The sequence below is a fragment of the Pelodiscus sinensis genome, chromosome 3, assembly GCF_052426305.1.
Source record: "Pelodiscus sinensis isolate ZL-2025 chromosome 3, ASM5242630v1, whole genome shotgun sequence".
Taxonomy (NCBI): Eukaryota; Metazoa; Chordata; order Testudines; family Trionychidae; genus Pelodiscus; species Pelodiscus sinensis.
The window spans coordinates 7,530,646-7,600,562 of record NC_143054.1 but is presented as its reverse complement, the minus strand read 5'-3'; the positions used below and the strand labels follow the sequence as shown (position 1 = coordinate 7,600,562).

Here is a 69,917-nt window from a genome sequence, read left to right as displayed (position 1 = left end):
CCAGCAGCCTGGCTCAGTCCTGGCTTGCACCAGGTCGAGAACCTACCCTTGCGGAGGCTCTGCATTTAAAGTGTACTAGGAGCCAGGTGGACTGGCTCAGGTCCGTCTTGCACCGGGTCTGGGAGTTCAGATCCCCCCTTGGACAGGGGCTGCTGCTACTCCTGTATCAGAGGCAGCCATGTGGGGTGACAGGCAGCTGGTCTGTGAGAGAAGATGGTGTTTTAATTGGCTCTCCCCACGGACCAGCTCCCACCTGGCATCCCACGCGGCTGCTTCTGATACAGAGGCAGCAGCGCAGAGGGGCAGGTGCTCCTTGGGAGCGTGGCCGGAGTGCGCTGGCTGCCAGCCCCACCGCCGGGGACTATAGAATAGTCGAGTAACTGATAAGTATTCATGAGGTTCCGATATTTAACATCCCTCATGTGAAGTGGAGGGAAATTGTGCCTACAGTGTGTGTGGGGGGAGGGGAGGAAGAAGCTCTTGTGCCTCAGGAAGACAATGTTGTGGGGGTGGGGAGAAGGGGACCAAGCCCTGTGGTGGACTTTCTATGCTCCTTGGAGGGTCATGTGTGTTGAGGGGCCATGCTCTGCAGAGTCAGGGGTCCCATGTCCCTCTGAGGAGTGCTGTGCAGTGGAGGGATTCTTGCCCTGCAATGAGGTATCCATGTCCGTTAGGATGGTGATATGGGGGAAGGGACCCACACCCTGCAGTGTTGGGGGGCCCATTCCCCTCCAGGGGTGCTGACGTGAGGAGTGAGGCGCACATTCTGCAATTGTCAGGGTCCAAGCACCTAGGGATGATGTGGGGGGAGAGACTCACACTCTCCATTCTCCTCCAGGGGTGCTTCTGTAAGGGAAAGGCCCACACCCTACTGTGTCGGGGGGGGGGGGAATGACCCTCGAAGGGTGATACAGGGGAAGGGGCCATTTGCTGCAGTATCAGGGGGCCATGCGGTCAGGGAATGCTGTGGTGGGAGTTGGGGGGGCAAGGAAAGGGGTGTTGCTGTGGGCGAGGGGCCCACAACCTGCAGCATCGGGGGGGGGCATGTCTGGGGGTTGTAGCTCTGGGAGGTCATGCCTGGAGGGTGCTGCTGAAGGCAGAGGGGTCCATGCCCTGCAGCATTGGGGGGCCATGTCTGGGGGTGTACCGATCTGGGGTGTCATGCCTCGGAGAGGGGGCTGTTGCGGGGGGCTGGGGGGGGGCTCACGCCCTGTAGCATTGGGGGAGGCGCCATGCGGGGGGCTGTTGTGGGGGGCAGGGCTCACACCCTGTAGTGTTCGGGGAGGCGCTGTGCGGGGGGGGGCTGTTGCGGGGGGCTCACACCCTGTAGCATTGGGGGAGGCGCTGTGCGGGGGGGGGGCTGTTGCGGGGGGAGGGGCTCACGCCCTGTAGCGTTCGGGGAGGGGCTGTGCGGGGGGGGCTGTTACGGGGGGGGGCTCACACCCTGTAGCGTTGGGGGAGGCGCTGTGAGGGGGGGCTGTTACGGGGGGGCTCACACCCTGTAGCGTTGGGAGAGGCGCTGTACGGGGGGGGGCTGTTGCGGGGGGAGGGGCTCACGCCCTAGCGTAGCGTTCGGGGAGGCGCGGGGGGGGGCGTTGCGGGGGGGGGGCTGTTACGCGGGGGCTCACACCCTGTAGCGTTGGGGGAGGCGCTGTGCGGGGGGGGGGGCTGTTGCGGGGGGAGGGGCTGTGTGGGGGGGGGCAGGGGCTCACCCTGTAGCGTTGGGGGAGGCGCTGTGCGGGGGGGGCTGTTGCGGGGGGAGGGGCTCACGCCCTGTAGCGTTCGGGGAGGCGCTGTGCGGGGGGGGGGGGTTGTTGCGGGGGGAGGGGCTCACGCCCTGTAGCGTTGGGGAGGCGCTGTGCGGGGGGGGGGGGGTTGGGGGGGGGGGGTTGTTGCGGGGGGCAGGGGCTCATGCCCTGTAGCGTTCGGGGGGGGGGGGGGTCGGGGGGGGGGGGGGCGGGGCGGGGGGGGGGCGCACTGCGGGGGGGGGGGGGCTCACGCCCTGTAGCTGTTGCGGGGGGAGGGGCGCCCTGTGCGGGGGGGCGCGGGGGGGGGGGGGGGCTGTTGCGGGGGGAGGGGCTCACGCCCTGTAGCGTTGGGGGAGGCGCTGTGCGGGGGGGGGGGCTGTTGCGGGGGGGAGGGGCTCACGCCCTGTAGCGTTGGGGGAGGCGCGTGTGGGGGGGGGGGGGGGGTGTGGGGGGAGGGGCTCACACCCTGTGCGGAGGGGGCGGGGGGGGGGGGGGCTGCTATTGTGGGGGAAGGGACATGCTGGGGGTATTGTTGGGGGAGGGGCTATGCCTGGGGGCTGTCGTGGGGGGAGGGGCCCACGCCCTGTAGCGTTGGGGGAGGCGCTGTGCGGCGGGGGGGGGGGGTTGCGGGGGGAGGGGCTCACGCCCTGTAGCGTTGGGGGAGGCGCTGTGCGGGGGGGGGGGGGGGGGTTGTTGCGGGGGGAGGGGCTCACGCCCTATAGCGTTGGGGGAGGCGCTGTGCGGGGGGGGGGTTGTTGCGGGGGGAGGGGCTCACGCCCTGTAGCGTTGGGGGAGGCGCTGTGCGGGGGGGGGGGTGTTGCGGGGGAGGGGCTCACGCCCTATAGCGTTGGGGGAGGCGCTGTGCGGGGGGGGGGGCTGTTGCGGGGGGAGGGGCTCACGCCCTGTAGCGTTGGGGGAGGCGCTGTGCGGGGGGGGGGGTTGTTGCGGGGGGGGGGGCTCACACCCTGTAGCGGAGGGGGCGCGGGGGGAGGGGCTCACGCCCTACAGCGGAGGGGACGGGGGAGAAGGGGTGCGCTATTGTTGGGGGAGGGGCTATGCCTGGGGGCTGTCGTGGGGGGAGGGGCCCACGCCCTACAGCGTGGGGGGCGGGGCCATGCCGGAGGGGGAAGGGGAGGGCAATAAACGGCCGCACCGCGCGCAGCTGGCAGAGAGGCCCCGCCCCCGGGCGCGGATCTGACGTAGGCTGCGCTGCGCTGCGATGCGCTGCGATGCGATGGGGGAGGGCCGCCGCCAGCGCCTCGGAAGCCGGCGAAATGGGGCACTGGGCGGGGCCGCAAGCGCTCGGGGGGTGGCGGCTTTGATTGGCTGTGTGCGGCTGTCCCGCCTGCTTGATCCCGGGCTCTGATTGGCTGCTTCCGCTCCCCTTTCCCTCAGTTCTCCGCTCCTGGCGCTGATTGGCCACTCGCTCCCTCGTGCTGACCCTTCTTCCCCCCCCCCCTTTTTTTTTTACCCGGCGCGAACGTGCGGCCGGGCTGTTTTGGGGCCTGGGGGAGGGTGCGCGCGCTGCTTCCGCGTGGGGATCTGCACGTAGTCAGCCCGGGGGGGGAGGGGCCTTTCGGGGAGCAGCCCCAGCTGGCGGGAGGCGGGCGCGGGGGCCTCCTTCCCCATAGACCGGGGGGAGGGGCCTGAAGTCACCTTCCCCCATAGACCGGGGGGGCTGGACGCTACTTCCCCATAGAGCGGGGGTGGATCCTACTTCCCCATAGGAACCGTGGGGGGGGGGGGACTTGGGCTCTCCCCGATTCTGGGGGGTGGATCCTACTTTGCCATAGGAACTGGGGGGGACTTGAGCTCTCCCCCCCCGGTTCTGGGGGGGGGTGTGGATCCTATTTCCCCATAGGAACTGTGTGGGGGGGATTTGGGCTCTCCCCCCCGGTTCTGGGGGGGTGTGTGGATCCTATTTCCCCATAGGAACTGTGTGGGGGGGATTTGGGCTCTCCCCCCCGGTTCTGGGGGGGTGTGTGGATCCTATTTCCCCATAGGAACTGTGTGGGGGGGATTTGGGCTCTCCCCCCCGGTTCTGGGGGGGTGTGTGGATCCTATTTCCCCATAGGAACTGTGTGGGGGGGATTTGGGCTCTCCCCCCCGGTTCTGGGGGGGTGTGTGGATCCTATTTCCCCATAGGAACTGTGTGGGGGGGATTTGGGCTCTCCCCCCCGGTTCTGGGGGGGTGTGGATCCTATTTCCCCATAGGAACTGTGTGGGGGGGATTTGGGCTCTCCCCCCCGGTTCTGGGGGGGTGTGGATCCTATTTCCCCATAGGAACTGTGTGGGGGGGATTTGGGCTCTCCCCCCTGGTTCTGGGGGGTGTGTGGATCCTATTTCCCCATAGGAACTGTGTGGGGGGGATTTGGGCTCTCCCCCCTGGTTCTGGGGGGTGTGTGGATCCTACTTCCCCATAGGAACCATGGGGGGGGGGACTTGGGCTCTCCCCCCAGTTCTGGGGGGGGGTGGATCCTACTTCCACATAGGGACTGGAGACACCCTCATGGAAGTGGGGGTTGGAGCTGTCTTCCCCATAGGAGGTATGGGGGGAGGGACTGGTGCCCCCTTCCCCATAAGACCTAGGGTGGAGGAGAGCCTGGAGCTGCCTTAGCACAGGAATTGGGCCCTGTGTATGGGAGCTGCACATGCTGCCATATGGCCCTGAACTTCACTGCGCCTAGGTGCTAAACTGCCCTGGAGCACACAAGAATGAGTGTCTCCTTGACATGCATACACTGGGGAGAAACCCCGTCTTTGACAGAGGGAGAGATGTTAAATAGAAATAGTGGGCGCCCTTCCTCACTTGCCCACCATAGTCTCATTTTCAGAAGTGACTTAGATGCTTAAGAGCCTATTTCATGGAAAGTCAATGGGACTTTAGCTCTTAAGAGCCTGTCGCTTTTGAAAAGGGGACCTGGGTGCCTAACTCGTGTAGGAAAATCCAACCTCCCTTGATGACACTGGAGTTTAAAAATGTGTTAGTTAAAAAAGGCCTGGAGCATTACCCTGATTGCAGTGGGACTACTAATGGTACAAGGTACTATTACATGTGAAGGAAGGTATCACATTAGTCTCTAGCTGTATGTCCTTTAGGGCAGGGACATTCTGTTCATTATGTGTGTTTGCCCAGTGTCTAGTACAGGGGTGGGGAACTTCCAGCCTGGGGGCTGAATATGGCCCCCAGCTTGCCTAGCTTTGGCCCCCGAGGCTCAGGGCTCCTCCCCCAGCATCAGGAAGTTGGTGCTGATTCTCCAGCTCTATGGCCCCTCTGCAGGGCTGGAAAGCCAGCACCCTATCTCCCCTCCAGCCCCATCCTGCACCCTGCCATGTTCCCAGGCTACCACCCTCCAATACACTCCTGCACCCTCCCTCCCACCCAGACCCCACAATGCAAGCTTATTTCCTGGCAGCCCCCACCCACTGAACCCCTCATTTTTGCCCTAACCCCAGAGCCTAGAGGGGCCCACAAAATCTACTAGCCCGGATCCTCCCTACGCTCTGGTGAGGGGAACATCTTTCTGCTTCTCAGTTGGGGGGGCTGCCATGTCAGGGAGGTGTTTTTATTTTTGCTTCTCATTTTTGTGCAGCCTCTGATTTTTCTGTGGGTCAGTGGCCCCTGACCCAAACAAGATTCCCCACTTCTGGTCTAGCATGATGGGGCCCTGATCCTGATTGGAGCTTCTAGAGGCGGTTGTAATAAAAATAATCATAAGAAGGATAAATTACTCTGAATGAGAAGTTCCTCCCTTCAGATGTGTGAGGCTTTGTGTTCTGATGTTAGGATATCATTAGATGTCACATCACAGTAATAAAAATAGTCTCGGAATAGGAACCATGCACGTGACCTGTCCTTGTTCAGACAACATATGCCTGTGGGTGATTTATTATTTATTTTTTTGTTATTAACGGGAACAAGGATCTTAGCTTATTCTCAGAGAAACTCACCTACTTTTTTCTGCATCCAGATTGCTTCAGTCCCACTTTATCTCTAGTATTGAATAATCTCATGGACACACTGGGTCAATTTAATCCCAGGAGTATTTATTATTTACTGTATTGCAGTAGTGTCTTGGGGCTCCAACTAAGACTAGCACTTCATGGTGCTAGATGCTGAACATAGTAAAACACGCTCTGCCATGAACAGTTTACAATATAAAGAGTCTAGACCAGGGCTACTCATTTTTGCTGAAACAGACTCACACATTTATTTGGGCATAAGCTATTGTGGGTTGGAGAAAAGCGTAAATATGTGTTAGTCTTTAAGGCTCCATAGGACTCCTCACTGTGTAGACCAGTGAGTGGGCCACAGGATTGTTGCAACTAAGAGACTATGTCTACACTGGCGTGATCTTCTGCCAGAGCTATGCAAATGAGGCTAAGCGTGGAATATCGCTGAGCCTCATTTCCATATCTAATGAGTCGCCATTTTTGCAGGAGAGGCTCTTGCGCAAGAAGGAGCTGTCTACACTGCCCCTTTCGGCGCAAGAAAAACCATCTTGTGCAATGCCATTATTCCTGAAAATAATCAGCGTAACGGCATTGCACAAGAGGGTTTCTCTTGCGCAAGAAGGGGCAGTGTAGACAGCTCCTTCTTGTGCAAGAGCCTCTTCTGCAAAAATGGTGGCTCATTAAATATGCAAATGAGGCTCAGGGATATTCAATGCTTAGCCTCATTTGCATAGCTCTGGTGCAAGATAGCACCCGTGTAGACATAGCCAGACAGTCTCCTAGAATAGGTTAGTCTAGTGGTCCCCAACCTTTCGGGGCTGCCTGGCGCCTGTGGGCGGGACTGCTCATGCGCCGGGTGTCCAGGGGCGAGGCTGCTCATGTGCTGCGCATCCGGGGCCGGCACCGCACATGTGCCGCGCGCCCGCGGTAGGGGCCGCCCATGCGCCACGCGCCCGGCACCTCACATATGTCGCACACCCGGGGCAGGGGCTGCCCATGCGCCATGCGCCCGGCACCATACATGTGCCACGGGCCTGGGGGCGGGGCCGCCCATGTGCCACGTGACCGGGGCCAGCACGGTGCATGTGCTGCGTGCCGGGGGCAGAGCAGGGCCAGCCCAGATCATTCAGCAGGCGTACATAAATGCCCCATGGGCACCACGTCGGGGACCACTGTCTTTCTAACTGCATTTCGGTACCTAGAATTGGCACAGGGTGTGCCAGTTGAATCACAGCAGTGCTTTGATTGGATGCAGAGACTCACAATCAATGTAGTGTGCAATCAGTCAGCATACAGCTCACTTCATGTGCCCTTGCTGTATGTGTGTCACTTTAGTAATATGGGTAGGAAAGAAACTAGTGGAATCTGGCAACCTGGTGTGTGGGTAATGGTAAACAAAATGTCTTGCAGGTCACACAGCACTGCGATGGGCCGTAGGTTCCCCATCATAGGACTAGACAAAGGGTAAAAAAAGTAGGTGTTCTTCCCATTGGACAAATGCAAACTAAGGCAGAGATTAAGGCTTTGTATTGGTGTGACTAACTTGATTATAAATTGAACTAATTAAACGGGTACAAACCACTAACTCAGAAGCACTTAAACTGGTTTTTCATTGATTCCAAGGCTAAGAAGGTATTGCTGTCATCAAGTCTGATCTGCATAACAAGGCTAAAGAACCATAGAAAAGCATCAGTCTTGATATAAAAACTGCCAGGATGGAGAATCTGCCACAACCCTTGGTGTAAAGTTGTTTGAATTGTTAATTACCCTGACTGTTAAAAGTCATAAACTTGTTTTTTAAGTTTATCCTGTACAGACTAACTTGGCTACCCCCTGAATCAGTATTTTTTACATTCTGAATTTATCTAACTTCGGCTTCCTACCCCTTTCTCTATGAGATTGAAGAGCTTATCAAATATTTGTGTAGGTACTTATAAACTGTGATTAAATCAGCCCTTAACCTTTCTTTGTTAAACTAAATAGATTGTACTCCTTGGCTACGTCTACATTGGCCTGTCTACACTGGCTGCGAGTTCTTGCGCAAGAACACAGACGTTCTAATGTAAGAAATCAGTGCTTCTTGCACAAGAACTCTGACACTCCCGCTCAGGGATAAGCCCTCTTGAGCAACTGTTCTTGCGCAAGAGACCAGTGTAGACAGACAACGTTAATTTCTTGCGCAACAAAGCCCGATGGCTAAAATGGCCATTGGAGCTTTCTTGCACAAGACAACGTCTACACTGGCACGGATGCTTTTGCGCAAAAGCACATCTCTTGTGCAAAGGCACATGCCAGTGTAGACGCTCTCTTGTGCAAATATTTTAACGCAAAAACTCTTGCGTTAAAAGTATTTGTGCAAAATCTTGCCAATATAGGCGTAGCCCTTTAGTCTCAGAGGTGTTAGTGGTGTGTTTTCAAATCCTTTAATTATTCTTATGGCTCTTCTCTGAACCCTATCCAGTTTTTCAACATCCTTGAATTGTGAACATCAGAACTGAACACAATATTCCAGTAAGAGTTGCACCAGGCCAAAGACAGGTAAAATAACCTCTCTACTCCAACCTAAGAATCCCTTGATTATGCATCTCAGGATCAAATTAGCCCTTTTGGCCACAGCATTGCACTGAGAGCCCTTGTTCAGCTCATTTTCCACCACAACCCACAAATCTTTTTCCGAGTTACTGCTTCCCAAGATAGGGTCCTCTATTGTGTAAGTATGACTTATATTCTTTGTTCCTAGATGTATTTATTTACATTTAGCCATATTAAAACATATTGGTTGTTTGCACCCAGTTTACACAAATAATCCAGACCACACTGTATCAGTGACTTGTCCTCTCACTATTTACTTTGCCAATTTTTTGTGTCCTGTGCAAAATTTATCAGTGATGATTTTGGTTTTTTTCCATTGATAAAAATGTTAACTAGTGTAAGGCCAAGAATTGACCTCACTGGAAACACTCTGGCTGAGTGATGATTGAGTTATATTTCGAGACTGGTCAGTTAACTGAATTTTAATCCCTTTTTAATGTGCGCCATTTTAATTTTATGTCGTTTTAGTTTTTTAATCCAAATGCTGTACAGTACTAAGTCAAATGCATTACCAAAGTTTAAGCATATGTCTAAACCATCTAAGTTTAACCTTTGCTTAATTCTACCAAAACAAGCTAAATGTATTTAATCAGACTAATACAACTTTCTGATATAGGCAAGATCTGTACAATTTGCAAAAGGTCACATTGCAATTCTGACAATTGAACAATCTCTTCTGAGCCCCAGTCCAGTGCCTTCACCAAAAAGCCATCTTTGCTCTCTGATTTATATGAAGGGAATTATTTATTGGATGAGTTTGTCCAGTTAAATTCAAATTGCATTAAAGATGTAAGAAAACAGCATCTAGCGTCCCAGATAATGGGACAGGAAAAGATCTAAATTACAAATTGAAACTCTCCTCAATTGATTTAAGAAGGGACAGAAATGGGGGGGACGACACAAAATGGGGGGGGACAAAGCCCTGGCCGGGTTGATTTAGTTGGAATTGGTCCTGCCTAGAGCAGGGGGCTGGACTTGATGACCTTTTGAGGTCTCTTCCAGTTCTATGATTCTATGAAAAAAATCCTATAACAGAAGGAAGTTAAATTACAGAGTGGCCACAGAGATCTTAAATGTTTCCTATGTCTTCTTTCTCATTAACGCAGCTGGGCAACCTGTGGCAGACAACAATCCCAGGCTTGCCCTGTATATTGATTTGGAGTAGCACAGGGCCAAGTGGATGTGGGTTTCAGCATTCCAGACCCCATCTGGATCCAAGTGGTGTGGAGCCAGTAGAAAGTCTGAGTCCTGCAATATAATGTTTGTGTTCTATCTTGGTCCAAGGCAGAGCATGGCAAGCTCGGATCTGTGATATTTGTTGGTGAGCTGCCCAAGTATTAAAGACAAGAGTTATTGCAGCAAGTACTCTCAGTTTATGTTAATTAGGTGCTGTCTTCAGCATCTGGCAGGATGCCAACCTGTCCCCCTTGGTTAAGCACATTCTGGACACTTTCCCTTAAAAAAGAGAGACATTCCAGCCAGTACAGCATAGGAAGCAACAAAATGTATCAAGTGGCTTGCCAAATGCCACGCCTTCCCTGTCTCCCCCCACCCTCGGAGCCAGAAGCGTTTGGGTAAACAGTGATATTCCTGCACGTTTCAGAGCCACATGGTGCTTTGCAGCATGCGCAAGACGTGTGTGCAGGAGAGCCAGAGAGGGGTCTTTCGGGGAGCTAACAAGGCTGGCTTAGGCGCTGCAAGCCGACAGAGCCATTGGGGTGGAAACTGGACTCTCCCAGCTCAGCTCCCCAGGGAGTGTGTGGAGAAATGTAGCCGAGACGTTCCGCCCCCTCTAGTCCTGTCCCCGGATTCCAGGGGGGAAGAAATTGGACAGTGAAGCGTTCCCGGGCTTCCTGCCAGATCCCACTGGACTAGCAGGGAAAACCACGGAGGCGGGGGTGGAGGGGTGGCCGCCCCCTTGACTCTCCCTGCTGGGAGCAGAGTGGGTGGGGTAAATCGGGCTCCGAGCGGCTCGCCTCTGCCCTGCTCTGCGAGCGGCTGGCTGGCTGACTTCAGGCTGTCGCTGGATGTAGGACGGGAGGGGGGAGGATCGCTGGGGGACCCCCCCGGCTGCCGGGCGCGCACCCCCAAAAGCAGAGGCTGCCACGGCTCGTGTGTAGGGCCCCTGCCCGAAGGGGGCCGCAGCACGGGAAAGCCCCAGCCCCGCGCTGTTTATTTTTTGCTGGCTGCGGCGGGGGGGGGCGTGTATTTAAAGGCAGCCGGGCAGCCAATGCGCGGGAAGGGGCTGAGCATGTGGGCAGCTTGTTTACACCAGATCTTCCCGAGGAGCTTTAACCCGGCCGGCAGCGGGCGAGCGGCAAAGCGCGGCGCCGGGACCACGTGCGGGTGTCTCCTGGACGGCCGGCCCGAGGGATGGGCGCCGGAGCGCGGGGCCGTTCCTAGAGGGCGCGCAGCGAGGTAAAGAACGGGGCGCAGGGAGCTATGGAAGAAGAGGGGAAGGCATCTCCCAGCCGGGAGGGGAAGATGCCCACGTATCCCAGCTTAGCCTTGCCCCGAATGGCCTTAAGCCTAGAACTACCCCTGCTCTGGTGGAGGCTGCTGGTCCCACTGGGCAGCTACAGGCCACCAATAAGCCCCCCACCCGTGGTCTCAGTGGGGCAGCTTTTCTGTTGAAAAAGGGAGGGCCAGGAGGTGTAGCTTGGTCTGTGTAATTTTGTGTTGGGGGGAGGAGCTGACCTTTGGCCAGTCCTGGCCTGGGTCAGGACATAGACATCTTGGAAGGGAGCAATGCTGGTACCCTAAGCAGCCCATCCTCTAGACCTCGGAGAGGGGTGGGTGCAGGAGGACTGCAAGACAGGGAGGCATAGCTGCAGCCTCAGGACGCGGCAGCCAGGCCTCTGGCCAGAGAGAAGCAGCCCTTTCCTAAAGAAGGGGACAGCACCTCTTTTCTCTGGCTGGTGGCACAGTTGCCACTGCTCCTTCTGAGTCCTCTGGTCTGCAGCCTCATGCCACACACCACTGCCTGGTGAGTGATGGCTGGGCACAGCTTGCAGGGTGGGCAGGCTGGGTCTAGGTGGTGGCAGCAGAAGCTGGTACTGACCCACCGGCCAGCCAAGGGATTTTGGGGTGCCCCAAATGTTGTGGTGCCCTATAGAGTTGTGTGGTGTGCATGTCCATAGGGACAGCCGAGGAAGACAGGAGGGTGAATTGTCTTGGTTTCCCTCCCCTGTAGAGGCAAGTCACAGGTGGCTTGTTTGCCCTTCAGGGTATTTGAGAGTAATCATTACGGGAAATACACAAGGGTGCTGGAACAATTTTTATAGAAGGGGTACTGAGAATCAGTGAACCAAATGGTAAAACTTGTATGTGATGGAAACCACATCAAGGTGGGAGGAAAGGGGGTGCAGCAACATAACCTGCACCCCTAATTTCACCACTTGTGGGAATAAGGACGCAGCATCAACTCTGTTTTTCTAAGGAAAACTGTTGGGCTTTGACTGCTCCTGAGTGCAAGGGACATTGCTTGTCCTTCTGCGCATCTATGTTAGTACTCTGGCTAAGGACTGTCTATACTTGTATGGCTTGCCCTGCCAATCAAACATTAAGATTGGTTTGCATTGTGGAGCTACACGTCTGTGTGGCAAATTACGTTTGCAAGCTCACAGACGAGACTGCATATACCTGTGATGGGTACAGCCATGTATCTGCACGCTTAAGTATGCAGCCCCTGCTGTACTGGGCCATGCATGTGATCTGATCTGCATGCTCAGAGGTGCTGAGCACCTGTCATTCCAAACCAATCTAATGCAAACTAAAACTACTCAGCTCCTCTGAAGATCCGGCCGCGTGTGTCTACATAGCTGGACGCCTCTGTCTTCCCTGACAAGGCTTGTGGGTCTGTGCTTGCCTACAGCTGAGCTCCCCCTGCTAGGAGCCGCGTGTGCCCATTGCTGTAGGTAGACGTGTGCGTGTTTCTGGCCCCGCGGTTGCAGCTGATCTCGCCTGTGGCTGGCTCGGAGCGGATGGCCGTACTGTTGTATCTGTCTGTGTGTGTGGGGCGTGTGTGTAGCTGTGCTGGGTTGCAAGTCAAGTCCCTTCCCAGCCGGGACTCCAGGCCAGGGGCTCCCGGCAGCCGCGTACGTGAGGCAGCCTGTGCCGGGGACAGGGGAGGGGAGGGGGGAAGGGGAAGGTTAATTTCAAAACAAGCTGAGCTCGGGAGGGAGCGAGCGAGCGAGCGGAGCGGGAGGTAAGCGCCGCGCGGCCGGGCTGGGGGGCCGGGGAGCTGCCCTCGGGGCGCCGGGGCGAGCAGAAGGGAGCGAGGCGCAGATTCGGCGGCAGCGCGGGCTGCAGGGCACGGACCCGGGCGGCCGGAGGGGGTGTGTGCGCACGGGGGCTGCTGCCGCGTGCGGCCGGTCCCCCCCGCCCCGGGCAGCCGCCTGGTGCACCCCGCGTTGCAGCCGCCTGGTGCACCCCCTCTGTTTCCACCGCCCCGTCCTGCGCGGCCGCCCCTTGCGCCCCCATGTTTCCCCCCCCCGCCGCACGCAACCGCCCCGTGTGCCTCGATGGCCCTCGCCGCGTGCAGCAGTGCCACGCGCCCCTTATGCCCCCCGCCGTGCACCCCCTTTTCTCCCGCCCTCTGCCGCTACCCGGTGCGCCTCGAACTCTGCGCCCCACGCAGCTGTGCCATGCACCCTGTCCCCCCCGTGCACCCCTTTATCCCCGCCGCACGCAGCACCCCCGTGCACCCCTTTATCCCCGCCGCACGCAGCACCCCCGTGCACCCCTTTATCCCCGCCGCACGCAGCACCCCCGTGCACCCCTTTATTGCAGCACCCCCGTGCACCCCTTTATCCCCGCCACATGCAGCACCCCCGTGCACCCCTTTATCCCCGCCGCATGCAGCACCCCCGTGCACCCCTTTATCCCCGCCGTAGACAGCACCCCCGTGCACCCCTTTATCCCCGCCGTAGACAGCACCCCGTGCACCCCTTTATCCCCGCCGTAGACAGCACCCCGTGCACCCCTTTATCCCCGCCGCACGCAGCACCCCCGTGCACCCCTTTATCCCTGCCGCATGCAGCACCCCCGTGCACCCCTTTATCCCCGCCGTAGACAGCACCCCCGTGCACCCCTTTATCCCCGCCGTAGACAGCACCCCCGTGCACCCCTTTATCCCCGCCGTAGACAGCACCCCGTGCACCCTTTACTTCTCCGCCCCGTGCACTCCTCGCCCCCCGCCCTCGCGGAACGCTCCCTGTTTCCCCCGCCGCATGCAGCCGCGCCTTCCACCCGTTCCTGTCCTGTCCCTCGGCACAGCCGAGCCGCGCACCCTCATTCCGCGCTGCCTGCAACGACCCGCTTACTCCTAGTCCCGTAGTCTCCCGCCGCATGCAACCGCCCCCCGCGTACCTCCCCTCGCTGCCTACCTCCGTGCCCTGCACCTCCTCTTGGCCTTCCTGTAGCCTCCCCATGCACCAGCTGCTCCCATCCGTGCCCCCTGGTCCCTTTCCCTCAGCTGGTTCTGCACCCTCTAGTCTTTTGTATACATCTGCCCCCTTGTCCCCACCCAGCGTGGAGCTGGCCCCATTTGTCTCCATTCCTCCCTGATGTGCCTTCCTGCACCCTTTGGTCTACATCCCCCCCAGGGACTTCTCTGAGACCCCACAGTGCACCCTGCATTCCCTCTGCATCTAACCCTCATGTTGCCCTAGCACCCGTCCCTCTGCTTGTTAATTCCTCTGTCTTTTGTGCCTGTGCCCATTCCTGGGTCCTTTGCCCACTGCCTTGCCTCCTTTTGCACCTCGTCCCTGGCTCTGTGTGCATTGGCTCCTGTACACCATGCGGCTTCCTCTTGTACACATATCCCAGGGTCTGGCCCCTTCCCTGCTGCACCCTTGCTCAGCATGCCCCCTCCTGGCTGCGCTCTTGCTCCAGTGTGCACCACGCCCCCCCTCCTGCCTGCCCTCATGCTCCAGTGTGCACCACGCCCCCCTCCTGCCTGCCCTCATGCTCCAGTATGCGCCACGCCCCCTTCCTGGCTGCACTCTTGCTCCAGTATAGGCCACGCCCCCCTCATGCTCCAGTGTGCGCCACGCCCCCCTCCTGGCTGCACTCTTGCTCCAGTGTAGGCCACGCCCCCCTCATGCTCCAGTGTGCGCCACGCCCCTCTCTTGGTGGCGCTCTTGCCCTGGTGTGTGTATGCCACGCCCCCCAAATGTTCTGCTGCACGCCTGGCCTGGTGCACACGTGCCACGCCCCCTTCCCTCTGCTGTGCTCCTGACCACGTGCACACATGCCACTCCTCTTCCCCCCTCTGCACTCCTGTCTCGGTGCATGCATGCCATGCCCCCCCCTTTCTGCTGCATTCTTGGTTCAGTGCACACATGCCCTGCCCTCCGTCCCAGCCCCCCCCCGCCCCGTTCTGCACTCCTGCCCTTGTACAAACATGCCACGTGCCCCTCCTGCCACACCTCTTTCTGGTGCTGTAGAATACGTCCCGCACTCTTGCTTCTGCTCCTTGTGTGCATTTTGCACACCCATCCTTGGTCCTTTGGATGCCAATTCCTTTTTGTACCCCACATTGCACTCACTCCAATGCCTTCCCCGGTGTTTCCAGTCACCTGGCATGCAGGACATGCTTTCTCATACTTTTCTGCCTGCCAGTTTGCATGCGTGCCACGCCCCCCCTGCCCCCGCCATGCCACAGTGCCGTCCGCTGCTTTCCTGTCATGGCCGGTTGCCACACTCTTGTACTGCCCCATTGCATGCATTGCACAATCCGCCTCACACCTCCCCCACGCTGCTTTGTGCACCCCTTGCATTCCTCCCCCTGCCCTTTCAAAAGCATGCCACAGCCCCTTCTGTGAGATTGTCCTGGCCCCTATGCAGTCCTGCGCTGAGGGAATCAGATCAGAGTTTGCCAGCTGTAGGCTTGGTTTTGAGAAAGTATCAGATCTCCGCCTTTTCCTTCCCGGGCTGTAGTACCTTAACCCCTTAGAGCTGCCTGTCTTTCCCTAGTCCTAGTAGATGTGGTGGTGGTTGAGAGACGAGGAGGTTTGCGTAGGGTGGCGAGGCTGTTGTTTCAGGGACAGCCTGGTGTATTTGTAGGATTATGGGTGTTTGTAATTCCTGTCTCCTCCTTGAACTCAGCAGCAACACAGACACCCACACCCAGGTGAAATGTGCAAGATCACCCTGCACACACATACATTCAAGATGAGGGCCAGAGATACCTACCCACCATGAACCAAGACCAATGTTTCCTTTCATCTTTTCCATGCATGTGCACAATACATTTTTATGTGCACCATTTGCACCTGCCTTGTGTACCACCAATAGAAACAAAACCTACTTGTGTGGGTGCTCTGCTAATTAGCTAGTCAGCAGTCAGTTTCTCCTGAGTGTCCCCACAAGCACACAGCTTACAGGGAACACTTCCCAAGACCATAGTAAAAATGCGCAGAGTATGAAATGACAAGTCTGACGTTTTCTGTAACCTCAGTGCATGAGAGAGTGATAGGTGACAACTTCTCATAGTTGTTCTCAGATAGCTCCTTTTATAACAGGATTTTTTGGCACCCTCCAGGCGGGGACATTACGAAGTGTTTCTAATCCCAATGCATTTCAAAGACCATAAATGCAGGCTGCATCGCTAAAATGCAGCCACCTCTGAGATGGAGGCCAGAAAGCAACGTGGCAGCAGGAACAGAAAATTTTGGTAAAGGACACTGGAGCCAAGTGCTGCTTCTTTCATAAAACACCCTGGGATCTTCAATGGTCATAGTGAGTAGGCCTGGCTGAATGAGTATCCTTATTCAGTAAAGTTGGGGGGAACTGAATTTGCCTTCTTTGGAAGGATGAAGGGTGAATTGACTCATCCGGGATTTGAATCTCTGGTTCCACAGAATTGAAGTATTTAGAGCCGACAGCTCCAGAGTCCAGTTCTGCCCTCAATGGAGTCAGTACTATTTGACTTGTATGCAACACTTTTATCTGTGGCTTTCAGCGGTTCTTTACAGACAAAGGTGACTATCCGTTTTGTAACGTTAAGGATGGAAACACTGAAGCACAGAGAGAAGTGACTTGCTCCAGGCCACACAGCAGAGTAGGCACAGACAGGTGTTAAACCCAGCCCTCTGCACTGTCCGCTTGGCTACACCGCCTCCCACGTTTACAGAGAGGCCTGCTCTTCTTTTCACTAATAAATGCATGTCATAAAAATAAATAGAGGCCAGATTTCTGATACGAAATTGAGCCCCGCTCATTGGTAATTAAGGAACTCACGGGCGTTTTCCACAGGAGTGGAATCCACGCCAAATTCCTATTTGCCACTACACTTAAACTTTCCCCATGCAGTTTCAGGAGGTGATGCAATTTTCATGTTCTGGCCTACATTATCTTGTGTGATGCTGGTAAATAGGAGCCAGGTTCCATCCTGGGATAGTTGCATTTCAGTGGTGGTTGAAGTTTGTCTCGAATGTAGGCCTCAAATCTGGCAGCTGGCTCTGGATGGACATCCACAGATTAGTCCTGATCCTGCTTTCTGATCCTTCTGGAGGAAAAGCCCAGTACCCACGCTTTGGTTATAGTACCATTTCCATCCACTTCAGTGTAGTAAGATGTGTCATGTGATCTAGGCTCTGTTTGTTCATCTGGAATATGGGCATAAAGGCGCCCATTTGGGTAAACTGCAGTATGTAATAGGTAGGGGGTCTTTTGAGTGCCATTGCCATAGGCGGTTTAGCCTATTTTTTCTGACTCTTGAGTACAAATCTGAAGATTTCCCCTCTCATAAGGGTTCTTGTTTCCTAGCCTTTCAGCTGAGCTGCCATTAGAAGCTTTCGTATGTGTTTCCTCCCGTGTTGTTCCAAGCAGGGTGTGGCTCTCGGCAGATTTTACAGCCGGAGTGGGTACAATATGGCCCGTGGGCCATATGCAGCCCACCAAGACACTGGATCCAGTCCATGGGAATCTCAGACAGGCTCCCTGCCTGCCCCTCCCTGCCTGTCTCCTCACCTCAAAAAAGATATTTTGGCCTTGGAAAGGGTTCAGAAAAGGGCAACTAAAATGATTAGGGGTTTGGAACGGGTCGCATATGAGGAGAGGTTAAAGCGACTGGGACTTTTCAGTTTAGAAAAGAGGAGACTGAGGGGGGATATGATAGAGGTCTATAAAATCATGAGTGGTGTGGAGAGGGCCAATAAAGAAAAGTTATTTATTAGTTCCCATAATAGAAGAACTAGAGCACACCAAATGAAATTAATGGGTAGCAGGTTTAAAACGAACAAAAGAAAGTTCTTCTTCACACAGCATGTAGTCAACCTGTGGAACTCCTTGCTGCAGGAGGCTGTGAAGGCTAGGACTATAATAGAGTTTAAAGAGAAGCTGGATAAATTCATGGAGGTTAGGTCCATAAAAGGCTATTAGCCAGGGGATAAAATGGTGTCCCTGGCCTCTGTCTGTCAGAGGCTGGAGAGGGATGGCAGGAGACAAATCGCTTGATCATTGTCTTCGGTCCACCCTCTCTGGGGCACCTGGTGCTGGCCACTGTCGGCAGACAGGATACTGGGCTAGATGGACCTTTGGTCTGACCCAGTACTGCCATTCTTATGTTCTTATGCATGCTGCTCAGAGCAGCTCTCTGAACTAGAGATAGGAACCATGAATAGTGGGTGGACCACATGAGTGGCCCTCCTTCACCTCTGTGGGCCCATTGGGGTTCCATTTGCAGCCCCGCAGCCCCCCTGTCTGCTCCCCTTCCTCCACCTGTCTTTCATGCACTGGGGCACTGGAGCCCTCACCTCCTACTCCTCCCCCTCCCTCCCAGCACTTTGGGAACCCGCAAGTCGCCTGATTTGCGCTCTGTCCGTACTCCTACCCTGCCCTCCTAGAGCTGGAATGTTGTGAATCAGCTGTTTGCGGCGTTTCAGCTCCGGGAGGGCTGGAGAGGAGCAAGGATGGAGCATGAATCCGCCAATTCACTGCGCTCCGAAAGTGTTGGCGGGGGCGTAGTAAGTGTGGGGCTTTGGTGTCCCATTGTGCAAAAGGCATGTTGGGGAAGGGAGTAGCCGGGGGTCTGCAGGTGGAACCCCCGTGGATCCCTAGGGAGTTAGGAAGGAAGAGACTTTGCATGCTTCCCCTGCCCCCAGTACAATCTAGCAGCTCCCATTGGCTGGTTTCTGGCCAATGGGAGCTGCCTGTTTGCAGGGCAGGCAGTGTATGAAGTAGCACTCTCCCTCCAGGCTTGCAGGGGTCAGAGCTGCACATGACCCCTGCAGCCAGAGAACGGGCATGGTAGGCAGGGACACTGGCTGAGGAACCAGCTGGGCTGCTGGCTGGGGGCTGCCCAGGTAAGCACCTCCTGGCCAGAGCCTTCTGGCTCCCTAGCCCTTTCTTCCCCCAACCCTTTGCTCTCCTCCTGCACCCCTACCCCCTTCCAAACTCCCCTGCCCCAGGTCACAACCCCCTTCCAGATGCTGCACCACCTCCTACATTCCTCCTTCCCGTCAGAATCCTCTCTTGCACCCATACTCCCTTCTGCATCCCAGTCTTCTGCCCCAGGTCACAAACTCCTGGATCCCACACCCTCTCCATTAATATCATGGAAGTGTGCAGCCCAAATTCTTGAAGTGCCCCCCCCATTGAAAATAACTGCCCACCCCTGCTTTGAGGGACCATAATACCTTCTCCACTCGCCCTGTAGGATCTGCCAGAGCCCCTCGCCAGCTGAGTAGCTGTGTTAGCATGTAAACTTTATAATCACAGGCTCCGCAGGATGGGGGCATGAGGCTGAAACAAGATCCATGATTTCAGCGTCTAGTGCCTACTGAAAGCAGATGTGGCTCTGGGGTTCCTGAGCTCCCGACTCTTAAACTCTTCCTGCAAGTCAAATATCCTCCAAGCGTCTCCTCTGGATCAGAGCCAGGTGTTGCCCTGAAAGGCTTGTGCAAGGGAAGGGAACCTGGCTGGCCTGTTGTTTATCAGTACAGCACCGTGTTTGTGTAGGGGAGGTGAGCCGCAGAAAGGGCTGGGCTTGGCGGGCAGTAAAACCTGCGGGGAATTGACAAGGGATCTAGAAAAAAATAAACTTTCTGGCGAGATACTGAAGTGTGCATTATAGCCCATTGCTGCTTTGTATGGGGGAGCAGGGCTGGGCAGGAGCAAGGGGAAGTCTTTAATTGTCCAGCCCCTCCAACTGCATGGACTAAAATGCCACTTAGAAGGCACTGTTAGAACACACTGCTTGGCGCCGATGGGGCTTGCGCATACGTTCTTGAAGGGAGGAGGCGTGGTCTAGTGGTAAACATGAGATCAGGATAGACGGGCTGGCTGTGTGATCCCGTGCAAGTTTCCGTCCCTCCTTCTGCCTGTGCTGCCCTGTCTGTACAACGGAGAATGATGCCACCTACCGCACAGCAGCGTTAGATCTGTGAACGAGAAGGGGATGGATGGATCGAGAGAAATAAATACACTTTGGGATTGTTGTCACATAGCTTCCTTCTGCCTTCGGGAGCCTGTGTGCCTCGTCCCATGGGGTCCTGCTTTTAAATGTCTTGGTGAATTGGTGTGGGTGAGTGCCCAGGTTGGGAAGAGCGTGGCTGAGTTCTACTGGGAGCGAGAGATTCCCAAAAGCCCTACCTGCAATCAGGTGTGTGAAACGTACTTACAAGTTAGTTTTGCATGTTAGTTTGGATGCCTTGGGATTTCCCTGGGGGAAGGGCAGGGAGCAGCCAGCGGCAAATTGGTTTCCACAAGTTGCATGAAACAAACAAAACAAAAAACTTGGTATAGATGGGGGTGGGTTCTAGATGTGAACAAGTCAAGAAGGGGAGGGGATATGTGTCAGGAGCAGTGGGGGCAAAAAAGGCGAAGGCATTGCTCCCGTCCAGATGCTTCCCCAAGTGGTTCCAAGGACGTGAAAGGCAGGAGGGTTGTAAAATCCCGTTTAATTGGTTCACTGGTTAAACATAGTGTTTAAGCAGTTAACCAATTGAAGGGAGGGTTGGTAGGGGGGCTGCTCCATTCTGGGCTGGAGTGCCCCATCCACGGCAGGCCTTAGGGGGCTCAGGAACCCGCTGTCCGCAGTGGGTGGGGAGCTGCTCCAGTCCCCACTGGTTAACCTTTCACCTCCCTAATGCTCTTCCTAGCAATGTGCCCTCTAAGCTTTTCCAGTCACGTGCGGAATAAATTTTATGTGCACTGAAACATGCGTGAATGTGCACCACCAGGAACAACACACCACCCAGCTGTGGGTGCTGTGCTAATCAGCTGGGCGGCGTTGCAGTCTCTCCTGAGTGGCTGCCCAAGTGCGTCGCTTACGGGGAATACTGCTTCGTAGTGCCCTGGCGTGGTGTTGGGGGTGTGTGTGTGTGTGCTGTACTCTTGGGGTGCTGATGAAAAAGGTCCTATCTACTTTCAGCACCTGGTTTAGCAAAGCCCGGAACTTCATGCTGAAGTTGAACGACACGAGCAGTCCCCACCTCAGTTCAGCAAAGCATGTTGCGCACCTACAGAGAGAATTGGGTGGCTGAGGGCTTGTCTGCACTTGAAATGTGCCACTCTAGCACTTCAGTGCAGACGTTACCGATGCCAGCAGGCAAGGCCCGTCCTGGGGGGGTCGCGGTGCTCGGGTCCACACTCCTGCTGCAGCACTGTCCCTGCCTGGTCCCCTTCCTCAAGCGGTGGGGGGAGCAGAGATGAGGCTGGGGCCGGAATGCCCCACTTCTCACTGCCCCGGTGCAATGGGCTGAGATGGGTGGTGGAGCGGAGCGGGCCGCTCTGGTTGCAACCACAGTGAGTGCTGGGTGTGTGTGTGGGGGGGAGGAGCTCAAACTTGCCAGACCCTCCCCCCCAGGTAATTTCCCAGGCTGCTCTGGGCTTGGGATGTCCCATCCATCTGTCAGCTGAGGCAGCTGCTGTGAGTCCTCCAAAGTGCGGGGCCTGGGGCAGCTTCCTGGAACCATCATGTGGTTGGGATGAGCCTGCCAATGGGAGGGGTTCAATGTAGGTAATTTACCTCCCCATGGGGTGGTGCTAGGTTGACTGAAGAATTCTTCTGTTAACCTAGCAATGTCTACACAAGGTCTTAGGTCAGCTTTCTCAGGGGTGTGGATTTTTCACACCTCTGCATGTTGTGACTGGGTCCATCTTATTTTCCAGTATAGACCAGCTGTCCATATTTTGTTGACTCGGAACCTTAATTTTTAAAGATAAATATCATGTTTCTTAAAAGTTGGGTGTTAGCCACAGTGTCCTGGTAACTGTATTTTGTTTGCTCTCCTTGGAATCCCTTATGGGGTTTCAATATTCTTTACTTTCTGTTGAAAACTCTTTTGTAGCATTGCTGTGGTGGTTAAATAGTTGTTACTTTCTGCTTCAGAGGTGGATGCATTCTAAGTGGTGGTTAAAGCGATCCTCATACGGAGTTCATAAGGTGCCTTGTAAATCACTTGGGTGGCCTTTTGAGATGAGAGATTATTTGGGATCAGCGTCAGTTTGAATTATGATCTCTGTGGCTAATAGGCCTCAGAATGCTCCCTTGTTTCTGAAATTCTGTGTGACTGAAATGATATGGCGGATACAATGGTGTCGTATCAACTACATATATGCGTAATTGAAATGCGACCATCTCTGGGGGAGAACTCTGTAGCTATTTAAGAGCAACAGTGGAACAATTTAAGACTGGAAATGAAAAATTGCTAACATCAAATGAAACTACTCGGGGAATTTTAGTGACAGGAGGCAGGATGTGGTTGCTGGAGGTGATATTTCGTCAGGACATCATGGTTTATGACCCAGATTATTTGGAAAAACTCTATTGATCTTAAAAAAAACAAAAGCTGCTAGGACCCTAGTGTTAACTTGTAATTTGGAAGCTGGCACCTCCAACAGTACAGCAACCCCTAGAGGCATGCAAGTGCATTGCTTCAGGTTGAAGGCCATATGGTAAAGTACAACTTCCAATACCTTTTCTTGAAGGACCTACAAGGTGGCAGCTGCTTTCCATTTCAGTTTGTTACATTATGGTAATACATTTATTTAGGGCTTGTCTACACATTCACTAGTGCATCAGCTAGTTAATCTGCCTCCCGAGCAATGTTCCCTCTTAATTTTTCCATCCATGTATGGAATAAATTTTGTTATGTGCACCAAGGCATGTGCAGATGTGCACCACCATAGAAACGTGCTGCCAGCTGTGGGCATGCTGCTAATCAGCTGGGCGGCATTTTACTCTCTCCTGGGTGGCTGCCCAAGCACACCGCTTACAGGAAACATTGCTCCCAAGAGGTGGTAGCTCTGTTAGTAGGAGAAACTCTCCCACCAGTATAGGGCTGTGTGCATGGGACTTAGATCGGGGTAATTACATTGCTCAGGGGTGTGGATTGTTCACTCCTCTGAGCAACGTAATTACACCAATGTAGATCTGTAGCATAGATCTGACCACAGTGAGGTAGGTTGATTTAATGTCTGTCCAGCCAGGTGTGTGTTTGTCAAATCAATTTGAATGGCTTCCCCGAAGTGTGAGGTGGAGAGGCCGGTTGATGTGTTTGTTTGGAATTCAGCTGGACACAGTGAGTTTGGGCAAGTCTCTTCAGGTACATCCAGGCAGACAGACTTGTGCTAGCTCCGCTTCAGCTAGTCTGCTAGAAATAGCAGCCTGGCACCTCAGGCTACTCACTCAAGCCCAAGCCTGCCCAACCCCCCGGGTCCAAGCCACCGTCTGTGCTGCAGCGTGCACACGGCTGGTGTTGGTGCACCACCTCAAGTACAGCTAGCTCAGGTCGGGTTCTCGGTCAGCTGCTTTGTGCAGGCTGCACAGTGTGGTGTGAAGGCACCTGGTGGCCATTTCTCCCTGTGCAGGGCAACTCTGACCTGGACATCAGGAGAGAAGGGGGTAGGGCATGGGCAGGAGACATGTGGGAAGTGGAGCAGAACTACAGCCTGTCCTCCACTGCCATGAGTTCGCGCTGCCCCGGTAACTCTAGCTGGCCGCTTGAAGCCACTCTTTTCTACTCCATCTGAGCACTCAGTCGAGTAGGTGCAGCACAGACGTCTGTGTGTGTGGGAGGGGAAAGGGTACCAAGATTTCTGTGTTCTAACTCTGCTGTGGCACTCATTCTCTCTGTGTCCTTGGTCTCATCACTTTGCCGCTCCATGCCTCAGTTTCCCCAGCTTGCAAATAGGGCGCTGTGACTTTGTAATGTGTTTCGAAGATGACGAGTGACTGGTATTATTGCAAAACTGTGCACCCATGAACAGTGCATGTTGTTACAGTCTTTGCTTTCTTTGGTGCTTTATGAATAAATGTGGGAAGTCTGTCTTCCCTTTGCATGAATTCTCCTTGCTTCTAGGAAAACCCAGGTTTTTACAACAGAACAACTAGCAAATCTAAAGGAATAGGAAAGGCCCGATGGAGAAGTTCTCTTTATGCGCTTGCTAGAACAGCAGCAGTGAAAAGGGAAAATCTGTCATTGTACTTTTTCAAGGGAAGGGGAATCATTTGGGGAAAAAAGGACAAGAAAAATTACTCTGGACATGTTGATGTATTACCGAGACTCTTAATGGTGCTTTAGCCAAATAAGCCCTCTTGCACAACTGTTCTTGCGCAAGAGGCCAGTGTAGACAGGCAACATGAATTTCTTGCGCAAGAAAGCCCGATGGTTAAAATGGCCATCAGAGCTTTCTTGCGCAAGAGGGCGTCTACACTGGCACGGATGCTCTTGTACAAAGGCACATGCCAGTGTAGACGTCTCTTGCGCAAATACTTTAACACAAGAACTCTTGCATTAAAGAGTATTTGCGCAAGATCATGCCAATGTAGACGTAGCCTAACATTCTGTGGCTGTGTCTAGACTGGCAAGTTTTTACTTGCCAGCTGTCTACACTGGCTGCTTGAATTTGCGCAAGAACACTGACGATCTGATGTAAGATTGTCAGTGTTCTTGCACAAATATTATGCTGCTCCCGTTCGGGGAAAAAGCCCTTTGCGCAAGAGGGCCAGTGTAGACAGCTGAAAACTGCACAAAAGCGTCCGTGCCAATCTTGACGCTCTTTTCCGCAAATGCTTTTAACGGAAAAACGTTTCCATTAAAAGCATGTGCGGAAAATCATGCCAGTCTCGACATAGCCTGTGTGGTTTACCACTTTTTGTATGGGACTCTTGTGAAATGGGAACTTCATATCAGAAGCTAAGCAACCTACCCAAGGTTAGAGTAAGTCAGTGTCAGAGCTGGAATTTGATTCTGGAATTCCTGGATGCGAGGTCTGTGCTTTGACCACTACATCATGCTCTAATCTGTTCCTCCAACTCAGAGCCCTTTCTACCTCTTATCTCTTTAAGTCCTAAAAGGCACAATCCTGAGAGGTAATTTTTAGAATTTCACTTTTTTTTTTTTTTTTTTTTAAGTTCTATTTTTTCTTTTTTATGATATTAAACATGTTTACATTGTTGAGCCAACATTGCCTTGCAGCGAGGAGGTAGTAATGACACAGGTTGGATTAAATTCTTTGAGAGTTTGTTCATGTTCCCGCTGAAGGCTATGTTCAAAACTCCTAGGCTACGTCTAGACTGGCATGATTTTCCGCAAACGCTTTTAACGGAAAAGATTTTCCGTTAAAAGCATTTGTGGAAAAGAGTGCCTAGATTGGCACGGACACTTTTCCGCAAAAGCACTTTTTGTGGAAAAGCGTCCGTGCCAAACTAGACGCGCTTTTGTGCAAGAAAGCCCCGATTGCCATGTTCGCGATCGGGGCTTTTTTGCGCAAAACAATACCGCGTTGTCTACACTGGTCCTCTTGCGCAAAAGCATTTGCGCAAGAGGGCTTTTGCCCAAACGGGAACAGCATAGCATTTGCGCAAGAACACTGACAATCTTACATGACATCGTCAGTGTTCTTGTGGAAATTCAAGCGGCCAGTGTAGACAGCTGGCAAGTTTTTCCGCAAAGGAAAAACTTGCCAGTCTAGATGCAGCCCTAGTGACTCCAAGGGGAATAGTGTGAATCTTTATGAACGAATAACCATTTGTGGCTTTAAAACTGCAGTCACATTAAAACACTGATTCTCCCCTGTCCACTAAGACCCGTTCACCCGGTTTAGTGGTGTAGCAGGTTAGTTGGAAATCTGTGTCTTATCTGACTTGAGTAATAGCCAGAGTGTCAAATTCATTGGGACTTGAGGGCCAGGTCGGTGAGCCATGGTGCACATCCAAAAATACATGTTTGTCACAATGCAGAGGGAACTATTTTACACAGCAGCTCAGGCAGATGATCCCAGCTGTCCCTTCTGGCCTTGGAATCTATGAATGACCACTGATGGTAGCGGCTGGTTTTGCAGCGGTCAAGAGAAGAACATGGCCTTTATGTGGGAATGAAACATTGAGCTATTTATTATGGTTCAGTGCCCGAATGCTCCACTCGTCATGAGTGGGAGGATCTTCTGGACTGGACGTACCCATTGAGTGTGTGTGGGAGGAACCCCGCCCTGGAACACACCTCTGGCTGAAATGCCCTGTTCCTCCCCTGTAGGGAAGGGAGAGAAAGGCAATTCCTGAAGTGATCAGAAACGCCAGCCCTAATGCGATGGCTTTGGAGGTGTCGCCTCCCAGACCGGGAAGGTGATCCTTTCGTTCTCGGTGGGGCTGCTGGGTGCTCACCTTGTACGGTGCTTGTGGGTGCCAGAAAAATGTTGGCAAATGGATGGAAATTCAGGGGAGAGCAGCGGAAACAGTCACTGGACTGGGGCGGCCGAAAGGGTTACGTATGTGTCGTCCGGCCCTATAGGCTACGTCTACACTGGCAGCTTCTTGCGCAAGAACTCTTTTGCGGAAGAGATGTGCTTTTGCGCAAGAGCATCTATGGCCATGTGGACGCTCTCTTGCGCAAGAAAGCTCTCATGGCCATTTTAGCCATAGGGGTTTCTTGCGCAAGAAATTCATGTTGCCTGTCTACACTGGCCTCTTGCTCAAGAGGGCTAATTCCTCATGGGGAGAGGAATAACTCTTCCGGAAGAAGCCCTGTTTTCTGACGCTAGGCTGTAAATTTACTTGCGCAAGAACGCACGTGCAGTGTAGACACCCGGCAAGTTTTTGCGCAAGAATAGTTCCACAGGTTGACTACACGCTGTGTGAAGAAGAACTTTCTTTTAGTAGTTTTAAACCTGCTTCCTATTAATTTCATTTGATGTCCTCTAGTTCTTCTATTAGGGAACTAATAAATAACTGTTCTTTATCGGCCCTCTCCACGCCACTCATGATTTTATAGACCTCTATCATATCCCCCCTCAGTCTCCTCTTTTCTAAACTGAAAAGTCCCAGTCGCTTTAACCTCTCCTCATATGGGACCCGTTCCAAACCCCTAATTATTTTAGTTGCCCTTTTCTGAACCCCTTCCAAGGCCAAACTATCTTTTTTGAGGTGAGGAGACCACATCTGTACACAGTATTCAAGGTCGGCGAGGAGTCCTGTGGCACCTTATAGACTAACTGAAGTGTAGGAGCATAAGCTTTCGTGGGCAAAGACCCACTAAGTGGCCACTACATGCATCTGACGAAGTGGGTCTTTGCCCACGAAAGCTTATGCTCCTACACTTCTGTTAGTCTATAAGGTGCCACTGGACTCCTCGTCGCTTTTGCAGATTCAGACTAACACGGCGACCCCTCTGATAGTATTCAAGATGTGGGCGTACCATAGTTTTATACAGGGGGAGTAAGATATTCTGGGTCTTATTTTCTACCCCTTTCTTAATAATTCCTAGCATCCTGTTTGCCTTTTTGACCGCCGCTGCACACTGCGTGGAAGTTTTCAGAGAACTGTCCACGATAACTCCAAGATCTCTTTCCTGATTTGTCGTAGCCAAATTAGCCCCCATCATACTGTCCGTATAGTTGGGGTTATTTTTCCCAATGTGCATTACTTTACACTTATCCACATTAAATTTCATTTGCCATTTTGTTGCCCAATCACTCAGCTTGGTGAGATCTTCTTGGAGTCCCTCATGGGGTCTCGCGACTTCTTGCATCAGAAGTATGCAAATGAGGCTAAGCGTGGAATATCGCTGAGCCTCATTTGCATACCTAATGAGCCACCATTTTTGCAGAAGAGGCTCTTGCGCCGGAAGGAGCTGTGTCTACACTGCCCCTTCTTGCACAAGGAAAATCCCTCTTGCGCAATGCCGTTACGCCAAGTACTTTTCAGGAGCTGTCTGCACTGCCCCTTCTTGCGCAAGAGCTTCTTCTGCAAAAATGGTGGCTCATTAGGCATGCAAATGAGGCTCGGCGATATTCCACGCGTAGCCTCATTTGCATATTTCTCACGCAAGACACCGCTCTTCTGGGTCTAGAGTCCTGGGTTGGAATGTGGCTGACTGGAGACGGGAGGGATAGCTCTGTGTTTTGAGCATTGGCCTGCTAAACCCAGGGTTGTGAGTTTAATCCTTGAGGAGGTGATTTGGGGCAAAAATTTGTCAGGGATGGAACTTGGTCCTGCTGTGAAGGCAGGGGACTGGACTCAATGATCTTTCCAGGTCCTTTCCAGTTCTAGGAGATAGGCAATCTCCATTCATTTTTTTTTTTCACTGTGCGGTGAGACGACCTCTGTGCACATCATGGGATTGACGGTCTGTTTTGGCGTCTCTGCCCGGCACTGGCACGTAGACGTTGTGAAACTGAGCCCCCGGATTCCAATGCGTTGGCCGAGTCTCTTTGAGTGCCAGGTCTGGAATAGCGAGGGGGCAGCAGGTTATGTGCGGGAAGCCAATTCCCAGCCCATTGTTTGGCTCTCCAGAGTCCCAACTGTTTCTGGGCCGTAGCTGTGAACAGCGGACGAGGTTGATTTGGAACCTCCACCCGGGAATGCCATTTCTGTGGGTGGGGGAAGCACCCACAGGACTGTTCAGGTTAATCACCGGCTCAGAAGAGGGGAATGTGATTGGAGATGGCTGTTAGGAAACCGTGGTGGGCAGCAAATGCAGTTTATAGGTGTAGTCCGAGTAGCTTTGGCTTCCCCTGTCCATTTTCTAAGCTCTAGCTGCTCTTACATAGCAGGGAAGCCCGGCATGGCATTGTAGAGCAGTCTGGGTGCATTGTGTGGCGTGGTGGATCATTGCTGAGTAGTTCTGTCAGTGTTTGTATGGGGCCAGCGGATAAAGCAGGGGGGGGGGGGGGGGCAGGACTGGTCTTGGATGGATGATTTAGTGGCAACCAGAGCAAAACCTCTTAACCCACTGGATCAGATGCTCATGAATGTCCTCAGAGCCAACTGTAGCTGTCCTGTCTGCCGGAGCTGTACGCTTGCCCTGCATGCATTCCCATTAGCCCCGGCAGTGTAATTGGTTAAAAATTGTCTCCACTGACCTTCCTGAGCTGGCAGCTGCCCAACGAGACTGACATATAATGATCAATAGGGCCCAAGCATGGCCTCCTGCTCCTGCATGAACATGATAAATCGGTGCTTGCAGCCCGGTGCTCGTAGGCCACTGCATTGTACCATACGGTCATTCATAATGTCCTAAGGAGAGTTGGATTCTCATTGGTTTAACCGTTCAAACAAGCTGATTTGCAACTGACGATAGCTTTTCCACTACATTTGATGGTGCGTTTTGCTGCCCAGAGGCAACGCTGTGTATCTACACATTTATCTAAGCAGTTACACAACTGATGTTTATTCATAATTTAATTTATTTAATTTTTACGTTATGATGTTAGAAAATGGGGAATGACGCATTTCTACTTTACTCGACTTGGATTAAGGATATTAAGAGGCAGATAATTCACTAATCGTGTAGTTGATTAAAATTTGTATTGACTACACAATCAATAAGGAAAGGCTGGCACAGTCCTGGCTCACGCAGGATCCAGGAGCTACCCCCGCTGCGGCTCTGCAGTTTAAATGTAGTAAGAGCCGGGCACTTCGGCTGTCTGGCTCCGACTACTTTTAAACTGCGGACGAGCAGCGGGAGTAGGTCTTGAACCTGCTGTGAGCGGGGTCTGAGCAGGGAGCTGGGACCTCTGTGGACACAGGCTGCTGCTGGAGCAGCCTCTGCCTGCAGCGAGCCTGGGCCTGTCATAGGCAGAGGCTGCTTCGTGGCAGCCTTCCTTCCCCGCCGCCCCCGCCCTCCACTGCTACCTCTATCAGAGGCAGCAGTGTGGGGTGGAGGGCTGGTGGCACCGTGGATGGTACAGAGGCAGCAAGGGGTGGGAGATGAGTAGTCAACTCGACTACTCACTTAGGTTACATTACATCCACACTGCGGAGCTATTTCGAAATAGTTATTCCGTGTCCTTAAAGCAGCCCGTTATTTCAAAATCTGTTTAGAAATAACAGGCGTGCTGTGCCAGTGTCCCTATAACCCTTGTTCCACAAGGGATGTTTTGGAATAACGCTTTATTTCAAAATTACTTCGAAATAAGCGTCGCAATTTGCATAGTGCAAATTGCGTAGCTTATTCTGAGGTAAGGGATGTACCCTTACAAATTGCGTAGCTTATTCTGCTTGCAAATTGCATAGCTTTTTCTGAGTGTAGATGCACCCTTACATCCCTAACTTGGATTACTTGTGATTTATGTCTGGCTCTGTTTGGATGGAAATTTAAAATTCAAGTAAATGCCCGGAAACATTTTAAAAAGTATTGTTAAACACAGCCACCTTTGATATGCTGATGGATACGACCAAAAGTTTATCCAAACACATTTTGCATATAAAACTACATTCTTTATTTAAACAAAGGAGGTATTTGCTGTCGTTAGTGACATGAATTGATGCTAGGTCACAAAAGCTTTCAGTGTTTTACAACTAGTAGGTCTCTTCATACACCTCGCTTTGTTCATAGACGGGAAGAGGAAAACAAGCTTTCCTGCTTTCTCAGTTCCTAAGGGGTTTCTTCACTTTGAATGTGCTACTTGAATAAACTGAACTGAATACATTCTCTCCCTGCATCTGCAGAAGAGGCTGCTGGTGTCAAAAGCCGGGTTAGCACTCGAAGCACTGGATCCAAGTGCTTGGCTTCCGACAGTTCAGCGTTTCCCCTTTCTTTAAAATTTGGTAGCAAGTGTGCTGCTTCGGAGCATTGTTTTAATTCATTGAAATGATTCATAATACGTTTCATAGCTACATGGTAAATGTTAGGGCTTAACGTAGGGGGTCACAATGTCACATTAGGTTTTGTAAATAAACCTGTATTTAGTTTAAATAAAAGCCCCTGATTGACATAAAGAATTGTGGTTATTTGTTAAATGCTTGGTTTATATCCATTCTGCCTCAACCACTCGACCTCCTTCCGCTTTGTGTGTATGTGCGTGGGAGGAGAAAAGTCAGTCCAGGGTCACTAGAGAGATTGAGAAATAATGGCCCGGGGAAGGGATGTGACTTTCAAACAGAGCATGGGAAGTTGGGGTGTAGGGGGGGCTGCAGCACCTCCAGGTTTTACACCCAGCTTCCCTGCTCCCAGAGGCCGGCCGTGCGGCTGACCGGCTGTCCCAGCCTCCAGGAGGCCCCAGTGGGATCCTGCTGAGTTTCTAGGGTTCCACTGGCTCCTCTGCTGGCCTGCCGGCTCTGTTGGCCCTTGGGGTTTCACTGCTCACTGGCTCCGTCCCATGGGATCCTCAGCTTGCTGGCCCCCGCGTCTAGGCCACCGGTCCTGGCGGCTCTGCTCCCGCCAAGGCCCCGCTGCCAGCCTGGGAGCTCCTAGGCTCAGCTGGGGCTCAGCTGTTGCCCCCAGCTGTAGCTCATCTATGGGTGGCAAGGGGCTAGGGTTGCTGCCTCTCCTGGACTGGGCACCACTGCCACGAATGGCATCCGGTCTGGGAGAGTTGGTAACCGTTCCGGCGCTGCTGCTTTCAAAAGCCCATGGGAAACTGTGCGGTGCATTGTTCCTTCCAGCCCAGGTTCTACAGGCACTTTCCATTTGGCGGGTAGCGTGTGGCATTCTCCCCATTTTAGAGATGGGGAAACCGAGGCACAAAGACATTGGTACTTGGCCAGTGTCCCGTTAGGCCTCCTGACTCCCCTGTTCCGAGCACGACAGTGCTTCTAGTGGCACTCGGGGGCACGCCCCGTTCGCCAGCCCTCCAGATGCAGAGCGGCTGGCGTTTTGCACTGGAGGTAACAGGGCCTGTCTGTTTGTCCTTTACAGAGCGTCGAGATGGCGAGCCTGCTGTCCAAGCGCCTGGGGAAGCGCTCCCTGCTGGGCACCCGCGTCTCCACGCCCAGCGCCTTCTCGGACAGGATGCTGGGGCCGGGCCAAATCCCCGCGTTGCAGGTGGAGCTCAGCCGAGTGTCTCCCCAGCTGGCTTCGTATGAGGGTGGTCAGTGCAAGGAGCAGGCAAAGGAGAGTGGCCTGACGCCCAGCTTCCCAAACCTGGACCGCTTACAGCTCCACCCGGGACAAAGAGTACGTAGGCGGCTGTTTGTGCGGTGCTGACCGGCAGCGTTCATCCCTGGCACCTGGGGGCGCGTCTTCGCTGCAGAGCTAGCCCGGGCTGTAGCCCAGATGTTCCCTCCCCCCTTCCGTCCACACAGAAAGAGCCTCTAGCCACGGCTTGTGCTCCTCAAAGCAGGCCCCACTGCATCCTCTGGAGCTAGCATTCGGCATTCCGAGCTGGGAACCCGCCCCTGTGCAGTGAGAACAGGGGGCTGTTAGTCCTCCAGGCCTGTCAGGCCCCTCCCTTCTGTGACACCCATCTCAGCCCCCAGTCTGAGGTGCGGGGGGTCACCCGGCCCTGCCCTCTCCCGCCCCCCCCATCCACAGCCAGATGTGACTCAGCCAGCAGGCAGAACAGAAGTTACAAGGACACAGTGGATAAGACGCGTCAGCACAGAAAGCAAAAGCCGACAGGACAGTCCATCTTCCAGAGAGGGGGCCCTGAGGCAAGGGCCCTGCCCCCCTCACTGCACCTCAAGCCAGCCAGACTCACTCACACCCACTGCAGTCACTCCCCCCCCCCCCAGGCAAAAGGTGTCGCCTGATCACACCCCCTTCCCAGGCTCCGGTTACAGAAAGCATCACACGAGAGAGACACTCACTTCAACATTCCCCTCCGCATCTAGCTATTGGTGCAGGGCCCCGGGGAAACTGAGGCACCCCCCCCCCCGGGACAGCAGAAATCACACGCCACATAGCAAAGCGCACCGAGCGCATACGATCCCCACTTCGTCACGCCCCTGGTGGCCTGCTTCGTTACTGCTGTACTTCCATAGCATTTGGAGGGAGGTGCCAGCCAAGGAATCCGTCTCCCGGTTGGCCGGAAGCTCCAGCCTTCCGGCAATGGGGTGCCTGCAAGACCCATCAGAGCACTCTCCTGTTGGGGCTCAGGAAGGACAGCCCAGTTCTCCCCCCACGTCCTGCGAGCCGGGGCTAAGTCTGCAGTGAAGAGCTGCCCGGGTGGGTTCCAGGGGTAGGGCATGGGATCTCTGTGTCTGGCTGCGTTCGTTCAGGGATTATGATTGAGCTGCTGGCTCAAATCTGGCCTTGCTCTGTCACGACCGAGTCACTAGCATCTGCTAGCTGTTGGGTAGCCGGCGGGGAGGGAGTTTAGGGGGCTCCCTGTGAACAAGTGTCTCCATCAGTAGCCTCAGTAGGGAGACTAGGGACTGAAAGAGCCAGGGTCACAGGCCTGCAATGTTCCCTCAAACTTTTCCCATCCATGAGCGGAATAAATTTTGTTACATGCACCAAGATGTGCACCACCAGTAGACACACATGCTGCCAGCTGTGGGTGCTCTGCTCATCAGCTGGGCGGCATTTGAATCTCTCCTGGGTGGCTGCCCAAGCGCTCAGCGTACAGGAAACGCTATAGGCCTGTCTTCCTTGTCTCGGGTCAGGAGCGGCACAGACATAGGGCATCTTGCCCTGCCCGTGCCGAGCACCTTCCACCCCGGTGGTGCTCAGTGGAATGAAGGGCTCTGAGCAGGCTCGCGATGCGGGGAGGCAACTGCCCCGGGGCCTAGTGATTCTAAGGAGCCCGGGGCTCCTCGCCGCTGTCATTTGCAGCAGCAGAGGCAGCTGGAGGCTCAGGCCCTTGTGGATCACTGCAGGAGCGCTGCACCGTGCACTGCAGAGCCCGCGCTGGGCACTCCGGCCAGCCCTGAGGGCCAGCGGGGGGGCGTGCTGGGGACTGGCTGCCCCAGCCCCACCCCTCCTACCCGCGGGCTTCCCCCTTCCGGGCGTGTGGAGCCAAAACTCTCACCCGGCAGCCCTGTCCGCTCCCCTGGCTCTGAGCCCCTTGGCGGTTCAGGGCCGTAGATGGGCAGGGCGCTCTGCGGAGCGCTGGCTCTGTCTTCCGTGCTGTAGGAACTAGGGCTGTGAACGTGCAGTTAACAGCGTCACCACGGAACGGCTGGAAAGCCTCACGGTTACGCACCCTGCGGGCTCTGCAGTAGAAAGCTTCAGTGAGCCCACAGCGAAGTCTCCCCGGGGGGCAGGGCTGGCCAGGGCTGCTGGCTCCACTCCCAGGCAGGTGGCGTGTCAGGTGCGGCAGTGGGGAGGGAGCAGCTGGGTCCCCCATGGACCAGGGGCTGCTCCGGGGGGCTTGGAGCAGCCCCCAGGGCCGGGGATTTGCTCCAGCCCCTGCTGGCTTGCCGGTTAACCTTTGACATGCCGAGTAGGAGCGATCGCTGTTGACAGAATCGTAGACGTAGGACTGCAAGGAACCTTGATAGGGTGCGGAGCTCAGTCCCTGCGCGGAGACGGGACTGAGTATTAGCTCATCCCTGATGGGTGTGTCCAACCCGCTCTTAAAAACTGCTACCGCGGCAGAATCCACAGCCGCCCGAGGGAATTTGTTCTGGCGCTTAACTGCCCCGACAGGTGGGAAGTTATAGTAAAAAAACCACCCGCACCCCAAAGCTCAGAGTGTGGCTGTCACAACGGAGCGGGAGGGCTACTGACAGGCTGCTGGGGCCCTTGCGATGGGCCAGGGGAACTGTGAAATGTTTTCAAGGCCGAGCTCTTCGAACCAAGTGTGTAGCAGGCCCTGGTTGGGCTTTTTGGCTGGCACCAAGAGCTGTCCTACAAGCGCACAGGAGGCCGGCTTCCTTTGGCCCTGTTCCTTTTGTAGGACTTTTGGGGCCTTCCCATGAGACGTAGCCTAAAAATAGTCAGTGGGGTGGGGTGTTGTGTTGCCGTCCCAGCGACAGGCGCCGTTGTGTGCGTGTGTTTAGTTGCTGTGCAGCGGCAGCAGAGGTGAGAGCAGCCAGGCCCTGCTGCTCGGAGCTTGTGGAGCCCACTGGCGTAAGGTGCTTTGGGGAGCCCCATTCCTTATTGTCTGGTTAGCTACTCTGGGAGAGAAGCAGGTTCTAGTGTCCTGAGCATCAAACTGGGAGCCAGGGGCTTCTGGGTCTTAATCCCGTCACTGCTGTAGCCGCTCTGCTTTAGAATCTGCATCCAGTCTCAGCTGAGACCTTTTCTCTGCCTCAGAGCACTGTGCATTTTGTACCCACCGTATCCATGCATCACCTCTAGTGTTTACTTATAAGAAAACAGTCAACCTGCGGAACTCCTTGCCAGAGGATGTGGTGAAGGCTAGAACTTTAACAGGGTTCAAAAAAGAGCTAGATAGAGTCCTGGAGGTTAGGTCCATCACTGGCTGTGAGTCAGGGTGGTTAGGAATGGTGTCCCTAGCCTGTTTGTCTGGAGGCGGGTGACCGGGGAGGGATCACGTGAGATTACCTGTTGTGTTCCCTCCCTCTGGGGCATCTGGTATTGGCCACTGTCAGCAGACAGGACACTGGGCTGATGGCCCGTTGGTCTGACCCAGTATGGCCCAGTCTTATGGAACAAGAAGAACACTATTGTGTCCCTATTCATAGCTGCGAACGCTTCACAAGTCTGGTGTATTTCAGCACAAATGGGTTTACCTGAATAAAACCAGACTCTTAGAAGCTGGGGTAGGAGCAGCCTGTTAGGGCATTGGGACACCTTGATTGAAAGAGGAAGTTTGAGGATTTCCTCTGCTGCCCGTGGATGAAAGCTCTTCCCTGCCACACTCTGCCCATCTTGCAAAGGAGGATGCCCGTTCTCTTGGTTTTCTCCACTCCTGTAAGTGAAGAAAAGCTTCCGCTCTTGAGATTTCTTTTCTACCTTTCCTTAGATGGCTGATCCGTCCCTTTCCTCTGAGAGTTGGTGCTTTTCACCAAGCAAACCTCTTGTCTCCCTGCCTGTCTTTTTGTGTTACCCCCCTGCTACCTTTGGTCATAAAGCCCCATTGTAAGCTGTTTGGGGCAGGGACTGTCTTGGCACTTCACGGCCCTGCAGCACCTAGCGCAAGAGACCTCGATCGCCGTTGTAATGTAAACGCAGTCGAACATCTCTAATCTGGGACTCTCTGGTCTGGTTACTGGACCTGGGAGCCCCGTTGCTGGGAGCAGGGGCCGGCCAGGAGTGGAGCTTGAACAGCGACAGGGAGAGGGGGCTGGTGCCCAGGAGCAGAGCTGGGCCGGCGGCGGGAGGGGGCAGTGACTCCCCTGGACAGCCCAGAGGCTGGCAGCAAAGGGGCCAACATTCCCCGAGTCTAGCCAACTCCTTGGTCCGGGGCCGGTCAGGTCCCCAGGGTGCTGGACCAGGGATGTCCAACTATACTGATAAGGGGACGTGCTATGGGGAGGGGCTGGGGCTGGTTCCTTGTCCTGTCGCTTAGGGGGTCAGAGCAGAGCCATCTGTTGAGCACAATAGTTGGTGGGGGGCTGCTAGAATCATTTTCTTTCCCCTGTGCCCTCCAACTTGCTCCCTCCAACTTGCAAGATCTAGTGTCTGTAGGGTTGGCCTGGCACAACTCCGTTGACGTCCGGGTGGTTATGCCGACTTGCTCCTGCTGTGAATTTGGCTCTAGGGTGGTCGAGCGGGGGCTCTAGAAGAACGCTGCCCTATGGGGCAGGAGGGTTTTCACACCCCTGCAGCCCTGCTCTGACTCCTAAAGGGGCGGTTGCCACCGTTCACGATGGAGTCTCCTGGAGCATTTGATCCTGCACTTGCTTTGGCGTTTCCGTGCTGCACGCACCAGCTGTGCACACGAGCCGTTGTGTACTTCACTCTGGCTTCGCACTACAACAGGTGCGTGTCCTCGTGGGACAGCATGGAACGTCCTGCTAATAGTGGGGGTTGAGCACCCCAAAGGCTCCCCCCGATACATGCGCTGATGGAGAATCTCCCTTTAGCGACATAGGGCCTGACACACAGCTGAGCAGTTCTGAGGGCTGCCAGCCGAGGGCCGTGATGCATGTGTACACAGCCATAGAATGGGCCCTTACAACGTTTCCACGCTTGAAATGACGGGGTTCCGGCAGCTCCTTAGGAAATCTCTGTAGCTCGGAGGTTGGGATTTACGCTCTGTCCTGCAGCCCTTTGCCCAGCTGAGTTTTAAAGGGACCTTGCTCGTGGTGAAAATCCTTTTCAATGGAGGCCTCACCCGTGTTCTGTTCCCGTCTCCGGAAGTGGAAAAGGAAAGAAATCTGACTCGCATTCCCCAGCTCCGCCGCTCTTGCATTTTACATTTCACTCCGTGCGGCAGCCAAAAGCAGCCTTACCGGTTTCATGTTTGTTTCTAGTCTGTTTTCCCGTCAGGGTCTCATGCAATGTGGTTTGGGTTTTGCTTTGTATTTCATGGGAATATTATTAAGACCTTTTGTAAAATGTTGTTGTGGCCAAAAGCTAAATTTGGCTTAAATCTGGCCTGCTGCTGAGGCCCAGTTTTGCTCCCATTGAAATCAACAAACCCACCCTTGAACTCCGTGGGAGAAGTCCCGTTCTTCTTTATTCCACAGGGGCTCTGAGGCTTGCCCCCCCCTTTGGGGAGTCCGGGGGTTACACTCCACGTGATCAATAGTGCATCATGCTGCAGGGCTGCTGCATCAGCCATGGCCAAGTATTGGAGTGGGGGGGGGCTCTTGAGTCCCAGCGAGCACGTGGAGAAAGCCCCGAGCGTGGGTGACCATTGCTAATCCCGTTCCCTCGAGCGGTGGCGTAGGATGGAGGTGCTTTCGTTAGCGATGGAGCCCCGGCAGCGGGGGCTTCGTACAGGGGAGCGTTGCGCCGGGTTCCGCTGAAGGATGGAAAGTGGCACTGAACTGTGGTGATTTGTCCTCACGTAGGTCTACGTCACCTACAACGGGCAGGAGTGCGCGGGCCTGGTGGAGCAGCACAGTCAGCCGGATGATGAGGTGAAGGTGCTGCTACCGGAGCAGGGACTGGAGGCCTGCTGGAAGGCAGAGGACGTGAGACTGGCGGAGATCCAGACATCGCTGCCTCCGCCTCTTCCAATGGACCATAGCCCTCCTGCGGCGATGGAGCAGAGCCCCACAGGATCAGCTCCGAGATCCGTGTCTAGGAACATCGACGTGCCTAAAAGGTGGGTGTCCTCAGCCGGCTTCGGAGACTTGAGTCCGTTTCATCTTGCCTTGTTCAGGAGCTGGGTTTGTGCCCTGGCTGCGTACGCAAGCCTCCCTCTCTTCCTGTTCTACGCCAGTACCTAGCGCTGCTGGGAGCCGCTCGCCAGAGGAGGCCGCGGGGTGAATCGATCCCTGCGCAGAGTTTATAATCGTGGTTTTCAAGCCAGGGGGCGCGACCCAGGATTGGGGCGTGGCACGTCGGGCCCTGGGGCGCGTGGCTGCCTGGGGATCAGGTGACCCGTGGGGGTGCTAAGGCAGCTCCCTGCCTGTCCTGGCACTACTGCTGTGCCCCAGAAGTGGCCAGGGCCAGCAGCAGGCCTGGCACGGGGCGGGAGAAGAGCTCCTACCCTGAGTGCTAGCTCCGCACTGCCATTGGCTGGGAACCTGCTGCGGCTGCTTCTGGGGCGCAGCATGGTGTGCGGAGCCAGGAGAGGCAAGGAGCCGACTTAGCACCCCCATTTTAGCACTGACCGGGAGCCGATTGAGGTAAACCCCTCCTGCACCAGCCCTGCCCCCCCCAAAGCCAGAGCCCCCTCCTACATCCCAAAGCTCTCCTCCTCAGCCCCACCCCGGAGCCCACCCGCTAGTCACGTGATGTTGAGTTGTGGGCCTCAACAATCTTCTTCCACTGGGTCGTGAGAAAACAAGTTTGAAAACTGCTGGTTTATAAATGCCCTGTCCTGTCTCCTTGCCAGAAGCTACCTTCCTGCCTGGGGCCATTGCAGTAGGTCGCATTTCCCTCCCCAGCTGTCAGCATCCGGGGCGACCGCATGGGCGGGGTGCTTTCTGGGACACGCTGGGAGAGGAACGAGGGACACGCACGTAGTCAATGGTCACGAAAGCACCGCGGCTCCAGTCGGCCTCGGCATTTTACATCAGTGACTCTTTTGGGTGGGTGGGGTCTTTGAAATCCCCCCCTCCCCTTGTCTGCTGGACATCTGCCTCCCCTCCCCCACCCCCATTCGTTCATGTGTCTCTGTCTCCCGGGGCAGGAAGTCCGATGCGGCGGTGGAAATGGACGAGATGATGGCTGCTATGGTGCTGACTAGCTTGTCCTGCAGCCCTGTGGTCCAGAGCCCGCCAAGCCGCGAGAGCAGCATGCCGGGTGAGTCCCACAGGGTGCCGGGGTCCCACGCCTGCCTTCCTCTGTATTTCAGCACCAGAGGCTGACTGGAGGTGCCGATGTGCTCCCCAGGGTGGGAAATCTACTCGCCTCCAACCGTAGGTTTTCCCAGGCAACCAGAGACCCCCCCTGCCCAGATAACTGTGTGACTGCCACTTCCCAGGCGCCGACGTCCCAGCGTGCTCTCTGCTGGTGATGTCCCGCTGGCCCTGAAACACCCGCTGCCTTTGGGGTCAGGTCTCTAGAGAGGAGATATCCCCTGCGGCAGCGGGTAAGCCATGGCTTGGAAGTCAGCAATCTGCTCCGTTCTAATGGGTCCCTGGATCAAGAAAGTGGCGGGGGTTGTTCTGTCTCTGGCAGCGATGGGCAACCTAAGCTTGTGGGAGGGCCGCTCACGGGGCCCGCTTTCATCTCGCTGGGCCACAAGATTGTCGTAACCAAGCCGGTCTCCCGGGAGAGGGTCGTTTTGCTCACTGCGCTGGCGTGCCCAGAATTTGCAGGGCGAGTCGATTGCAGGGTAGTGGCGCTGTGAAGGCGCGCCTGGGTCTCACAGCCTGTGTCTACACTAGTGCAAGAACGTATCCATGTGCTTTGGCACAAGAGCATCTATGGCAGTGTGGACGCTCTCTTACGCAAGAAAGCGCCGATGGCCATCTTAGCCATAGGGCTTTCTTGTGCAAGAAGCCCTTGCCACGCGTCCACACTGCCCTCTTGTGCACCAGGGCTTACACTAGTTAGAGAAGAGCGTAGCTCTTGCGCAGGAAGCCCCGTCTTCCGCCGCCGTGCTGTAAATCTTGCACAAGAGCGGGCGAGCAGTGTGGACGCTCTGCACGTGGGCAATAGTAAAGAACATGCCTCGGGGTCACACAAGGAGCCTGTGGGCCACAGGTTGCCCACCAGTGGCCCATGTGCTGGTGAAGGAATTGTTGGCGGGGCCTCGAAGGCTGCGTGTGCGTGCAGAACTCTGCCTGTGGCTGTGTCGGGGAGCAGTGTGACGAGGTGCCAGCTCTGTGCCAGCAGGAGCCCCTCGGGTAGACGCAGTGATCCAAAACCTGTTATCCTCGGCATCATCCCAACCCTTCCTTGTCCCCTGCCTGTCTCGTGCTGAGGGACAAGGAGGGGAGACAGATAAAACACAGAGGTTTGGATAACAGAACACAGACCTCCAGGCAGGATGGTTCAGAGGAAGGGGAGCAGGAGGCGATCCCAGCCAGAGGGAATCCCACAAATGTTCCCTCCAATTGTGTGCGGAATAAATTTTGTGGCATGCACCAAGGCATGTGTGGATGCGCACCACCCTTAGAGACCCCTACTGCCAGTGGCATGTAGGTGGCATGGGCCAACCTGCCAACAGAGGGCAGACCATCTCTCAGGGTGACAGGGCCAGTCTTGGGGTGGGGGGAGGGTTGGGCTCTCAGGACAGAGCCCTCACACTGAGCTCTGACTATGCCGCTGCAGGTGAGCGTGGGCACTGCCGGGCGCTGTCCGATAGGAGGGGATCTTCTGGCCCATCAGAGCTGAAGGTGGGCGGCGTTTGCTGCCATGGCTGTTTCAGTGCTGCGGACAGCCTGAGCCGTCTGAGAGCCTGGGCCCTCCAACCAAAGAAAGCACGTTCCCTAAAGGGCTTCCCTCTTCCTCCCGCCATCACCTGCGTCTTGCCAGGGCTCATTTCCAGCCGGCTGCTGGGTGTAGCCCAGCGCTGGGCCGTGGCGCCGATTGCATTTCCTGGAGCGCTGGGTGGGGTCCGTGCATGGGTGGCTTTCCGCCTGCATTTTCCCAACCGCGTCCTGAAAACCTGGAATAAAACGGGGGTGGGGGGACAGTGTTTGGAGGGGTCCGGGGTGACCCTGTGGCTCAGTCTGAGAGGGAGGACTTGAGCCGTTTCCCGGTGCCCTGGCAACTTCTTGGCGCCTGGAGGAGATGGTGCTGAATGGCAAGTCGGGCAAAGGAAGCAGAGAGGTGCAGCCGCCTGACTGGAATTCCCCTGTCAGGGAGCGTCTACCAGAGCCCGTGTCTGACCCACGCCCAGGCCCATCCTGACTGAGAGGATCCTGGCAGCTGACAACTCGGCTTGGGTCTAATTCCCAGCGCCTCAGCCAGTCCCCTCCCCCGCTGGGTCCCTGCTTGCGGGCTCGAGAAACGAGGTCTGTGGCCGAAAGGTGTTTGACTGTACAAGCACCGGTGTTGCGGGCGCCCGTCCCTCCTCGGGGGGTTCGTTTTGTTTCCCCGCGCGCCATCCGACAGCGTGGAAAGGAACCGTTTCGAAACCCCACGTCGGACACAGGTGCCGGGGCTTGGTCTGGCCTCGCGGGGGTCAGGCGAGTGGGGGCGGGATCTTGCGGGTAACGTTACAGAGGGGGCACCGCGAGGGACCCGGTCTTTCTGCCCACGGGTCCCGTGGGGCAGGTGGGGCAGCGGCAGAGCCCGTAGCGGGTAGCTCCTGCAGAGGGACTTCGGATACCAATCCCCGGGGACGTGGGTTTGGACGCCACAGGCAGCCGCGGGCAGGGAGGGTGGCGTAGGTTAAAGAATGGAATTGCCCCGGAGAGCTTGAGGTGGGGGTGCTGGCAGGAGGGCTCCTGGGCAAGGTGGGGCAGCTGGCTCCTCCTGCCCCCAGAAAGGGGGTGGAAGGAGCAGGGCCTGGAGAACCAACCCAGACCACAGCACCGCCCCCCCCCCCCCGTCCAGGCCTTGGACCCCGGCTCCGGCTGCTGTCTGGGAGCCCCGGGCAGGCCCCTTGGGATAGCTGGGTCCCAGAGCAACTGCCCCCTTTGCCCTCCCCCACCAGCGGTCCGGAATGCTGGAAACCCTGTTTTAATTAGGACAAAGCTCTTCAGGCTGCCCCCCCCCCTTTATCTGGTCGCAATTGTTTGCTCTATTTATCAAGCCTATCTGATTGGGAGGATCCAACGAAGAATGGGGGGGAGGGGAGACTGGCTTTCCGAAAGCGTCTGCAAACGGGAGTCAGAAAGCCGTGGGGCGCAGGGACCAGCCTGCTTCGGGACAGCTGCTTTAATGCAGGTCGCCCTGAACAGCTGGCCCGGCCGGGGGGGGGGGGGCATTCCTCGAGAGAGGGGAGAGCCGAACCCTGCCCTCAGCTGCCGTGTGCGGTAGATCGGCCGGACCTATTCTGGGCGCTGCGGGCCTGGGGGCACCGAACGGCTGCTCCCTTTCTGGAGCGGCGGTTCCACTCCCAAGGAGTCAGCTGGAGCGAGGTGGCTAAAAATAGGCGTCTGCAGCTGCGAGAAACAGGCCTCGGCTGCCGCTGGCTCGCTCTCTGCACGTGGACCAGGCTCTGACGAGCGGCAGGCGAGACCTCGAATGGCTAGGCCTGGGCGTCTCCGTCTCCAGCACGGCCCTGCCCAGAGAGACTGGAAACGGAAACTGGGTTAAGGCGGAATAAACGAACTTGCCTTCCCACCGTCCGTCACTCGACGCGCAGCTGTGCTTCTCCGCGGAGAGCGTGCCTGTGTCCGGCACGACCAAGCGCGTCGCCCTAGAGAGCGGCTGCGTATCCTGGGGATGTTCCATATTGTTTAATTGAATCATCCTGTAACCGCATCAGATCTTAGCGCTTACACGATTCCTTGATGGTCCCCGGGGGCAGGGCCAGCAGCCGGTCCACTCCCGGCTCCACTCCCAGGGAGCCTCCTGCTTCCCCGTGCTGCTGCCTCTGTAAAAACCGGCTCCCGCCTTCCGCCCTGCGCTGCTGCCTCTGATACAGAGGCAGCAACAAGGGGCGGCAGCAGCCTCTGTCCGCAGGGAGCCTGAGCTCCCCCTGGACAGAGGCTGCTCTGGTATCCCGCCTGCCCCCCTCCCTGCCGATACAAAGGCAGCAGCGGAGAGGGGTGGAGGTGGGGGTCGCAAAGCCAGTGCTTGTGGAGAGCCGTCTTTTAAGTCGGCTCCCCCCATGCACCAGCTCCTGCCTCCCCCCCCGCAATGTTTCCTCCGATAGAGGCAACGGCATGTGTGTGGGAGGAGGGGGGGCAGACAGCTCCGCGGGAGCTGGTACACAGCAGGAGCTGGCTTGAAAGCTGACCCCCCTGTGTATACTGGCTCCCACCTGTCCCCCCGACCCTCCACGCTGCTGTCTCTCTATCAGAGGCAGCAGCGCAGGAGAGGTGGGGTCAGGCGGCTCCGTGGGATCTGATAGAGAGTCAGCAAGGGGGACAGGGAGTGTGTGTAGTCATTTGGATTAACCGATAAGCCCAGGCTTATGGGTTAACCCTTTAGATGACTATGTGCTGACATCCTAGCGTATCACTGCACCCACCCATCAGTCTCTATGCCCTTCACTGGAACAGATGCGGCAAGAATTCCTATAATCAGGCTTCTGGGCTACCTGGGGAAAAGTTTGTCTTCAGGTTGATGGAGCCTCTTGGTTCATGGCATGTACATCTCCGGGCTAGATCAGCTTCCCAGTTCTGGCTGGGCCAGTGAGGAAGTGGTATTTGAGCCCTGCCATTGCCACGCCGGCTAGAGCCCGTAGCTACAGAGATTCTCTGCTCTTCTCTGACCTCTCCCATCCGGGGCTCTCGAAATGCCTTGTGACGATGATACAATGAAGCCTGCGAGGTGGGCGGCACGAGCTGTCTCGTACGGGAGGTGTGAAGGCAGCGGGAGGCAAAGGGCCATGGAGGGAGTCGTGGCTAGCGCCAGGTCTAGAATCCTGAGCTCTTGGCTTTGAGTCCTGTGCAAGTGGGGAGAAGGTAAATGGGGCACATTTTGATATTGAGTCCCGTGGTTTTAATTTGGGGGCCAAAGGTCTCTGTTCTGATTGCACCCACCCCACCCTCAATGGCAGCGCAAGTGGGGGAAGTGGTTACGTGTCTCCCCATTGCGCCTGATCCGAGGAGGATGGGAGTGTTACATGGTGTGGCGCTTGGTCCCGTTGAGTCTTGCAGCTCCAGGGGTCCGGAATTTGATCCTGGGTGTTCCATTCTCCTCTTTTCCTTGGCTCAGTGTCCCAGGCGGCCTGTGACTCATGGAAGGAGAGCGGCGACGTGTCGGACAGCGGCAGCAGCACCACCAGCGGACACTGGAGTGGCGGCAGCGACATCTCCACCCCATCGCCCCCACACCCTGAAGCCAGCCCCAAGTACTCGAGCGAGGCCTTGAGCTCCCCTCAGGCCGACGACGGCTTTGAGACCGACTCGGATCCCTTTCTCCTCGATGAGCCTGCCCCAAGAAAGAGAAAGGTACTGAGGGCAGGTGGAAATTTGCTGTGAATGCTCGTTCTTGGGAGCTGCGTGAGGGAGTGAAACTGACAAGGCATTTGTCAGTTTCACCTGTCTCTTAAGCCAGCAGGAGAGGCTGGAAGCCAAGTGCCACTTACTAACCCTTAGTAACCTTCACCTTAGAGGTCCCCGAGCAGAAAGGGGGCCGGGGATGGGAGAAAGGAAGAGACCCCAGGGATACAAAGGGGAGTGGTGGGGAGGAAGAGATAGTAGCCCAAGATTCAATATGGGCAACAGGTGGCTTTGATGTCAGCCGTAGGGAGAAAGAGGAGCGTAGAGGGAGAAACTGGCAAGGCTGGGAGTGGGGAAGTAAAAGCCAGAGACAATTGGAGTCTTCCTCATGGCTGGTTGAAACCTGGCACCTCCGTGGGCGTCACCTTGACAGGGCCGGAGAGGTGTGCGGGGAATGGGACAGAACGGCAGCATCCCGGGGCCTGTGTTCGGTGGTCGGGGGGCTGTTTCTGTCCCTTCTGAGCTGGGCCTGGGGGGAGCCGTTCCGTGACACGGGCCTGTCTTCCTCCTAGAACTCGGTGAAGGTGATGTACAAGTGCCTGTGGCCGAACTGCGGCAAAGTCTTGCGCTCCATCGTCGGCATCAAGCGCCACGTCAAGACCCAGCACCTGGGGTAAGGTGGCGGGCGGGGATTTTCCCCGCGGGTCTCAGGCGGGGCTGGGAGGAAAGGGCGAGGAGCAGGGTTGATTCCTACAGAGAGGGCTGCCCCACCGACACTCACCAGTGAGTTACGTTTGTACAGCCCCTGGCACGACACAGGCACTAAGCCCAATTAGGGTCTTTGGGTGCCTCTGAAATCCAAATAACAATAGCAGAGAAGGCGGTTCAAGAAGGGGAGATGGGATGTATCTTTAAGCGCCCCCCCCCCCCAACTCCGCCAGATAGCAGGGACTGAGATTAAAACTGGCATGTCTTGGAAACAAGCCCTCTGCAGCACACGCCCTTCATCCGCTAATGAACTCAAGTCATGACAAGGGGTGCTCCGTCTGGCCTGTTTCTGGTGTGGGGGCGCCCCCTTGTGGAGATTCAGGGTTGGTTCTCCAGGCATTTCAAAGGCCGTAAAGCTGGGGCGTGGGGACTTTGTTTTGACCAAGTTCCAAAGAAAAATTTTTCGGGGGCCACACACCAGTGAGAAGCTTAAAAAAAAAAACCCAAATGTAAAAGGAAACACACCTCGCTGGCCCAGGCCTCGAGAAAACAAAACAAAAAGACACACAGACCCACTCGGGGCGCTGGGGCTCCCTTGTGCTCTATAGCCCCCCGTGGGTGGATGCAGCCACCAGCTTCGAAGCTCAGGTTCCCCATCTCCCCTCCTCCACAGTGGTGCAACCCGGCGCTAACGCTCCAGCCATACGGAGAGGGGTGCGGAGGCAGGGAGACTTGCAGAGGGGATGGAGCGCTAGCGCCGGCTCGCCCCACTGTGGAGGGAGTGGGGAAGTAGGTAAAGGAAGCCCCAAGACTCACCGCAGGCTGGATCAAGGGAAGCGGGGGGCCGGATCCGGCCTATGGGCCGTTTGTTCCCCACCCCTGTCCTAAAGGAGTGTAGAGATGGGAACTGTGTGTGCTGTGGGCGTCTCTCTCTCTCTGTCCATCAAGGGCCCAAAGTAAAGACTCCCTGGTTACCCCTGGCTGCCCCATCTGACTAGTACAGACGCAAGCTGCAGGTCTGAATTAGTGCAGCACCTCTGGTACAGTGAGAAAAGAGGCTTCTGTCACGCACGAGCAGGCTGGGCAGGGGAAGCTAACGTCCCGTCTCACCCCCTGCTTTGCTGATCTTTCCAAGAAACCTCCAGCCCTGAATGGAAGTTGGTTTGGGTTTAATTTTTGTGTTCTCCCTGCTGTGTGCTGTACAAGTTACCACAGAAGAGAGGCTGGGTCTGAGCATAAGGCTTCCCCCCACGATCTACTAGGCCAGGCCCCACTAGGCTCTGGTGTGTGAGAGGACTGTGGGGGAGTGTCTTTGTCTTGCTGCATCTCAGTTGGGGGCCATGTCTTTTTTTTTTTTTTCCCCCTTCTTCTTTCTTCTTCTTGACGGATTTTTCTGTGGTTCCCGACCCCTCCCAAAAAGAGTCCTATCCCTATTTGATAGCCTCACGTTTGTCGGTTGCGTGACATTTTTCCTGTTGCCTTGACCCTACGTGAAAGCTCCAAACAAAGCATGGGGGAAACTGACCATACAGAGGACCCAGGGAAACTGTCAACTCTTTTCTAATCGCTTTCTGTTACACTCCTCTCGTGTTTTATGTGCAACAGGGGCAGATAAAGCAGCGAGGTGTTTAAGCGGATGATGTCCATTTAACTAGCTAATACAGCTAAATCCTTTTAAAGACACAAAGCACCTTCTCCTAGACGTGCTAAATATTACTGTGCAGTGACTGTAGGCCAAAGATACCCTACAGCCTTAGGGTACGTGTACACAGCTTCTCAGAGCCTGCAGGAACACGCCTCCCAGCTCTGCTTGACAAAATAGCTGGGTGCTAGTTCCAGCGACAACTTCAAAGCATTGTCTGCATACTTATTTTTACAGCTCTTGCCCAAGTCCCATTAACCTAAGTCTGAGGGCCAAGTCTCGGAGGCTTGCACCTGCAGGCTCTAACATGTTGTGTCAATGGATCCTTTGGAGTCCAAAGGTTTGCTTGGCACTTCCTGATGTACATGACACGGCAGAGGCAGGGCTGAGCAAAGGCATGGAAGTAGCCCCATCTTTATGCAGCCAGGAAAGGGAGAAAGGAAAAGCCATTGATTCCCAGAAGCAGCTAGTAACTGTGGAAGTGGTAGCAGGTGTTGGAGGGTATGAATGGGAGTCATACAAATAGTGGCAGAACTGCATGCTGATGTTGCTAGGTCAGCATCAATGTTCCCTCTAATTTTTCCATGCATGTGCGGAATAAATTTTTACATGCACCGGAGTATGTGCAAATGTGCACCACCCGCTGAAACAAAAAGCCTATTGTGAGCGCTCTGTTAATTAGCTGGGCAGGATTGGAATTTCTCCGGAGCACCTGCACAAGCGCCAAGCTTATAGGGAACACTCTTTGAAAAGCACGTAGCCTTTAATCTGAGCCGGGCCATGGAGACCTTGGTGTAACAGTGGGACTGAAGAAGAGGACTCTCCACAAGGGAGATCCTGGCACGGCCAGCTCTGAGAATGAGCTCGAAACCGTGGTCTTAATAGCGGGTTTGTCTGAGCACTGCCACCTGCATCGTGCTGGCACTGCACACAAGGCTGATCGAAGGAGGGCGGGTTACGCACTGTGATTATTGACTCGTCCCTTTCCCCTTTTGCAACCACCACAGAGATGGCGCAGACTCTGACCAGCGGAAGAGGGAGGAAGATTTCTACTACACGGAAGTGCAGGTGAAAGAAGAAACTGCTCCCGAATCTGCCACCAGCCCCACCTTTGGGTCCTCGCCCATCGTCATCCAACAGGCCCTAGCCAAGCCAGAGGCTTTGGCTTTGGATCAGGCAACCTTGGAGTCTCCCCTGCCAAACAGTGCCCTGAGTCAGTCTGCCCCCAGTTCCTTCTGGCATATCCAGGCAGATCATGCCTATCAGGTATGTTGGCCACTTACGGGATTAAAATGATGGAGTGGTACCTGGCACCCTCCTTCTTAGCCGCATTTGTTTTCACATCTCATGAGGGGGCTGTGCTGGAGATCGATCTTCTGGTGTTCAATTTAGAGGGTCTAGTAAAGACCCTCTAAATCAAATGCTGAGGGCGGCACTGTACTCCTTGAAGTTGTGAGCAATAAGGGAAGCCAACGAAAGCATTTACTCCCATTGACCTTGTACTGTGAAGATGGCACCAAGCTCGGCTTAAGGTACGTTGATTCCAGCTACATTATTTTTGTAGCTAGAGTTGGGTAACTTAAGCCGACCTTCTGGGTTTAGTGTAGACCTGGCCTCAGAAAACAGCTGGTTACTTATAGAATCTTCCTTACCACATAAGACCATTGGTCCATCAAGTTCTGTGTCCTGCCTCTTGCAGTGACCAGTGCCTGATGCATCGGAGAAAATAACATACGTAGCAAATTCTGTAGTGTTTGGGCATGGCAGGAAGGAGCGAATCTCCTTCCCAGACCTAGCAGTTGATCAGCGAATGGTCTGATTCTCCTTATTGTTTTGGCTTCGATAACTACACCCTAAAATAATCCTGTTCTGTTTTAAAATCCAGCCACAATATTTGACTCTACCTCCTGCTGCGGTGAGTTCCACAGATTGGATATAGGTGACATAAAGGACTTTGATTTGTTGGTTTCAAATGTACTGCCCCTTAGTTTTGATCCAGTATTTCCCTGGTTTTCATACTACAAGGGTACATCTAGATAGCAGAGCTGTAGCTAGCCTGCATCTTTTAAATGCGTAACAGGAGCGCTGTTTCGGCATCCTTGTAACCTCATTCCACGAGGATTAAGGGATGTCTCAAAATAGCGTGTTATTTCGAAATTTGGCACTATAGACGCACCAAATTTTGAAATTCAAAATAAGATACGCAATTTGCATAGCGCAAATTGTGTGTCTTATTTTGAGTTTAGGGTGCTGTGTAGACACATCCCAAGACACCATATGAGAAGAACTCCCATTATGTTTTGTAGTCATTTGCAGCCTTGTTGTCCTCCTGCCTACTGGCTAGTCCTCATAATCACGAAGCTAAGGACCTCCGCTCTTTGTTTAAATCAATGGATTGCTTTTGCTAGCCTTTGTAATACAGTCATTTTCTTGCTATGAAAACTCTAGTTTCTAGCCACCTGCAGCACATCCCTATGTATGCAAATAAAACACAGCCAGGAATGTAACTATACCGGACCCTTGAATGTCTTGGGTATTAGGAGTCAAGTTCAAATGCCTTTGAATGTCTGGGAAGCCGGTGTCATTACATCACTTGCAGTTAAATCTGTTTGGCTTTCTTTACACACACACACGTTGTACCTCTGAATTGGAGACACCAGGCTCCTATAGTAGATGCTGTTTTACTGGCGTATTTAGGCCAGGATAGCTTATTTACTGTATGGGGAGGGGAATAAACCCACGCCTGAAAGCAAAGGTGGGGCTTTGTGGTGCAGAACGTCTGTAAAAGTTATTTTGCTTTTTGGTGAGAGAGAGAGAGAGAGAAAAAGGGGGGGCCTATACTTGGGGCGGGGATGGAGGCAAGGAATCTTGTAACATGTTTCTGATTTGTCCTGCAGCCCAAGCAGCTGGGGGCTGACAGGGAAATTTGTGTCACTATCTTGGAGAAATTTGCTGCGGGGGGGCGGGGCGGTGCGGCGCAGATGCTGCTCAGAGCCTTAGGCAGCTGGGTTGGAAGGAAGGAACGCAGCTTGCTGTGCACGGGCAGTATCGCTAGCACAGAAAGGGAGCAGCTGAGGCTGGAGCAGAGGCGTGGCGCTGGAGTGAAGGCGCTAACCTGGGATTTGGGAGATCAGGGTTCCTACGGCTCTGGGCAAGTCACTTTAAGAGTAACGTTTTCGAGTGACTTGGGCGTGTAAATTCCATTGGCTTTCAGAGCCCAAAGCTGTTGTAAAAATGGGACGTAGGCTTCTAAACCGCCCTGGGAAATTGCTTCATCTTGTGCCTTGGTTCCTCATTTGTACAATGACGACATTCCCTCTCCTCCCCCTTGTCCTGTCTCTTCGGTTCCTGGGCTGGGGCTGTTCCTTGCTGTGTCTGTGTGCTCTGAGCCCCTGATCATGGCTGGGGCCTGTCAGTGCTACCACACTACAGGTTGAACCGCTCTAGTCTGGCAGTCTCTGGTGCCAAAGCAGAGAATTTGCCAGACCACAGGAGGTCAATATTGTCTAGCAGCCTTACCAACACTTCCACTGCTGACGGGGCTCTTAGAAGACAGTTAGGGGTAAATCAGAGCTAAATAACAGCACAGAAGACTGCGAGCCAGGACTGGGGGCTGTAAACAAACTTTATGGGACTGTGGGAAACTTGGCCACACCCATCATACGTGGACATCCAGCTAGCTAAAGTCATGCTGGACCACGGATGTGGCTGGCCCAGAGAGTGCCGGGTGAGAGAGGTTCACGTAACCCTGAGGAGGTTGCTATGTGCATATGGTGGCTGAAGCTGCTTACTGAAAAGTGAAAGGAAGATGCACCTCTACTAAGGGTGGGAGGTTCTGCCCCTGCTTCTGCAGCAGGCCAGCAGCTGTGTCGGGTGTCTGCCCCATGGAGCTCAGATCTGTGCTCTGAAGGCTGGCATCCCACTGCTGCTGTGGCAGGAGATCAGGTGCCCTCTTCTGCAGACCTCCTCGGGCTGGAGAGAGTGTCCTGGGGACACAGTTCCAGGTTAAGGACTTTACCTAAAACACGTTTTAACCCCTTCCATTCAGACAACGTACAGGCTGCACCAAAGTCCGGGAGGAGGAGGGGTTTGGGTGTTTGGCCACTTCCCCCTGTGAGTCAGTGACAGATGGACCCAGGTGTCCTGGCTCCGCCGGCCTTGCAGTTACCAACTCTGCCCCTGAAGGGTTAACGCGAAGCCGCTCATCCCTGCTCCGTTTTCCTCCGCCAGGCTTTGCCGTCCATTCAGATTCCGGTGTCGCCGCACATATTCACCAGCATCAGCTGGGCTGCCGCCACCTCCACCCTCCCAGCTCTCTCCCCGGTGAGTCCCACTGGCCTGACTCTTCCTGTCTTCCCAGAGTTCCTTGCCCAGCGTCTTTGGAAAGGGGTTGGGGAGGAGAGGGGGAGAACTGGGTTTAGCCTTTGTCACTCTCTGCAGCTGATAGAATCACAGCACTAGAACGGGAAGGGACCTCGAGAGGTCATCGAGTCCAGTCCCCTGCCCTCGCGGCAGGACCCAGCACCGTCTAGACCTGTGGTGTCCAACACCTTAGCCACATGTGGCTGTTTGGCTGATTGCGTGTGGCTAGTTCACTATAGCAGTGGTTACTGCTTCAGAACTGGTGGGGAGCGCTTCCTTTTTTCCCCTCAACAATTCTGGTGCGGCTCTTCGCATTTTTTCCGCCGCTGTTTCAGCTCCCTTCCTTTAATGGGTTGGCCACCCCTGATCTAGACCATCCCTGACAGGTGTCTGCCTAACCTGCTCGTAAATATCTCCAGTGATAGAGATTCCACAACCTCCCTAGGCAATTTATTCCAGTGTTTAACCACCCGGACAGTTACGAAGTTTTTCCTACTGTGCAACCTAAACCTCCCTTTGCTTCTTGTCCCACTATTAGAGTTAAGGAGAATAATTTGTCTCCCTCCTCCTTGTACCACCCTTTTAGGTACTTGACAATTGCTCTGTGCTGCTCCGAGGTGAGATCAGGGCATTATCCCTGACTGCAAAGACAGCCGGGGTTGGTTGAGCTATACGAGAACACATCTGTTCTCGGTGCTGCTCTGTGGGCTCCCCCAGTCTCCAGGCACTGTTGGGTACAGAGGCTGGACTGGAACCGGCTGCCTGGACAGACCCCGGCTGCCGAGAGCGAATTCTGTCTGGTGTGTGAGGCGACTCACCGAGCTAATTGATTCTCTCGTGCAGGTGCGAAGCAGATCCTTGAGCTTCAGTGAACACCAGCCACCGCCGCCAATGCTGAAGTCTCACCTGATTGTCGCGTCGCCCCCCAGGGCTCCCAGCGGCACCAGGTAAGTCTGCAGGGAAGGGGAGCAGTGGGGGACCATCCAGCCTGGGTACTGTCAGAGAAGAGCGTGCGGAGTCCAGGAAGTAGTGAGCAGGCCCCCTGTCCGGCGAAGGACAGCTGGGTGTGGTTACACCCTTGCAGGTGGGACAGTGAGAGGGGAAGGAGGCTGCTGTGGTTGTGTTGCATTAATTTAGATGGGCTCCGGGCCCAAAGAGTCCAAGGAGTTCCCGTGACTTTGTCACTGTCCACCATTGAACAGTGTTCTACGGGATTTGGGAGAGAGACTTATTCCCGTGGCAAACAGCATCAAACAGCTTGTAACCCTTTATGAAAGACACAGAAAAAGAAGGAGACAAACCTTGGGAATGTAAATGCATTAAGGGCGGCTTTCCTTTTAACCTCCATTTTAAGGCCCTTCGTGCCTTAGACGAAGAGGGCTTTTGGATGGAAAAACGTCTTGGTTGCCAGCCTTTTCGGGGGGTTGCAAGATGGCTGTAGCTGTACTTTGCGGGAGACGTGGGGCTGAGTATCTGAAGACTTGGCTTCTTTTCCCAGCTGTGCGACTGAGTCTCTATGACCCCGGGCAAATCACAACCTCCCTGTGCCTCAGTTTCCCCATATCCAGAATGAGAATAATACTATTTTCCCAGGAGCATTGTGAGGCTGAGCTCTTTGGGGCTGCACATGTCTCTTTACTCTGTTTGTATGGTGCCTAGCACAGTGCTCCTTGAGTAGCGGCAGAAATACAAACAACGTCCTCAGAGTCCTTTGATAGCCCCAGGGACCAATTATTGACTCAGAATCGATGAAGATTAGGAAGTCATGACTCAGGAGTCATCGAGTCCAACTCCCTGCTCAGAGCAGGCCCAACCCCAACTCAATCATCTGAGCCAGGGCTTTGTCAAACCGGGACTTCAAAACCTCTAAGGATGGAGATTCCACCCCCTCCCTAGGGAGCCCATCCCAGTGCTTCCCCACCCGCCTAGGGAAATAGTTTTTCTTAGTATCCAATTGACATCTCTCCCGCAATGTAACTTGAGACCATTGCTCCTTGTTCTGCCATCTGCCACCACTTAGAACAGCCTCTCTATCCTCTTTGGAACCCCCCTTCACATAGTTGAAGACTGTATCAAATCCCCCTCGCTCTTCTCTTCTGCAGACTAAGTCCAGTTCCCCCTGCTGCTCATCATCAGTCAGACTCAGTTCTGTCCTGGCCCTGATCTCTGACCTGGTCTCCTACCAGATTCCCTTCTATCTCTTCCACCCTGCGTAGGAGGACAGCCTTGTATTTCCCATGCTGCCCCTGTGTGGAATGCCCTGCCAGGCTGTGTTCTCCACACCACCACCCCTGGCTCAGCAGCCTCCTTTTGAACGCCCTGGACCACCCTGGTTTACAAGTGAATTAAAATAAGAACGAGGCGTAGTGAAACCAGATCTGCCAGTGCCCGATCTAATTGTCCACCTCCTCCCTGGCTACGTCTAGACTGGCATGATTTTCCGGAAATGCTTTTAAAGGAAAAGTTTTCCGTTAAAAGCATTTTCGGAACAGAGCGTCTAGATTGGCACGGACGCTTTTCCGCAAAAGCATTTTTTGCAGAAAAGCATCTGTGGCCAATCTAGATGCACTTTTCCATAAAAAAGCCCTGATCGCCATTTTCACCATCTGGGTTTTTTTGCAGAAAACAAATCTCAGCTGTCTACACTGGCCCTTTTGCGCTAAAGTTTTGCGCAAAAGGGACTCTTGCCCGAACGGGAGCAGCAGTGTTTCCGCAAGAAGCACTGATTTCTTACAGTAGGAACTCAGTGTTTTTGCGGAAATTCAAGCGGCCAGTGTAGACAACTGGCAAGTTTTTCCGGAAAAGCGGCTGATTTTCCGGAAAAACTGGCCAGTCTAGACACAGCCCCTGTGTAATGCCCTTGGTGGGAGCAGACACCAGCACCTTGTCTTTGGAGATGTTCCTCTGAGGTGCCAACAGGCTTTTGGGCACTGTCCGTGCTCTGGGGCTGTGTGAGATGTGGAGGGGGATGTTTTAGAGGCTTATACTCCTGTCCTGCGGCTCTTTTTTCTATTGGTTAAAGCCTCAGTCTGCATAGCCTCCCCGCTGAGGCTTTCTGCCCAAACAGGTCCCCTCATCCCAACCTCTTTAGACGCGCATGAGACATGAACAGCCTAGCCCAGACATGTCCACTGTGGGGATAGGCCTTTGCGATCACCTCTGCGTAATGCTGCAAGGGACAGGAGGTCGAAACTCATGGTCCCCTGGGGAAGGTAGTGCCCGGCAGGGGGATGACTCTGTGTTCCTGCAAAAGCCCCACAACCCCAAGAAGATGTCACACATTCAGGAGAGCAGATGCGTTCCTGCCTAGTCCAGGGTTACCCTGGGGGCCTTCCACACTTCAAAAACCCTCTGAGAATCTCCTGCCATAGCGGTGGTGGCTTCCGTCCCCATCCCAGGAGGCTTCTGGTGCTCGATGGCCCTGTAACGGGAGGCACTCACCCCCATTTGGCCGAGTGCGTGTGCCTGCACTTCCCTCAGTCGTCAGCCTTTTCGACTACTCGGCCTTCCGGAGTCACGCAGCCTTGTGTGAAACCACAGACCCCTTCTGGAAGTACAATCCTAATGGGCCCGTCCCAGTGCCCTCTGTTGGCATCTCTTTTCTCACTCAGGAGTGAGTGATGCCTCTAGGCAGTTCCCCACCCCAGCTCTAGGGCCTCTCACTCAGGGCTTTACCTCAGTTCATCCTTCTCAGTAGTTCTCCACCGGGAGCTGTCCCTGGTTCTGCCTGCCTGCCAGCCACCCCTGACCTTCTCCCTTCCAGGTCTGGGCTGTAATTGAGCTGCCTTGAGTCCTGCAGCTACTTTTATAGGCCTTCCTGGCCCCTGATTGGCTAGTTTCTCCAAAGCCACTCTAGCCACCTGGAGGATTTCTCTATGGCCCTTTTGGCCTTAGGGCCTAGCCCTATTACATGCCTCACATGTCAGGGGTCAGTTGCTTTTCTCTGCCACCTTCCATCTTGTTCCTGTTTTAAGAAAAGGAAAATGACATTCTTGCTGCCAGTCCCTGGAACGATCTTTGTCAGCTATAAATAATAACCGGCCTTAGCTCTAGCCTACCTTGGCGCTCAGATTTCCAGAGACTAGCCTTCAGGTGAGGCCATTAGACCTTTCCTTCCTGCTCATTTCTGTCAGGCCCATATCTGTTCCAGGGTGTCCCTTCGATCCAGCGACCAGTTGAACGCTGAGCAGCGTCCTCCTCTTTGCTCTCTGGATGTCCTAGCTTTGCCTAAAGACTTAATAACGGGGGAAATGAGGCTTCATTTTTGCTCCTAAAAACTCTTGTGTAAGTACAGAGTAGCTGCCACATTCCACCCCAGAGGGGGCTGCATTTCACTGGTGGATGACTGAACTCTGCATCAGTTTGCCTGCTTCTTTGTGACTCTTCAGGAAGAAAGCTGGTAGGATTATGTATTTGAATGATTTGCCCCTACTAAGATCAGCTAAGACTCCCTATTATGCATAGGCACTGTGCTTAACATACATAAGAGACAGTCCCCACCCCAAAGACCTAATGAATTTAAATCAAGAGAAGTAAAGTGTGGGAGAAAGGAAGTGGTGTTCATCCCCATTTTACAAATGGGGAATTGATAGCACAGGTCAGGCCTAAGTCTGGCAGAGCTGGCAATTGACTCTCCATCTCCTGAATCAGAGTCTAATACCTTAACAATAAGACCAGTCTTCCTCTGTATGAGAATTCTAAGGGGAGTTCTCTAGAGGTGGCCAGTGTCGCTGGTTGTTGATGGAAAACCATGCAGAACTAAGGAAAGAAACCCTGTTAAATTTCCGCTTTCCTTGGGCTTCCTCAGGACGGGGACCAGCCCTTTGGCTTAGGCGTGGTCTACACCAGAAAATTAATTCAACCCAGCTATGGCACTCAGGGGTGTAAAAAATCCTTCCCGTTGAGGGACATGGTTAAATGAACCTAGTTCCCCGGTGTAGCAGGGCTACGTGGACAGACAAATGCTTGCGTCAACCTAGCTACTGCCTCTCGGGGGTATATGCATTGTCTGTACATACAGTGCTGCTGTAACATTTCAAGCGCAGACGAGCCCGCAGAACCCTAGAAGCTGCCCCATAGGAAAGAGATAAGACAGCCCATCCCTCTGCTGTTGCAGGGTTGCTCTTGACTGTTCATGTCTCATGGCTCTGTTTACACTGGGGCTTCGTCTTCAGACTCAGCTCAGCCTTGCCTTGCCTTACACACGCTCCTTTCTCCCCTGAGCTCTGAAATGCTTTAATAGCCATGTCACCATCTCCGGCTTTTGTTACTCTGCAGAAAGGTCCGTGGTGAAGCCAAGAAATGCCGTAAAGTGTATGGAATTGAGCACCGAGACCAGTGGTGCACGGCCTGCCGGTGGAAAAAGGCCTGCCAGCGATTCCTGGACTGAGCACATGAACGTTTCAGGAGCATTGAATCTCTCTCTCTCTCAGCCGAGAGCACCCAAAGTTGGTCATTGCTGCAAGCAGGGCACAGCAAACTTGGAGGTGTCTCTTGTGGCTTCAGCAGAGATCTCAAGAGCTGCGTGTAAATTCCAAGTTCTGTATATCGGATGTCTGCCGGATTTACTCATTTTTTACGCTTTCTGTGGGTTTTTTACAAATGTGGGTTTTTAAAAAAAAATCTTCCCATTTTATAGTCAAAATAGGGAGGGAAAGGAAGCAAGCTGGTTGTGTGGTGTTCACAAGAGACTTGTCGTTTGGTGGTCCAGGGACCAAAGAACTTTTTACTGATCTCCGAGCTCGACAGTAAAGTCTACTGAACTTTCAGGTCAGTAGCTGGGATAAGAAAGTGAGGATCAGCTCTGTATGTTACTTGACTGGCTAGAAAGTTCAAAGTCTTGTGTTGTTTAAAGGGACACTGTTAGAATAAAAATCATCGTTTAAAAAAGGAAAATTATGTTCTGGTGTGATAGTAACACCTTAAATTATTGGAATGGGAGGAATGTAACGTTCTTTCCTTTTTGCTTTTTACCGGCGATGCTGTGTTTTATTTTTTACACCTCTCTGCTTTGACAGGAACGCTGGACAGTTATGCCTCTGGGAAATTTGGCTTCCTGGTTTTCATGTGTTTCGATGCAACTGCATCAGCAAGGTTGAGATTTTAAAATATTCTATATCTACATGCAGATTTTTATCTTTTAATTGAAAAAAAAGAAGATAATTTTCAAATAAAAATTAATTTTTGTGTTTCTTAGATTTGTCAAAACAATTTATTTCTTAAATGTTGGGCTTAACAGTGTCTTTTTAAACTGGAGGGAATAAAGGGTTTTATTTTGAGACCTAATGTAGCTTGCTGCCAAGTTGGCAGGATCAATATTGTTAACCCAGGAGGAAAAGGAAGGATGGAAAACACACAGTTAGGCCCTGATTCAGCAAAGTGCTTCAGTACGCGTTTACATTGCTGGGTGTAAAGTCCATGCTGAATGAGTTGGGATTATGTAGATGCTTACAGACGAACATGTGCTTATATCGTTTGCTGAATCGGGTATGTTCAGAAATCCCAAATTGCGAAAGATGGTCTGAACCCAGCTTTCTGGCTTTCATTTTTTAAATTCATATTCTAGGGTACGTCTAGACTACAGGGTTTTGTCGACAGAAGTTTTGTCGACAGATACTGTCGACAAAGCTTCTGTCGACAAAGAGCGTCTACACTACATTCAGTTCTGTCGACAAAGCAAGCCGCTCTGTCGACATGGCAGTGTAGACGCAAGGACAGTTTACATGCAATAACACCTTCTGTCGACAGAACTCTGTCGACAGAAGGCGTTATGCCTCGTAAAATGAGGTTTACCAGCGTCGACAAAACTGCTGAGTTCTGTCAACGTTATGTCGACAGAACTCAGCGGTAGTGTAGACGCTGGTATAGTTTTGTCGACAAAAGTCCACTTTTGTCGACAAAACTCTGTAGTCTAGACACACCCACAGTTACACGATTCGGATGTTTCTGGTTTGATGGCGGGTCACTGTGTACGGCTTACTTTCCTCTGCGGGTACAATTTGTCCCTGTTTGCCCGAGGCTCACGTACACGGCTGTCACTTCAGTGGAGTTCCTCCTGACTCACCCAGGTGTGTGAATAAGAGAAGAATCCAGCCCCAGGAGAAGTCTTTCTGGAACGGCAGGGAAAGCCGGAGGGAAAGCTCACAGGTTCTAGAGGCCACTCTGATTTTTGGAGACGTGCACCATTTAATCTGCAACTAGCAGGTCCAGTTTTTATGAGTTTTGGTCTTTGCTCTCCAGACTGACCAGCCACCTGTAGAAAGTGTCCAGTCTACTGTCTGAGCGGTGAAAAGCCAGTTAGCAGCAAGCGTAGTCCAGCCGCCATACCAGCACACCCATTGCGGCCGCTGTGAGGAGCAGCAGCATGTGCCGCTTGGTGCAGAGAGCTGTCCTGCCCTGTGGCCCTGCAGGGACAGGACCCTAGTGATCACAGTCTCCGTCCACCTCCCTGGGCGCTTTGGAGCGCAAAGGCCAAGAGTTTAGTTTGAACACATCCCCGTTCTGTGTCTTGGAGTCGGCGTTGAACCCGGCGCTGTGGGCGACGGTAGCAGGCAGGGTTGACTGGGACGCTTTCCCCAGAAGGAGCCATTTTGATGCAGTTCAGCTCAGTGGGTGTTGCCACAGTGCCCTGGTGCTGTTACTAAGGAGCCAGGGCTGCGGTTCACGGGGTCCCTGTCACTAAAGTCATTCACGTGTGCGCACTCTCTTGTGCAGAGAAGCCTGGTGCTAAGAAGTCTGGTTTGTTTGTCAGCACAAAATGGCAGCTACACACAAGCCACCGGGTCCATGTTTGCGTAGCTCGGCTCCCGTCAGAGCTGGGAGGAGGGGGTTTGTCCTAATGGGAGTGGGTGGAAAGGGGGTTGTTGGACTTTATGCTGCGTTTTTGATAATCACAGGCTGTAAACGGCCTCTCAAGTCACAGGCAGGTGGCCTGGCTGTGGCAGAAACAAGCCTGGTGTATTTTTAAGGACCATATGACTGACAACACTTTCTTTGTAAGCACCATTTCATGTGGCCAGGAGGGTGTTATTTCCTTCCGGATCCATGGGAGCCTGGTTGTTAAAGGGGCGGGCGGTGCACTCAAAGGGGGTTATATATCTGGGTGCTTGTTGGGTTTTTTAAAATAATTTTGTACATATATACAGTGTATTGTTTTAGAACCCAGTCTTCTGCTCATTGTTAAACTGGTGAATGCTAAATTGGCCTGTGAGAAGCAGGGACAAAGTGAACGTGTCTCCCTATGTGGTTTTTTAACCTCATCTACTGGTTCTCCAGTAGAAATGGGATCAGCTGGGTTTGATTCTATTGGGTCAGGTTCTCCAGCCGGGTCCATGTGGCTCTGATGCAAAGCCCTGTGACAACAGTAGAATTAATTCAGATGACCGGCCCTGTTGGGAAGGGAGAGTTCATAAGAGGCTCCCTCTAACACTTCAGCCCCTCTTCTGTGATTCTGACTCTGCCGACCCCCTTAGAGAGCTCTGACAGTTTGAGATCCGCTGGCTTAGTCTCTTGTGAGAGATGTGGATTATGGAAGCAGACAGGTTGCTGAACCGTTCTGTAGTAGGGGACCTTTAAAGGAAAACTGCAGTGTTTTGTTACAACAGGTGTTGCTCCCCCTCTGTGGGGCTTTCTCTTTTACTAAATATAGGAAGGACATGTCAAAAAGAGGTTTCCGGCAGAGTGGTTTCTCTGCCTCCAAAGTACCATTCTGAGAAAGGGGTTGATGATAATCAGCGGGGGCTGCCATTTTCATGCCGAAGACGCGTGCTTCCCAGCAGCCGGAATGCTACTTGAACCCTGACAGGAAAAAAAGTTGATCATCGGGCTGTTTTAAAGTTAACCAGTTCTGAAAAGTTAACTGGTTAAATGTTAATTGGTTAACCGGGAATCCCGTGGGTGAAGGGCCTGGCTGGACTAGAAAGCCGCCTCCTGCACAGCGTGGTGGGCCTGGTCAGGCTGGAGTTGCCCCCCACGATGCAGGCTTTTCTGACTGGGCCCGTTGCACCGTGCAGGGGACATTCCAGCCCAGCAGGGCCACCAGTTAACCACTCACTTACCAGGTAACCGGTTAACCAGTTAACCCTTTCCATCCCTACTCTAAAGCAGGTTCTGTTTACTTTTAGATGTTTCAGTAGATTTAATGGTTGGTTTAACCAAGTGTTGGATTCATTCAAAACAATTTTAAAACGCCACAGACCTTCAAAAGGGTCTAATTTCCAGGCGTTTTTATTTGACTTGAATCGGCAGAGTCCTAACCTGCCAGTGCACCTTCCTCTTTATTAATACATTTGTCTTTATTGCACTTCAGGCACTGGGGCGGCTGCTCTTCCAGTGCTTGTCCGGGTACTTCCGGGAGACCTCCCCACTGCATTGGGATGACTCGTGAGAAATACAGTGGTTAAGCTGTCTCTTGGGAGACGCTGCAGTTTCTCTTTAAAGCTGCCCGAAACCTCTTGCCTCCCTCTTGAACTCTTGATGTGGGAGGCTGCATACTTGCATGCAAGGGCTACGGTGCTTTCGGCACCTGAGTTATGGAAGTAGCAATGAAAACTGACGAGAACCTGGAATGCAAATCAACGTCTTTTATGAGGGTGGAAAGCGAAGATTCTGATTTTATTAGTTGTCTTTCAGTTCTGGGAGCGGAGAAATGCCTCTTCTCTTATCCCTGGCTCTGGTATTCATCCCTCATTACTGAAAGGCAGGATCGTGTCAGAGTTCCCATTTTATAGGCGAGGAACTGAGACCCAGAGAGCCAGGTTTCTAAACACGTTAGAGGCCTGTGACCAGAGCGCGCCATCCTAATCCACAACCTGGTGCATTGTCGGTGCTCGCTGACCTGCAGTGACCTCTTGTGATGGAGTCACCTCTCTCACGTAGTGGCCCTCGGGCTGTCTCCTTCTAGAGTCCCACCCCTTTGGGGCTGTCAGGGTCCTTAATGCCCTTCATCAGTATCAAAACACATGGCGTGGACCAAGAAACCTTCCACCCCACTTGGCTTTTCCGTTCCAGTCTCTTCACTGAGTGACAGCAAGCAGAACAGTAACCGCAACTCACTCCCAGCCTGATGAGTTGGAGATTTCAGATCCCTTTAGTCTTCTGGCCTGTGGTCAGGACACAGGCCTGGTCGTTTTCCTCAAGTCCTGCACATGTCCCGAGGGGCCCACAGCTCTGGTTAATTGTGGCTCTTGCCGCTTATTCTGCTTTTCCTTGTCACGCGTCTGATCCCCTCACCAGATGCTGCGAGGGAGAATTCCCACCTTTGCCACCGGCGTCTGACCGGAGTCCAGGCACTATTCCTACGTTGAGAAGCCCAAGCCCACTCCTGGAGTGCAAGCCCTCTATCTAGAACTCCCTCTGGAGAGCTGGGACCTCCCCAGCCACTCCCCAGCACTTGGAACCACTGATGGGACATCACAGATCCCCCCCCACCCCCATAATCACCCCTTCTCCCCCAACGCCCCCAGACATGTGAGCTCACTGGGCTTGACCGTCTCTGTGGTAGTTGTGGCCTATAATAGACTGTTCAGAGTTCTAGAACGCTGTTTCGCTTTCCTGCATTCTACAGCAAATACACAGATCCATCTAAAACCGATAAAAGCCTACGCCCCTTTTCCTGCCTCACTAGGGACGCTCTTTGGTCTTGAGTCTGGGCCTCTGAGGTCAACTAAGTTCTCCTGCTGTGGAGGCTTGGGTTTTGAAACACAAAGTCTTCTTCTCAGCCCAGCTATTAGTACTTTTGCCTTGGCTCATCCATGTCTTTCCTTCTTTCTTCCCAGACTTCCTGCCTCTCTCTCTCTCTCTGTCTCTCTGTCTTCTCCTGACCCATCTAACCTCTGTTTTAAAAAGACTAGCATTAACACTCAGGCGTCTTTGTTCTGCTTGGTAACGTTCCACTTTCTACTTCCTCTCCCTTCGGGGAGGTACGGTATAATTGTTTGGATTTATTTCTGCCCCCAGCCTAAGCTCACCCAGGATACGTCTACACTGCACAATTGTTTCAGAATAAGCTATTCCGGAATAGTTGTTCTAAAATACCTTATTTTGAAATAGCATGTCTACACTGCAGGGAAGCCTTAAAATTAGTCCAATTCAGGCTTCCCTAATTCTGTCTTGATTTAGAGTCCCAGAATGGCCCTGGTGAAGGGCTATTTTGAAATAGCAGAAGTGGAGTGTCTACACACACTTTATTTCAAAATAGCTATTTCGGAATAGGCATTATTATTATTTTCGTAGAATGAGGTTTACAGAAGTCGGAATAAGCCGTCTGTTATTTCAAAATTATTTCAAAGTAACGGAATGGCTGTGTAGACGCTCGCATGGTTATTTCGGAATAACGGCTGTTACTTCAAAATAACTTTGCTGTGTAGACCCCCCCCCCACGCACTTCCAAGGGGTCATCTCCTATTAGAGTCCTGTGCACTTGTAAAGACCTTCTGTTGACTCTGGTCGAAGAAGATGTGGTACTGCTCCACTAGTCCAGAAGGGATGCCCCTAGCTGGAAGAGCATGTATGATGCAGGATTTTTTATAATGACTTCATAATAACTTTGGATCCTTCTTCAGCATTTTCACCCTCTCCTCCCTGCCTGGCCACGCCCTCTCCAAGTGGTAGCCAGTAGGGTCACTCAACTTCTCCAGCTGTTAATTAAAACCTTCATTGTACTTCTCAGATCAGCCCCAGCCCAGGGCAGCCCCAGCCCAGGGCAGGACCAGCTCCCCCGTAAAAGCCCAGTCACCTCATCTAATTCCCAATGATTTCACTGGAAGTTCGGCCTCTGTATCCAGCAAGATGTGGTCCTGCCAAGAATGTAGGGGCCTGAACTTGAGGACCTCTTGAAGTCTCTTTCAGTCCTAGGGTTCCATGAAGGGCCAGATGGCTAAAGATCCAGATAGGCACCTACTGGATTTCCAGAAGCACCTAATTCATGGGCGGGTTTGTGATGAGCAAGGAGTTAAACCCCCCAAGTCTTTTCAGTCACAACACACCACTCTAATCACTGGACCATCATGTCTCAGGAAGTAGGCAGATGCAGAAATCTTATTCGCCTATTTTATGACCTTTCTAGCCCAAACTTGCAGACTCCAAATAAAACCAGTTCAACCGCTTTCTGATTGTAGTCTCCTCTCTCTTCAGCCCTGTGGTTGGAGGAATAGGACACAACTCACCCTAACCACCCTTCCGTCATTTTCTCTGGGACTCTTTGGGCCTGTCTCTTGTTTCGGACTCTGCAAGGTCAATTTGGGTCACTCAGGAAATTAAAATAAACCTCCAATCTCATGGGTGCTGATGAAACCAACCCTCTAAGCCTCTTTAAGGTTTACCCTTCCATAACTGGCACTGTAGCAGTGAACAACCCAGAGTTCTCAACCCAAACCTTTGTATGTGTTTTCAATAAATATACATCTATTTCAAGGATTTTTTTTTCTGGCAGAAGATTGGGTTTTGAAAAAAATAACATTTTGCTTCTGTTAAATGTGATTTTATTTTAAAGTGTACATGATTTTGGAATAAACAGACATGTGTAAAAAAAGCATGTGGTAAGCAGTGTAGCCTCGCTAAGCTGCACAAACGCTTCGGCCAGAGAGGAATGTCGAATTTCTCTGCTATTGCCAAGGTATCGCAGGTGGGTGTGAGATGGAAGGAAGGGAGTCAGGAGAGAAGAATTACACACTAGCACACACACAATACCATCCATGGGCTTTCCCCCCCTTATCTTGCAGCCCCTTTGGTTTTACCCGGAGCCATCTTGCAACGCTAGATTCCAAAATGAAGAGCACTTAGTGAATAATAATAAAAAGATCGTACATAGGAACATTTTGTGTCGGTGTTTTTAAAGGATTTGAAAGGGGACGAGCGATTTTTAAACTCTATGTTGAGAGCTTTTTGCGGTACAGATTTAACTGGAGGAAAGGGTCTATAACAATGTGGGTAATTTTTTGTTGGAATAGCTGGTGCGGGTTTTTTTAATTTTATTTTTTACACTTTTGTATTTGTTGGCAGAAATGACAGCAAGATTTTAAATGTTTTTATTTTTTTCTTCAGTTTTCTCAGACTAACTTTCTAACTTGCTCCCAACCAGACTCGGTAGACTCTACTTCACCTCCTGTCGCTCTTGCATAGACTCCACACTTTAAAGTCTTCCTAGTCTGAAGCAAGTCCCCCTCAACCTCCAAACAATAGGTAGGCCCGACCTGTGATTTCAGCTAAGAAATCTCTTCTGTATGCACCTGTTGATCGAACTGTCTTTTTGTACATGTACATAGGAACCTTTCTGCTAGGCGTTAACAGAGTGTGTTCTCAGCCTTCACACTTTGGCCCTTCATTGTTGATGGGAGATCGGACCCCCAAAAGAAGCAAAATAATTCTGTTTTGTGACTTTCAGCATCTTCTGTCCTCCCCACCCTCGCAGTCATTCTATACCCTCATTGGATTAAACTAATGGAAAGTCTTCATGTAGCTACACAAAGCTAGGGTAATTGGGTTCTCTGTGGAGTTATGGGATAGGAGGAAGTGCGGGAAGGATGGGATATTTGTTGCCGATAGCTGCTTTCTGGTATGCTATTCAGCTTGACGGGGATATGCCGTAGCCATGACTTCTCTCTCATTTGGAGCTTTTTTCCAGCTGTCTTCCAAGTATTATTTTTATTGTAATAAAAATAAAAATGTGAAATGTAATTTTTACAGCAGCAATATAAAATATATTTTATAAGAAATAAAATGAAAAGTTGCCTGATACCAGACTGTGTCCTTTTTTCCCTTCCCTCTGTGTAAGGACAGGTAAAGCAGGAGAACACTGTCTATTGGTCCTTGGTAGCTATGCCCTGTTTCATCCTTTGGCCAAGGCTGATGTCCCAAAGCGCAGAAGAGAATGCTTTTTCCAGCATCGTGTACTCAACAGGAGACCACTTTTGCTTGGCTAAAAATGTCTTGTTCTTTATACACTATATCAACTTTGCTTTCGAGGAAGGCAAGAGACTAGAATGGCAGCTACATACAGTTTCAAGGCAACTGAGGACGAATTTAGATCTGGCTGAACTTTTTACGTTGTAAACCAGGGGTGGGGGGAAACCGTGTTTGGGTCAGGAGCCGCTGACGCGCAGAAAAACAAGTCAGGAACCGCACACAAGTGAGACGCAAGAAAAGGAAAAAAAAATCCTCACTAATGTGGCACCTGACTGAGAAGGAGAAAGTATCAGAGGGGTAGCTGTGTTAGTCTGAATCTGCAAAAGCAGTGAGGAGTCCTGTGGCACCTTATAGACTAACAGATGTATTGGAGCATAAGCTTTCGTGGGCAAAGACCCACTTTGTCAGATGCATGTAGTGGAAATTCCAGAGGCAGGTGTAAATATATAGGCATAAGAAAAGAGTAAGGCTAGAGATAGCGAGGTCAATTCAGTCAGGGTCTATAAGGTGCCACAGGACTCCTCATCGCTTTTCAGAAGGAGAAAGACACTACTCACATTCCCCTCCCACATCAGATCCTGGCGGGGGGGGCCAAGCTAATAGAGTTTGTGTTCCAGCCCCACAGGGAGGAGGGCAGGGTACTGGAGTGCTGAGAGGGGGGAGCCCTGAGCTTCGGGGGCTGGATTCAGGCAAGCTGAGGGCCACATCCAGCCTCAGGGCCTTAGGTTCCCCCCCCCCCGCCCCCATTGTAAACAAACCTTGGGCTCCACTGTCTAGTTTTTGCTCTGGTTTTGCTTGCTAGCCTGGTTTGCCAGCTGGCTTGCAGGGAATCACGAAAGGTCAAGTAGCTTTTCTCAAAATCCTACAATGAATGAACAGCTCAGCCAGGATGGGAGGATTCGGTCTGGCTAATTCCCTGTTTTTATTTCTCGTCTACACTGCCTATCCTGGGAAGCGGATCCGACCGTGGGAGCACCGAGGCAGGCAAGAGTGAGTGGCAGGGACCGTCTTGGTACAGAGCTTGTACCTGATTGGAGGCTGCTGGGCCCTACGGTTGTACCATTTGTGCTGATGAACCCATCTGTAATTGGTCTCTTTCATCCCTGTCTGCCCCTGTCTTTTATAGGTGGATCATAAAATTGTGGGTGGGGGGGAGGAAGGGCTCCTATTTTTCTCTTCTGCATGTGACGAGAGGTGATAGGGGACATGGACTCACTGTGCCCTCTCTGCAGCATGCTCCTCCTCCCCCAGCCCCACGAAAGCCCTTCTCTGGAGACACTGAGGGTAATGGACTTCACGTGAATCTGAGTGCAGGAAGTAGGCAAAAGCAAAGCAAGAGGCCCTTAAACTAGAGATGGGCAACTTGAAGGTAGTAGTGGGGTCCACCAAATGCACTAAAACCTGGTTCTCCCTACTAGGGATGTTAAAATACGGGTAACCGTGTAAATTTCAGCGGTTACATGCACCTGCACCGCAGGGTGGCAGCCAGCTCCTGGGAGCTGGTGCACGCCAGAAACTACCTTTTAAGCTGGTTCCCAGTGTGTACCGGCTCCCGCCCCACTCCCAGGGAGCCAGCTGCTGCCCCACGCTGCTGCTTCTGATAGCGAGACAGCAGCCAGCTCCCCAGGAGCAGGGTGGGAGCCTGCATCTAACTATTCATGGTAACCGATAAACCCAAATTTACTGCCTAACTGTGGGAGCCTGCATCTAACTGTTCAGGGTAACCGAGGAGCCCAGGGTTATCGGTTAACGGTGTAAAAAGTTACACTCTTACATTCCTAGTCCATTGCTTATTTTCTCTTTTAAGAGGCTCCATATTGCAAAGCACACGCTTGCTACAATACAGCATGTTAACGCAAAATGAGCTGTGTTTGTATTTTTAAACATAATAGCCCTGCATAGCACAACCTGCAAAGCAAACAAGTGTAAGCAAGTTTTTCATGTCTCCTTTTTTCAGTGCGCAAGGGGGTTAATAATTAAAAATAAAACCCCTCTTAATGTTATTTTCTCGGTTGTCTGCCATTGTGACAGTACCTTGCCAGTCAGAGAGACTTAAGTGTGAGCCTGCGTGTGCTGAAAGAAGCCTACATCGATACCATTTTAGTGCATCCAACCTGTGTAATATGGAGGAGCGTCTGATCTGTTGGTTCCTTTGTCTGCAAATGATTCAGGGTAGGAAAATGACTTTCACCAAAGTAAACGCTCCAAAACTAGAACATACCTTCAGCAGCTGCTGGGAACCATGGCTTGTTGCTCCCGGACAACAGCTGCCAGTGGATCATTACAAAAGATCAGGTGAGCTTGAAAACTTTCAAAATCCTTAAAATAGTTCCTTGGAATTGAGTCACAGTTCTTCAGTGTCAGTGGCGTGTCTGCTAATCTGACTCCCTCGCGCACGTCCAGTGCAAATGCAGCAACTTTGGTGAAGTGGGAGAAATCCAAATCCAATGAGTGTGTCTTGAGAGCTTTGGAAACCATCCAGGCAAGCAAGGAGGTCAGACACAATCCAGCCTGTGCCTTGCAGCTGCAGATTCAGATGTCAAGTTATGTCATTCCAAAAATCTGCAATATAAAGGAAAACAGAATCCTCCAGTTTTTCCTGAAGCTTACTAGAACTCCGTGTCTTTCAGAAAGACAACTGTCTTCTGAAATGCAACCTGGTGCATGGTCTGATTGGGGTCAGCAGGCTGATACTTAGGCCTTATCTATCAACATGCTGGAGATCGATCTTCCAGGGTTTGATTTAGCAAGTCTAATAAGGACCCACTAAATCGAACTCTGATAGCACCCCATCGACCTTGGTACTTCCATGGGGTCATGAGGAGTAAGGGAAGTCGATGGAAGCGTTTCTTCAGTCAACCTCTGGCAATGGGGTCACCAGAGGGATTAAACTGCCCTCTGGCTTTTTACGGCTCGGCTTGACAAAGCCCTGGCTGGGTTGATTTTGCTGGGACAGAACAAGGGTAGGAAACGGCAGGACATGGGGTGGGGGCTAAGGGGAAGGGGTGGGGGCTGGGGCTGAGGGGGGGGTTGAGCCCCCCTGGGAGGAAGGAGAAAGCCAGCGTGTGCTCATGAGTGCTCTTGTATAAGCATCTCATAAACTCTGAACTCATTGACCAAACATACAACCAATTCCACCAGCCTTGTGCCTGATTTCTGTCTGACTTCAGCTTCTAGCCCCTGGTTCTTGTTATATCTTTCCCTATAAGATTAAAGAGCCCTCTACTACCCAGTATCTTCCCCCTTCATAGTTACTTCTCCCTTGGTTTGATAAGCTAAAGAACTCCATCGCTTTAAGTCTCTCACTGTACAGTTCTTTCCCCCACCCCTCAAATCCTTTCTCTGGCTCTCCTGCACTCTGGCCCATTTTTCGACACCCTTTTAAAAAGGTGGACATGGAACTGTTCACCGTCTTCTAGTGTTGGCTTCACTGATGCTGTGTGTGGAGGTAAAATCCTCTCCGTACTTCCCTGTTTATGCATTAGCTCTCTTTGCCAGTGCGCTAGATCATGCTGAGTTGGTTGGCCACCCTGACCAGTAAATCCATCTCAGAGTCACTGCTTAAGACCATCGGAACAGCCAGACTAGGTCAGACCAAAGGTCCGTCTGGCTCAGTAGCCTGTCTTCCAACAGTGGCCAATGCCAGGTGCCACAGAGAGAATGATCAGATCAGGCCATCACCCAGTGAACCATCCTCTGCTGCTCACCCCCATGTTTCCAGGATATAGACCCCCAATCTGTAGGTACGGCTGGCATTTCTTGTTCCTAGAGGTAGAGCTCTGTGCAGACACAAAATTGGTATCTGCACCTGCAAAAATGAGCCGCAGATATAAAGCGGATATCCACGCATTGGCAGAGTTCTACATGCAAAATTTGTATCTGCATCCCCATCTGCAAAAATGAGCTGCTGATACCACATCTGTGGATGTGGCTATCCGTGGCTATAAAGCAGATTGCCGCAGGTTTCCAGGGCTCTGTCTAGGTGTATGTAACTTTGCATCTGGCTATATTGAAGCACATGCTTGCTGGATCGGCCCCAGCTTCTCAAGGGATCCGGATTGCTCCATATGACGTTCCTCAGCATTGTTCCCCATTGGGCCAATTGTTGTCATCTGCAAATTTTATCAGTAGCTATTTTTATAGTTCCAGGTCACCCGATGAATAAAAGGTTTTTTAAAGCCGCCCTGGCTAAGCAGTTGAGTGTGATGTTTTGGCTTAAAAGGATCAGCATTGCACGTTTTCAGAGTCCATATAACTTGACACCATTAACAGTAAACAGTATTTATTATGCACAAAGGCTGTTTGTGCCCCTCAGGGCTGTTTTTTGCAGCTAGAGGCTGGGGGAGTGAGCGAGACAGCAAGGCACTCCTTTATACTGGCTTCACATTTCAAAGGTTTTCTTTCACAATCAGAAAGTGCAGGAGTGTAACGCTTCCCGTGAAATCACAGATGCTACACAAACCGCTGGGGCCTCCAGAGAGGTGTTGGAACTACATTCCTGCCGGTTCCTGCTGAGGTGGGGCCCAGGGTCTCTGAGAGGAGGAGGAGAAAGCAAAGGGGCACCAGTAAAGAGAGGGAAGAAGCTTAGAAATTTCACTCGGGAGGCCGTAAGATTAAAAGGAAAGGACACACCCAAACTCCAGCCAGCACAGTCCTGATTGTACAGGGACCACCATCCACCTCTGACTTCATCACTAGGGTTGCCAGGTGTCTGGTTTTGAACCGGACGGTCCAGTATTTGAGCTTTCTGTTTGGGAAACAAATTGAGAAAATAGACATGTCCAGTATTTTCTAAATAAGATGGAATGTAGATTGTGATGAAATGGCAAGTGTGTCTGGTATTTTTGTTGAAACCATCTAGCAACCCTATTTATCATGGCTGTGTCTAGACTGGCTAGTTTTTCCGGAAAATCAGCCGCTTTTCCGGAAAAACTTGCCAGCTGTCTACACTGGCCGCTTGAATTTCTGCAAAAGCACTGACTTCCTACTGTGAGAAATCAGTGCTTTTTGCGGAAATACTATGCTGCTCCCGTTCAGGCAAAAGTCCCTTTTGCGCAAAACTTTTGCACAAAAGGGCCAGTGGAGACAGCTGAGATTTGTTTTGTGCAAAAAAGCCCCGGTCGTGAAAATGGCGATCGGGGCTTTTTTGTGCAAAACCACGTCTAGATTGGCCACAATCGTGCTTTTGTGAAAAAGCGTCTGTGCCAATCTAGATGCGCTTTTCCGAAAATGCTTTTAACGGAAAACTTTTCCGTTAAAAACATTTCTGGAAAATCATGCCAGGCTAGACGTAGCCCATGTCTGTTCATTTAAATGACATTGTGACTGGGCGTCTTCCCTGCACTGGCTCTTTAAGGCTAAA

The 69,917-nt window shown here is 53.1% G+C and overlaps 1 protein-coding gene across 4 annotated transcripts; it reads left to right on the top strand.

Annotated features, from left to right (window-relative positions):
* The first annotated feature begins 10,232 nt into the window (after positions 1 to 10,232).
* Positions 10,233 to 64,387, top strand: ZNF395 (zinc finger protein 395). 4 transcript variants are annotated; one of them, XM_089776992.1, is made up of 11 exons: positions 10,233 to 10,673; positions 15,929 to 15,947; positions 31,382 to 31,639; positions 37,333 to 37,589; positions 38,622 to 38,734; positions 43,715 to 43,950; positions 44,514 to 44,614; positions 47,299 to 47,557; positions 50,522 to 50,614; positions 51,497 to 51,600; positions 55,931 to 64,387. In XM_089776992.1, exons 1-11 carry the CDS (start codon positions 10,525 to 10,527, stop codon positions 56,040 to 56,042), a joined length of 1,701 nt encoding a protein of 566 aa, XP_089633118.1. In that variant the 5' UTR covers positions 10,233 to 10,524; the 3' UTR covers positions 56,043 to 64,387. The 4 variants fall into 4 exon arrangements, with proteins under 4 accessions (XP_089633118.1, XP_075779402.2, XP_006116782.3 ...); XM_075923287.2 differs by lacking the exon at positions 15,929 to 15,947 and having other exon boundaries at positions 10,572 to 10,712; positions 47,299 to 47,359; XM_006116720.5 differs by lacking the exon at positions 15,929 to 15,947 and having other exon boundaries at positions 10,572 to 10,712.
* Positions 64,388 to 69,917: the final 5,530 nt, after the last annotated feature.

Bases quoted from the DNA above. Each gene is read 5' to 3' on its own strand.
- ZNF395 (XM_089776992.1), top strand. From the start codon at position 10,525: ATGCGCGGGAAGGGGCTGAGCATGTGGGCAGCTTGTTTACACCAGATC. The intron at 43,951-44,513 runs GTACTGAGGGCA...TCTTCCTCCTAG, and splicing joins CTGCCCCAAGAAAGAGAAAG to AACTCGGTGAAGGTGATGTA. The intron at 50,615-51,496 runs GTGAGTCCCACT...TCTCTCGTGCAG, and splicing joins CCCTCCCAGCTCTCTCCCCG to GTGCGAAGCAGATCCTTGAG.